General features: G+C 31.6%; 1 protein-coding gene across 1 annotated transcript; it reads right to left on the minus strand.

Annotated features, from left to right (window-relative positions):
- Window positions 1-417: 417 nt before the first annotated feature.
- Window positions 418-47,488, minus strand: LOC127738996 (regulating synaptic membrane exocytosis protein 1-like). The gene is made up of 21 exons (XM_052250513.1): window positions 47,468-47,488; window positions 46,553-46,725; window positions 45,150-45,370; window positions 38,640-38,797; window positions 31,180-32,140; window positions 28,912-28,980; window positions 26,662-26,778; window positions 25,189-25,309; window positions 24,880-24,938; window positions 23,337-23,476; window positions 22,809-22,990; window positions 20,607-20,700; window positions 18,741-19,083; window positions 17,597-17,689; window positions 16,931-17,032; window positions 12,257-12,331; window positions 11,513-11,618; window positions 7,828-7,922; window positions 5,373-5,486; window positions 3,852-3,994; window positions 418-2,646 (listed from the first exon to the last, which is right to left on the minus strand). Exons 1-21 carry the CDS (start codon window positions 47,486-47,488, stop codon window positions 2,479-2,481), a joined length of 3,555 nt encoding a protein of 1,184 aa, XP_052106473.1. The 3' UTR covers window positions 418-2,478.
- Between the last annotated feature and the right edge of the window lie 19,833 nt (window positions 47,489-67,321).

Raw genomic sequence — 67,321 nt, forward strand, 5'->3', positions numbered from 1 at the left:
GACGAAAGCGTTAATTTTGTTGTATATCGACAATAGTAAAAGGGGTCTATAACAGAGGTAATCAAATAACGCTTTAAAGATTTCGTGCGTCTAAAGCGCTTTTTTGGATTTACCTTCATCAGGAATGCTCAAACCGTAAAAAATGTATGTATAAATACGAAGAAACGTAAAAAGAAATATGGTCAAAGGAAATCTCTCACCCCCCCCCCCCCCCCCCCAAAAAAAAAAACCCCAAATAATTCAAGATCAACTTTGCCTAAGGGTTTTTGAAACCTCAACTTCATAATAATTTCTTAATTTATCAACGGTGATTTTAAAAATGTCTTTAAGACTTCATAATCGCACACATTTCGTGAAATATCATACATCCTAATGTTGGTATAAATGAATAATTCAAAGGCATGTACAAAACACAAGCATATTCTATTATTTATTAAAAGATTTCAGTACTATAGCATTGACATTAATAATCAACAATGTTATATCACAGCACCAACTTAACAATATCACAATATAAATAACTCCGTCAACTTTTGATTTTACAATACCTCTTTGGTACCGACATTTTTTTATAAATATATAAATATATAACACTACAGTTTGTCATTTTGAGGGAGATTTTCTGATTAACAGGATACCTTGAATTACCTAGTGCTAATTAATTGGTAAATGATAATAGAAAGATAATCATCATCTAGCACTATTCTTTATTGATTTTGTTCACGGATAGAGTTTGACCCTGTAATAATACTACCTCGTGTGTTTTGGACTGGTTTTATTAATGGCAAAAGGTTAATTTAGCTGCAATATTCTTGTTAACTGAGACTGTCTTTATAGGCTGAAGCCTTTGCGAAAATAGAAAAAAAGAACCAGATCAGAAATAAATTTTATGCATCATGGTCATATCAAATGAGAAAATATTATCACTTTGAAAAGGTTATACAAGGACCAGTTCACAAAATGTTCTAGACGTTTTTCGAAAACGTTTAATATCTTAACCAAGGGTATAATATTTATGCATATATCAAATTTTACCGTTAATTTAGTTTAACTATTTTAGGCTTACAATCTGATGGCACGCTATTAGAAAACAATTACCATCTTTTCTGAATATATTGTAAAATATGGTGAAGAATAAACTTAACTTCGTTTAGTCAAAGTTATAGCTAGGCATATACTTCGTTATTTGAAATATTATCACTGACATTAAAACCCGAAAGTCAATATTTTGAAACTATTATGTAAACAATGGTGGAAATATACTTTATTTATTGCGGGATATACGCAAAAATGTTTACTTTGTACGATTAAACTCATATAACTCCAGAATAAATTAGTTGAAAAACATCCAATCTTGCTAAAATCGGCTACTTCGTTGCCTCCATTTTTTTCAGAAATCGAACAAAAAGTTGATTCAAATTGCATTAAAAATCAAATCCAGAACGACCAGATCTGAAAATAGTCAAAATCCAAACTCTATATGCCTGTACTACATATCAATATTGTCTAAAATCTGATTGGAATATTTGGATACAAATTAAATGAATGGTTTTGTTATAATACACATATTACAAAGGAACAAACTGAGCAGTATATGCACACTAAACAATTTGTTTTATTCCATTGCTGTAACTATATTATTTTGCAAATATTTAAATGCAATACCATAATTAGCTGGAGGAATGGTAACATACTTTTTCTCGATTTATAAATATAAACTGGAAAAACTGAAAAAAGTATATATATAAGCACCTTATTTCGTTAAATCATATGATACAGTTTTATCAGTCAAAGTACAAACGATACTGAAATTTGTTGACAAGAGTAAATTCGTATTATGACCAATATTGGAGTAAACTAAGAACAAAATGAAATTTTATTGCAATTATTAATAACCACCACGTCTACAAAGGTACCCATTGTCTTACTTTTTGTATTTTTGACAAAAATGATTAATGATTGATTCAATATATGTCTTTTGATTTAGGTTGCTGTATCATTGACTGTCTTATTAACTACATATGTATTTTCATTCATGCATGCAATAAATAGATAAACAGCATTAGCTTACAAATAACTTTTCATAGAAGATTCACTCTAATAAGAATAACAATTGCAATCGATTATATCGAAAGAGCTTTGCAAATATGCACCGTTATTGTCATACAGAGGCCAGTTTGGATTTAACCGCAATTAGAATGACAATTTTTTCTTTCAAATCACACTCTTTGCAACATTAGTATTTGTGAATATTCTGTAATAGCTTTATTCTAAGTTATCATCAGTGTTAGTTGACAATTGTTTTATATTCAATCCACAGTTTCAGTGTAAGTTTCTGATCCATATCAATTCATTAATCAAAGAATACTGTAATCTCACTAAAAGGCCTCTTTATCCTTATCCATTATATCAGCCTTGATCTTTTAACATTTTCACTGTTTTTACAATTTCATTGTGCAAGGGATCCGGTGATATATTTCACCAAAATGATAGTGATTCATTAGATCCATAATCTGCTGCACCAGTTTGGAAGAGTTTGTACCATGACACAGTATGTTCACTCAGGTTTAGCCCATCAAGCTTGATAATAGCCTCTCCTAGACTTAACTTCTTGTCAAAAGTCTTTTGTCTGGCCCATACAATTACCTGTAATAATTAGTTTTTTCTTTTATTACTGAATATTCAGATAAAGAAATTTTTAACGATAATATAATATTATTACAACAGCAGAGGTCAATTCAAACATTTTATATATTATGAACATTTTGTTTATTAAACAGACAATGTAACTTCTTTAAGATTTGCTTTCAACTTTTTTGTGGTAATTTTTAATATCAAGTCTCTCCAATAAGAATGATTTTTCTCAGTCTGGTAGAGCGAGAACACGATGACTCAAAAGCGCACGCCACTGACGTTTTCTACAAAATAGCTATAAACAGATTATCTATGGACTCTGAGATTGTAGCTGAAAAACTCCTTCTCGTTTTCAAACACATATATAATCTATAATGATATGAAAGTTCTCAGTTTTCAACTTTCCAACAAAATAAACACCGAATTATGAATAGCTGAATTTTGTTTGAACTTGCAACAATGCATAAAGTTTACTTATATTTCGCCCATATATATCTCTATTTTGAAACGTATTAAAGTCTATGATGTCTATATACATGACAAACCATCATTCAACATTGGTAAATAATCCTGCTAAATGTTTCAAAAGATATTTTCTTGTAGTCAGTACAACTGGTAGCGTGTAATTTTATTATATAATATTATACTGGTTAGAAATATCCTTATATATCCCGTATACCCCCTGTGAACAAAAAAAAAGATCGGAATGGTATATAATGTTGAAATCAGGACACCCCAGTATAATATAAAAAAATAACATAAATACCGAACTCCTAGGAAAATTCAAAACGGAAAGTCCCTTATCCAATAGCAAAATCAAAAGCTCAAACACATCAAACGAATGGAAAACAACTGTCATATTCATGACTTGGTACAGTCATTTCATTATGTAGAAAATGGTGGATTAAACCTGGTTTTATAGCTAGCCCTCTCACCTGTTTGACATTCGCATATAAACTCCATAATATTGACAACAATGTGTGAGCAAAACAAACAAACAATAAAAACATGTCAAAAATTGGGGTACAGCATTTAAAATTGTGTTATAATCTTAATCACTATAAAAACAAATAACTATTTCAACAACTGTTATAATTGTTATTCAGGCTTCACAGGGGATATGGCCTATTTTCCCTGTAAAGATCCCGTATAAAAAAAATTATAATATGTATTTAAACAATCACCATTGTCGTTTCAAAGATAAACATGTTATTTACCTTTATACTCCTTCCATGAATGTTGCAAGCAGAATATTTTATTTTCTTTCGAAACATTGGCTCAAATGAGGCTTTAATAACTTGTGTTTTCTTTTTCTGAATTGTCTTCAGCCCTTCAACCAAGTAAGTTTTTACATAGGTGTCTACAATGAATAAATTATAGTTAAAAAATAACAAATCTAAAACATGAACATATTAAGAAGTCTATAATCTTAGAGAGTAAGAGAAACATTTTACTCTCCGTACCTTCAAATGCTTTTGATTAAGAAAAGCATAATGATATTTGTCAATCTATGCGGACATAAAATTTTCCTCTGAGTTTAAAGCTAAAATACTCAAGGCTTTTAGAATGAAAGAATGAAAGAACATTTTTAGAGCAAGCAAACCTCACATACTCCTCGCCCCTTTTCGAACGATATGATTTAATAGTGATAGTCCCCTTACAAATTTTCTGATTATTGAACTTATTAAAGAAAGGATGATTGGAACCCTTCAAAATTGGAAAAACACTTGATAGAAAATGAAGACGCTATCCTGGGGACAATTCAAATAGGATGTTTTTACGAACCAGTTTCTAAATTACGATTCAATGATTATCAAACTTCAAATATCAATAGATATGATAAAACAAATAAGGTAATATCCCAGCGACAATATGCAATTTGATATTTAATCTATAAATTTCAATCTCCAAAATGTGATCGCTCATTTCAAATTTTCATTACTATCGTACTTATCCGGGGTTTTGATATGTAGAAATCTAAATAAAGAAGGTCCGATTTAAGATAAAAGCTTAATTCTGGAGACAACAACGTGCTGAACGGACGGATTAATAGACGAGTTAAAAAATTGTATACTCTCTGTAACTTCGTTAAGTGGGGTATAATAAATGTGGTTAGCACAATTATAACGTAGGGTTACAAGAAAACAAACTGTCATTGATTTCTCAAATTTCATAAGAAGATAATCATAGATCATAGGTGCTTATCATTGTCGAGCTATTTATTCTTTTATGAATATGTTACAGTTTGTATTGTACATTTGTACAAGTTATTAAGCTGTGAAACTTTTATGTAAATTTTCATGTTAACGAAAATACTCGGAAAGGTAACATTGGTAAGAGTAGAATGCGAGTAGTTTACGTATACACATTTTAAAAACAGAAAGTCCGTAATGGAAATCAATGTGTGTGTTTGTTTAAGAATGAGTACGCGGTAGGATGAATGTTAGGTTTTCATCCCATTATTTTGTCTTGTACCTATCGTCTTGTCTCATTTTAGAACATGTTTTATGGATATTTGTTAATTCTGATTATTTTTAGAAACCTACTTGGTGTTGGCTGTTGGCAAAACTTTTCACCAATTAACAAAACATACATTTTCATTAAACATAGCACCATATTCCTCTATTACATTGCGGTGTGTTTTTCTTTCCTACTTTTTTTGTTTAAACTTTACTTTTATGTGTATCCACATTGAGATATTTATTGTGTGTATTAAAGGAATATGTCTCTTTACTAACCTGGCGGTGGTGATTCGTTCCCATTCTGAAGCCCTGAAACATGTATAACGTCTATTTCCAATTGACCTTTAGACACCATAAATCCTAAGCGTATATTACCACAAACCGATTGTTCTGAAAGAAAATGCCACATTTAATTTACCGCCATTATAGTTTGTGATTATAGTATTGTTTTTCAGTCATTGAAACCTGATTTCAGCTTCGCAGTCTGATGTGGTTCGTGTTGCTCAATCTTTAGTTTATTGTGTAGTATTAAGTGGACTGTTGTTTTTCTTTTCATTATTTTAATCTATAGTCATATTGTATATATCATTATGGTAAGTGAATGTATTGAAAGCAATTTAACTTGATGCATCTGAAATGAAGATAAAAATGGGTTTTTTTTAGTATAATTCACAAGCAAAGGCCAATAACTACCATTAGAAGAAAACTTACAACGTTTCGTTTGTCAGATAGATTTACTATAATGTTTAAATTTACATGTGTTTTTGGGTGTTAATGTATGAATTATGAGGCATAGCAGAGCATATCATTTGGGTTTTTTTAATATAAACTATATGCTAGTATATGTTTTTACGGTTAAATCTTTACCAATAATGTTCTAAACAGTAAGGATTTCCCTTTTAATGTAAAAAATCAAAATTGAATTTGAAGGAAATTAAGTATAACCGACAACGATTTTTGAACATTTGACTACAAACGGTTAAAATAATTTGGAATGTCACACTCAATATTCTTAACTGGAAAAGGCTAACTTTTTAACATGATTTAATATTAAAATATCTTACAAGAAGAATTGTATTCGAAAATTTCGATGTTAATGCTTGAACAAAGATTATCATTTGCATTTACATAAATCCTGAGTTACCTAAACAGTATTAAACTGATGCGTTTCCCTCGGTTATAGTTTGTTACCCGGATTTGTTTTACTTATAATGATCGAATTATGACTATTGAATAGCGGTATACCACTGTTGCCTTTATTTAAACTACACATAATTTTAGATTTATAACATATTAGAATATACCAAGTTATGAATGATTATCTTGATTTTGCTTGCTATGGCTAGTTGTATGGTGTTAGAATACCTTTCTTCATATGTAGTTTGCCTTATGATAAAAAAACAACTTTTCCTTCTTAATTCAAACAGATCTATCAGAATGCATGCAATCCGAATAACTGGTACTTGTTCATTCTAAAGGATGTACTTAGGTGAAGTTTAGGAATTTGTGTCAGATGTTCGGACTCCTTGGTTTTTTTCCTACAATACAGGGTAAAATATTTTGCCCCATAACACCCATTTTTCTTTTCATATAAGACTTAAATAGCTCATAAAAGGTCATTTACCAAAATTTAAGCAGATTCTAGATTTCTTTTCTCTCGATTTGAGACCCAAAATTATACCAATGCAAATATAAGGTAAAAGTCCGAGTCAGTCTTTTCCCGCCATTTTTTAAAAATAAAATATCTCGAAAAGAAGCTCCATAACCTATCGATATTTTTAGCTTATGTTGTTCCTTAACTAATACTCTTCCGACTTATAGTATCAATTTTAAATTCTAGTTTTTTTTTAATTTCACCTAAGTACATCCTTAACCCATCACGGGCTCATACAATTAGTTTTTCGTCTCCAAAATGTATATCACGAAAGACGTCTGATAATATCTGCATTTAGTATTTTCTCTCTTTTTATATATCTTAATTTTCTGTCATTCTAATGTTTAAAAATACCCGAATACATATGAATAAAAGAAGATATAGGAATACCCCAATAAGACTGTAATAACAACTAAAAAACCCTAGAACATATGTTTATAGTCATACATGAAACGATAGTGCGGATTTTTATCGAATCAACCTATAAAGTATCATATCAAATTATGTGCTTCGAATATAGACATTAAATTTCCCTAGGCGACTAGCCAAGGGTATATTTTAATAATACGTTTATTCTTTTTATTAACTCAGAACAATTGACATTCCTGATGAATTAATATTACAAAAATCACATTTAAATATCATGTATCAAACTGAATTGATTTTAAAGGAAATCTTTCTTCAAAAAGTACATTAAGTACTAAGGATCAGAATATTTTTAATCCACAAAAACTCTTTTTAATCATACAAATTGCGTTTTGGTTCAAATGACGACAACTATCTTTCTATGTAATGCATATCAGATTAAGACAGTAGGCGATATAAAAGCTGCAGAATTTTTTTTATTAATTACGATTTTTAGATTAGTAAAGAACACACGCGATCAGTAATCTTTCTGAGCATTTTACTTTAATTAAATGAACTATATTTATTTATATTTGGAAATTTAATAGGTAAAGTGGTGACACATTTCGATTTATCACAAAGTGAACTGTTTGTTTTCATGTTCTTGTGATAAATATGTCACATTTGTAGAGAGTTTTCTTTTGTGTATTATTTCTGAAGTGATACACTTACCACTAGATGGCTTTGGAGGAATTTGTGATGATCCCAAACTGGACGTTATATCATCTCCCTCTGGTGGTGGTCGATCAACAGATAGCAATCTATCACTACATTTATAAATAAATATATAAAAGTCATTGAGTATAATCAATACCATTCATAAAGAAACTAATCATCACAACTTCTAAATGTATGATCCCATAGTTCATATTCATCATATTCCACTTAATATAAATAATAAGCACATTTAACGGTATCAATTGAACGACACATGATGTACATTTTGAAAATGAATGTCTCTTCAGTGATGCTCCAGACCAAAATATTTGAAAATCCAAAAGCTAATACAAACGTAGAAGATTTGGTAAATCAAAAGAGAACAAAAGTATAGCCAACCCCGCACAAGAAATCAGAGCTATATTTGGAGAGATTCATTTCTATATTTAAAATGGTTTCCAAAATTTATAACAGAACATTTTATTGAACAAAATTCCTATTGTCATGCATAATACTGGGCTGAAAGTGTTACCATCTAGGACTAACATCCGGCAGCACAGGTATCGACACAGTGGTTATAAATAACATTAAGGATCACTTTTTTTGTATATAACTTACTTTAATTTTTTTCATTATCTCTTGTATACACAATATTTCGTCTCGTAATTTTTTTCTCTACCCTTCCTTTTATATTTTTTTATTTTCGTATGCATATTTAAGGAGACTGTGTACCTTAACGCTGGTCATATATCTTAAGGTACTGAAAACTATGAAAGAGAATTTTGATATTTTTGGTATAAAAATCAACTAGAACGATTTCCATTTTCAACTAACTCGGGACCATGCATCGAGCTCCGAAAGTAAAACTATTTCAAACTTCAACACCAGATCAATCGGTTTTATTGCAACCTTGATATTAAATAAACAGGTAATGGTTTATTATTTTCATTGATTAAATATTTACTGATGATATGGCGTCATTGCGATTGTATATATTTGGTAATCCATAACGATGCTATTTTCGTTGCCAGGCAAGTTATATCCTGCAAATAGCTATACCTTACAAATTCTACTTTATTACAATCATTTGGTAGTTTGCAGACAAAACTATTCATTCAACCTCACTATTTTTTTTCAAATTACATGCTTGACCTTTTTCAAGATTTGGTCTTATCTGTAACATTTTGTTTATCTTTGCTTAAATAGTTATTTGTTTTTATAGTAATTAAGATTATATTACAATGTTGTCTGCTGTACACCAATTTTTGACATTTTTACCTGTTATTAGATATAAGAAGATCTTGTATGAGTGCCAATGAGACAACTCTCCATCCAAGTCAAAATTTATAAAAGTAAACCATTATAGGTCACAGTACGGTCTTCAACGCGGAGCCTTGGCTCACACCGAACAGTAAGCTATAAAGGGCCCCAAAAAATTACTAGTGTAAAACCATTCAAACGGGAAAACCAACGGTCTAATCTATATAAAAAACGAGAAACGAGAAACACTTATGAACCACATCAACAAACGACAACTACTGAACATCAGATTCCTGACTTAGGACAGGTGCAAACAAATGCAGCGGGTTTAAACGTTTTAATGGTACCAAACCTTCACCCTTTTTCTGAAACAATAGTGTAACATCACAACATAGAAAGACACACTATAAAATATCAACTGAAATAGCGTAACTCAATCAAAGGACATATTAACACCATTGAACATACACTGAACAAATAAATTTGACCTATGACACAATGTAAATACAAAATAAATGAACTAAGGGAAGAATAATAAAAGTAACATGTCTGTTTGATTTGCTTACACATTGTTGTCAATATAATGGAATTCTAAGCGACTGTCATACAAGTGATAGGTTTAGCTAGCTATAAAACCAGGTTTATTCTACAATTTCTACATAAGGAAATGTCTGTACCAAGTCAAGAATATGACAGGTTTTTTCCATTCGTTTGATGTGTTCGAGCTTTTGGCTTTTGATGTTGCCATTTTATGAAGGACTTTGAATTTCCCTTGGATATCGGTATTTTTATTATTTTACTTTTTGAGGCTGTTCCCGAAAAAAATTTGCAGTTTACCACAATCCACACCGTATCAGTACTGTTCCAAATTGTATAAGCGAGAAGAAAACCTAGACTCTAAAACAAAACCCACTTGGGGTTGAATGATTCAAAAGGTTTTCATACAAAACTCTAAAATTTGGGAAATTTACAACAGGTCTATAAATTCAAACATTTTCTAATCAAGCTTCTATATCTATCAGTTTTTTTCTATACTTATAGTAAATGGTATAAGAAGTTAATTATGTCTCATATTCATGCTTTCAGCCAACTAATTTCATATGTTTACATGCAAGTTATGTAAGAACAGAGAAATTCATGTTCTCTATTCAACAAAAAAACTTCTAACAGTTGCTCCACTATCCTTTACTGAAATGTCAATAAACATTTTTTTTTAAATCTTTGACCCACTTATGTCAATGTTAAAGGCAAAGTAATAAAATATACTAAATAAAATTATATAAATAAGATAGAAAAGAAGCTAACTAGCTTAGAGTGTAACTTTCAATTTATTTTATTGATCAGGGCTTCGAACGTTTTCGATTCAATCACTACTGTCATGACTGAGGAGTCTCATATAAACGAAAGTAGAATAACAAAACTACCGAACTCCAAGGAAAATTCAAAACGGAAAGTCCTTTATCAAATGGCAAAATCAAAAGCTCAAACATATCAAACGAATGGAAAACAACTGTCATATTCCTGACTTGGTACAGGCATTTCCTTAAGTAGAAAATGGTGGATTAAACCAAGCTGGTTTTATAGCTAGCACGTCTGGTGTTCAAAGCTGTTACTGTTATGAGGTTTTTTTAGTGCTGAACAATACGACGTAATATTCTCTGATCATATACGTCTTTTATTGTTTGTCTCTTTACCAATATGCTGCTTTTTATTGTTGACGATTTGTATTTTCTTGTTAATTCCGCTTCCCCTGTAACATAGTTGGGGAGGGGTTGTACCTTTTTATCATCTCGGCGCTCCTTTTTGGAGTTAGTACGATTTCCTCAGTTTTTGTTCATAACCTCGATTTTTCTTCTTAATCGATTAATGGGATTTGAACATTGGTAAACTTCTATCGCCCTATCTTATGTCTGATACTGACAGCCATTTCATAAACGTATTAACGGCCATCGTGTCACTATTAAATGTTAGCCAGACCTTCTTCTCAGCTTATATTTGAGATTACTTGGCCGGATATCAAGTGACTGTTTATTACAATCATAGACCACAACAATGGTTTGTCTAGGGAGGAGAGAATCAATCGAAAAAGATAATTAAAAAAGTTGGCACCAAATAATATCAAAGGAAATTTGTAGTTCAAATCGTGGAGTGCTAAACATCGCAGCTAGATTTCATTTGGAATACATAGATACGCAGTTCCGTTGTAAATATCAAAGTTGCGTGAACTTTGAAATTTTAGAAATATACAAGCGCAGTTTGGTTTTTAATTTGTATTACGTTCAAGATTTTTTAGTAAATCATACTGATGAAGGGTATCTGTTATCCGAAATATTTATTGATACTTGCATGAACTGTTTCTTTTTTTTCTTCTATTGGTGTTATTTTGTACACTTATATATTAATATTTGTAATGCTTTATTATATACATATAAATACACACCTTCTACTTAGATGTCTGTCATCCTCTCCGTCACTATCATTGTCATAGAAACTGCTTAAACTGGTGGCACATGATGTAATAGTGTTTTGTATGGAATGGCGTGGTGCTGTTAAATATAAAATTGTGATTATAAAAGAGTTGATGATAAAAAATGAAATGACAATCAAAAGATTTCTCTACTGGTTACAACACAATTACAGGATCATGTGTTATCTACTGTTGTGAAATGAATAAATTAGTTTTAAATGAATTGAATGAGTTTTGTAAGGAATTTAAGCCATAACGGATTTTGCTCAAATATGCTTGTCCTGTCAAACTAGGAAAATAATGCGAGTATAATTTGGTTGATGTATGAATATTTTCAAATCATTGTGATGCCCATCACTTTATGTATTCTCTAATATACCAATGTTGACGATTCCGTTGGACATTTTTTATTTCATCTTTTTCCTCACACATATTACAAATTACCTGGAAAAATGAACAACAAAGAATTTTAGAAAGCTTTGTTTTAAATCATGTCAATGTCGAAAGTCGTCATTTTGAATTCTATGACAAAAAGAAAAGTGGACCTGAAGAATTTCGTCAATCGTTTGTAGTCTATATTCAAATTGAAACATGTATATCGCTCAAACTACGAAAACAAATGGTTCATTGTAATCTGTATCGTCTATTTTATCAACATTTGCAGCCTACTTTCAGCGTTTTGTTTTAATATCTTAAGTGTCACCAAATGATACTTACAAGGCGTATTGGTGATTTGAAATATTACATCACCAGCACTTTTACTTCTGTTCGCTAATGCTTCCTTTTCAGTTTCTGTAAAAGTAAGTAATCAAAACAATATCAATTTACTATCACACATTTTGTAATAAGAATTTCTAAGACCAGATCTAAAGTAGCATTAATTCCTGTATTAGATTTCTTAAATGAACATCTCAAATTTACTATATCATACAGCACAATAAATAGTTTCATTGGTGTTGCTGCATAATAGTATTTTAAAATATCAGCTGCGAGTCACACTATGTTGGTTTTTTTAAATATCGACGGAGAGTAGCGAAAGAGTTCAATAAGCTTCATATTGTGCCGGGGAGCAGATATTTGGCAGATGTTTACTCGAAAATCTCATATTCCATTCATCGGATTGTATTTGTGTGGTTATCCATTCGTTTGATGTGTTTGAGCTTTTGAATTTGCCATGTACTTAGGGACTTTCCGTTTAGAATTTTCCTCGGAGTTCGGTATTTTCGTAATTTTACTTTTTTTTCAAAATCGAAACAAGAAATTTTCTTATTTCTTAGAATTTATAAGATATAAACCGGAAATACGCTTGACATGTCCTGTCAAATTTATCAACATCTGTTGAAAAATACGGAAATACGCTTGACATGTCCTGTCAAATTTATCAACATCTGTTGAAAAATTATGACGCCGTTGAGCAATACGGACAAAACTTAATAAGGTCACATAAAACACAAACGAAGTTACCAATTCATGACATTTGTCTCGTTATTTGTATTGCCATGATGTGGTCTCACCCGTCTCTGGTTTCGATTGGAGCGCATGGAAGACCGATCAATGGTACTTATACTAATATAGATGAGAAGTAAATATTTTGATATTCAAAATCCTTTAAAAGTATAAAAATGAATATGAATTTACAATTACTAGTTTTCACATAAAATACAAGTTAATCATTTATTGATGTGGCCTAACAGATTCTTAAAAGATAAGCGTATAATGTTGAAACTGGAGAAAGAAAACAACAGTGATCTAATTTTCGTTTGAACGTTCTGACTGTCATTTTCAGTCTCTTGACATTAATTTATCGTTAATACAGCCGTAAGCTATTCCGAATGTTAAAGATAAGTTTGCAATAAATGAGTAAAACCTATCAACTACACATCAATATCCAATATTCTATAAGGCTTAAGTGGACAACATATACGAACAAAATGCAAAACACGAATATCACTGGGGTATTTACTTCATTTTCCCAATTTTCTTTTAGCTACTCATTCTAATAGCCACGAGATTGATAAGCAAGACATTTGGGAAAATAATTTATATTGATCTATCTTACATTTGGAGCAACATTTATATAATCAAAGCAGCTGTTCATTTTCGGTTAATTAAGTATATCACTAACATAATATTGATGGCCAACTATGTGACTAATTATCTAGCCTGCTTCAATGCAAACATTTCTTAATATCTTTGAAATAATGAGATTTTAAGATGTATCAGAAATAATCATTGTCATTGTCAATGATGAAATGTATAGTAATTTTCGTGACTTAAATCAAACCATTGCTTCCATAAATAGATATGGATTCAGTGACAAAGTTAGGACATTTAAACCTCAGCATAATGCGATGTATTATAATGGTAGAATTATGACTACAACTTATGTTACTATATATATATGTATATTGATATATGATTCGTCTAAATAACAGCCAAACAATGTTAGATCTGTAAATTTGCGGAAGCAAATTTTTTGTTCTTCCCTGGACGGGATTCGAACTCATGATATATATATATATACAATATATATAGAAGTCTATAAAAAGCACCAACCAGCAAATTTACTATGTACCGGATCGTCTAGAATAGACGATACTGTGCAGATAAGGAAAAAGATTATATAAGTCTAGAGATTTGCACAACGATACTAATATAAGATGGTATTATTCGAAAATGTTGTTAATAAATCGTGTTGACAAATATTTCGGCTTAACAAATAGCCTTCGTCAGTGTCAATTATTTTAACAATACTACCTTTTTATAGACTTCTATATATATATATAGAAGTCTATAAAAAGGACCAACCAGCAAATTTAATATGTACCGGATCGTCTAGAATAGACGATAATGCGCAGATAAGGAATAAATTATATAAGTCTAAAGATTTGCACAACAGTTCTAATAAAAAGATGGTAATATACCAAGATGATGTTATAAAATCGTGTTGACAAATATTTCGGCTTAACAAATAGCCTTCGTTTTATGCTATTTGTTAAGCCGAAATATTTGTCAACACGATTTTATAACATCATCTTCGTATATTTACCATCTTATATTAGTACCGTTGAACAAATCTTTAGACTTATATATATATATATATATATATATAGAAGTCTATAAAAAGGACCAACCAGCAAATTTACTATGTACCGGATCGTCTAGAATAGACGATACTGTGCAGATAAGGAAAAAAATTATATAAGTCTAGAAATTTGCACAACGATACTAATATAAGATGGTATTATACGAAGATGTTGTTAATAAATCGTGTTGACACGATTTATTAACAATATCTTCGAAAATTGTCATATAAACTGAAAAACTAACAAATGAAATAATAAATGTACTTTCTTAAAGGGTAATTGTGTACTGTATAACATCAATGAAAGAAGATCTGAGACAAATGTAAATCCAACGGTAATCGAATAACACAAAAACCTATAAAAAATCTCGAGGTCAACAACTGGTCTTCACGAATACACAAGTGTCTACACAATGAGTTTGAGCTCTAAAATCGTCACGATTCTATAATGAATAACGAAGAAATTATCCAGAATCTACAATAAAAAATTCTTAATTTAATAAAAATGTATCGAAAAAGGGTTTGGCAAGACGCCTGAATGGACTTTAACAGCTTTATCGTTTTAAAGACCGTTTAAAATTGATAAATCTCATATTTTTTTTCATTTTATCAGTTAGTTTTGATTATCACAAAGGGCTTTAAAATTCTTGCAAGATCAATTGCCTGAAATGTTTAACGCTTGAATTCCTCTCTTCCTTCAAACTGATACTTTTTTTGTGTACTTTCAGTTAGATATGATTTTCTAGGAAGATTACTAAAGTACTGCTATTAAAAAGAGATGAGTTTTGGTAACATTGAATGGCATGTATTCTTTATCTATGCACAGCTTATATTATGTCTCTTAAATTAGTTTTACAAAATTTTCAATAAAATTTTTTTACAAAATTTTTGAACATCTAACATATAAGTTTGCATAATACATAAAATAGTTTAGTAACCATAGAAACTATGTTTCATACAAATTTCCTTTGAACAATCATAATGATTGAAGTTGTTTTATTACAATTCACTTGCTTCATACTAGCAAATTTTCATTAGAAATTGGTTAAAACTTTTCTTGATATGTTTGTAGAGCAGCTGAATTCGAACTCCAACTTGAAAAAGCGTTTTGGTTCATTGGACACAGCCTTTCGAAAATACCTAATACCATTCAAAATACCTAATGCTGTAAATCCATGCGGTAATATTGTTTTGGTATGCTTTTTAATGTACTTTAAAATTGAATTATAATTTACTTCAAAATGAAGACAAATATGCTGAGGTCATTATCAAATACTAGTAGAGGATTGGGATGGTGAAAACGCCATGCCTGTCACGGGGCTAACAGAGAACAGCAACATTACAAAATAATCAATGGTAATACCAGGTATATAATCTCACTTGTAATACAACTTGATTGTGTGAAATATGGAATGAAATAAGAAAGAAAACAATAAACATAAACATATCGTATAAGAGAGGCAGAAGAAACCAAAGATAAACTGACAGCGCTATGACAAAATACGAGCAACGACGAAAAAACAAACTTCGGTACAAAACACAAGGAAAACTACGAAAAAACCACCAAAAACTGCTAATGGAATTACAAATTCGGTGATAAAACTCGTTCAGTGATGTCACATTTGAGGGAAAGAGGGCGGGATAGCGGTTACAACAATTGAAAAATATCCTTTAGCATCTGTGAAACAGATGTTCCATGACGGTCAACCAACTCGTGATGTCGTCCGTAAATTTTTCGATGATACAGCTTTTGCACTTGGAACCCTTTGTTTTACAGCTTCATTAAAAGGAGCAACCCTCTTTCAAGGAAATCGTGACATGAAACCCAAGTTCTTGAATATCGTATTTACTAGGAGATATAAACTACATAGACAAGCGCTCCGGGAATGTTGCTACATAAAAATGGAAAGATCACATTTAAGAAGCTGGAATCTCTTTTGTTGTAAAGTTTTGTTCTCGACTGACCCTCAATTTCAATTTCTAATTGTGAGTTACGATATGAGTCAGATTTAAATGTATCTGTGGTTTCCTAAATTTCAAGTTCTATAGGATAAATGCGTTCACAAAAGTCACCAAACTTTCAAAAATTTAGTGAGACGCCATTATATAAATAGAGGTATGTGCAGTTTCAGGATGATGCTAGTTTCTTTTTATTCTTGCTAAGAAGCTCCTGTATGAAGTCTGTCTGCAATGAATTAAGGGACATGTCGGCAAGACGTAGAAGTCTGAATCTCGGATAATTTTAAAACAATCAAAATCTCCATTTAGGATCTCAAAATAGAAACATTTATATAAATACTGCTTACCTCGACTATTTCGTCGCTCAGGATGAGAGAATGAAGATATTTTTGCCATTGCACTTGAAACTCGTCTTCTCATTTTACTGGAGATACTACCTCTATGAGTAACTACAATAGTTCGTATATCGATTTAATAAAAATTTGACTATCAAAATAATTTGTTGGAAATAATGTGGTAATCAATATAATGGAATGTTATTCGACTGTCATGAAAGTGAGAGGTTTAGCTAGCTATAACACCAGGTTTAATCCACCATGTTTTACATAAGGAAATGCCTGTACCAAGTCAGAAATATGACAGTTGTTTTCAATTCGTTTGATGTGTATGAGCTTTTGATTTTGCCATTTGATAAGGGACTTTCCGTTGTGAATTTTTCCTTGGAGTTCGGTATTTTTGTAATTTTACTTTTTTCAAAGGATGTGTTTACAATGCTAATGTATAAGTCACTTTGTTATGCATATAAAATGTAAAAGAAGAAAAGGATGGACACAATATCATTATCTTTGCGGAATTGAAACAAGGCTGTTCATTTCTGTAATTTTTATCCCGATTTTTGCATTTATTTCAAAGGCTATTTGGAGGGTTTATTTACCACGCTCATGTTCATCAATAATTTTAAACAACCCGATACGGTATGAGGAATGTCATACAAATCTTGAAATGAGACTTACGTTGTTCGTAAAATCCAACGTCTTTATTAGTGTCCGGGGATATAGTTGGTGACGATGGAACAGATTGATACACCCTGTGTAACTTTTCAAGTCCTGAAATGATCATACCAATAAAATAGTTGTAACATTCCAAATAGTAGAAAATGAGTACATTTCTAACACGTCTTTTTATCTTAGTGGTGTAAAATTAAAATATTATAAATTTCTTTATTGGGAGGTGGCATGGTCTTAGAATCAATACATGCTTCAAAATCGACAAGTTTACTCAAAACCGAGACACAGCGTAATCTACAGATTGGTAAAGTAAAACACATAATCAGTAATTTAACGCATACTTATTTCTAACCCCTGATAAAGGACTTTTTCTAGTATTCATTTGAAGCACATTTAAAAAATTCTTTTTCAAGATAAAAAAAAAATACTAGGCAAAATCGTTTAGTTTCATCTATATTTTACGACATCTTTACACACAATAATCCTATTTCCGCGACAAGGTAACCAAGGTTACTACAGAAATAATACACATGTTTTTGTAGAAATTGACTCAAATGGGTGAACTTAGAACACTTAATTCCATATTTCCCTAAGGATCAATGACTGAACCCTCACTTAATATTTTTTTGTGGTTTGCATAGGGAAAATGGTTGATCAACAAATGAATAAACGCGTAAAACCTGAAAATAATTGCATTTCAAAGTTACCTGTATGGATTAAAATTCCCAACAGCCTTTAATGTTAATGATGAATAGTAACTATTGGGAACTATTGCTAGTTCTTGTTTCCTTTCACTCTTTCTACTTATAACTAATCATACTTTGTAGTACTTTTCAAAAATTGAAATTGGTCCAATATTTATAGGAACAAATGCTAAATTTGATATAACTCACTTCAGTATTCGAATTACAAAGCTTGGATTGAATACCAGATCACAGTAACGAGTAGACATTTCCAGTTAATTAAAAAGTTTGTTGAATGATTTAACGCTATGTAATACGTTCAGTTTTATCCGTTATCTAGATTAGATCTCGTTATAAAATGCTAAATATATGTGAATAAAAGTACAAATGACGAAGATTACTATCACTATATGCCATCACAACACCATTGATGTAAGTGATATACGTTTTTTTTTATATTTTCTCACCAGGACTATTTTTCCTTTTAGGTGTTTTCTTTGAATCTGATTTACTATCCGTATTGTGTAACATATCCCTGCTTTGAGAAGGTGATCCAAAATTACAAGGACTTGATGTCATACTTGAAGTATCTACTGGGCTTACAAAACTGCTTGCAGTAATATCTGAACCCGATTCTCTCCGTCGTCGGACAGGTAACGGTGAACTATTTTCGTCATGATCCTGCAGATCATATGTCACCACTTCATTATCAAGCTTTGAATCCGCTAAATCAAGAAGAATTTCACCCAAAAATTCATAGTCATGTCCAAGATAGTTCCAGATCGTTACCTCTAAAGATTTTTCTTCCAGCTGAAAGAAAATAAAACAATTATTCATGGTTGCAATAGTAAGTATAGATAATAGTCCTCATTTGTTTACGCTAAACTACAATGGCGATAGTTACTAATTCAGACAACATTTTCGAGTTCAAACACTTTGTTTAGTAAAACTATCATACATAGAAGCTTGCACAACTGTATTACTATAAATGAAGCTTGACCTAATTTTGTTTTATCAACTATAGGGACAAAATAACACTTCTAGATCTATAGCAAATATAAAAAGTTCAAATATAAAACATAAAAAGGATTAAAGAAGTTACCAAACAATATTTGAAATTGTAAAAAATCCCAACTACTAAAAAACAAACCAACTTCTGTCATAACGTACAATGTACAAACAGGGACAACCAACAACGAAAAAAGCATTGTCAATAAACATTGCTGGTAAAAAAAGTTTCATCCATTTTTCAATCTTTAATTGTTCTTACATTTTGTAGTTCATAAGAGAACCATTTGCACTTGCATAATTTCAATCATACGCTGTTACGCTGGAGTATACGTTATAAATTATACAATTGTAGTAAATCTAACGATGCTATTCCCTCAAGTATTAAAGATAATTACACCTTATATAAGAATGCCGGATTTTGATTGGTTGGTAGCCTGTGTATTTTTCGCATATTCTAACCTTTTTTCCTCATTTCAAACGAATTTGCCTGTTTTTCACCACTGCCGGTGAATATGCCTCAAATTCCCCTCTATGCCGTGGTATTTGCCATTTTGGATATTCCTTTTTTACCCTCGCGAGCCTCTTCCCGCCAAAATTATTCGGAACCTTTCTCACCTTATTCCGATTATTAAGGCAACATGATTAAGCAATATTGATTGATAGAGGCAATCCGAAAACTGTAAACAAAAATGTCAGACAACACGACTGCACGGCATCTCGTGATCGTATATTGAAAATGCGTTGTGTATATATAGTGCAAAAAGACGTCTATACAAATGAACGATTTAATGATGGAATGACAATGACGTTTACACAGAGATACCATGACGTCACAGCGCTAACGTGTATAAGTACATGTATAATTCCCGCGGTACTATAATAGTCTCTACTTATCCTCAAAATTATGAATAAACATGTTTATGGATTACAGCTTACATGTAAAAAAAGGATTTCTCTTCACCTGTACAGAGAGTTTCAATAAAAATCTATTCGGTGTAATTAAACAGATATATCATGTTATGGAGGGGTATTTGCGATAAATACCAGTCTTGAGACCAAATTTCTGTCGGCTCGGGAAATTTCACAGTCCCTTTACTGGTATTTTTTGCAAATACCCCTCCATTACATGATATATATGTTTAAAATCTTATACTATTTCGATTATTTCTTACGCCTCTATAGGAATTGATAACCCAAAACGATTTATGTTTTTTTCTTTCTGAAGTGCTGGTCTCGAGTACATGATGAAGTGTGTTCAAGGAACATATGTTATGCGTACTGGGATCAGTGTCGTTCGTTTAAATTTCTTAATTTACTCTTACCTCTGACTTAGAAAGGTCAAGGAGATTGAAAGTTTCTTCCCAAACAGGTGAGTTAACATTAAACTGTGGTATCGTTTCATACGGTGGAAATAAACTGTAAAACGAAACAATTGAAAATACAAAAAAATGAATAATAAGTCAGAAATAATCATGAATGAATACGAAAAATTTGTTGTACATATAACATTATCTGTCACTTTTTTGTATATTCAACCTGCAAAATTTCATTCAACAAATAACACTATTATTACGTTTTCCATCTTTTTTTAAAATTACCGTCGAGTTTATAAGCCTACCATACACACTAAATATTTATCTCACATCTATTTTTTTCATATCCTAAACTTTTTAAACGATGTCGTACTGTAAATAAAGACTGCGATAACAAGTATAAGGTATAAGGAATTCTTCCGTTTTCATAATGCCAACATAGATATAAATGGTAAAACAAGAACAGAAAAAACCCACACTCACAGGAGATAAAACCATAAGAAACTCGAAACAGTTACCGTTTATACTTTAGATAGACTTAACCTGAAGAGATATGGGTCATAGGCCTCCTCATATTATTTCATTAATTAAACAGAACTGGACTGCATTTGATACTGCATATATTTACATAATACAGAAATTGATGTTAAAGAAATATGTCATTTATAAGAAAAAGGCATAAGCTTTACCAAAAATTAACTTGCCAATTGTGAAGGAGAGGGACGAAAGATACCAGAGGGACAGTCAAACTCATAGATCGAAAACAAACTGACAACGCCAAGGCCAAAAATAAAAATACAAACAGACAAATAATAATACAGATGACACAACATAGAAAACTAAAGACTAAGCAACACGAACCCCACCAAAAATTGGGGGTGATCTCAGGTGCTCCGGAAGGGTAAGCAGATCCTTCTCCACATGTGGCACCCGTCGTGTGGCTTATGTTATTACAAATCCGGTAAATAGTCTAATTCGGTAAGTCACATTCGTGAAAAGGGAAGGGTATTGTAGTTACGACATAAGGAACATATCCGATATCATCTGTGAAACGGTTATTCCATAAAGCGTGTATGTAATAATGTGGACAAAGCCGAACGGTGAACTACAGCTGTTAACTTCTATGGCACTTGGTCTCTATTGATCATACCACATCTTCTTTTTTTTTTATATCGGAGAACATTAACAACAATCTGTTTTAAAGGCTATTGTAAACCACTAAAATGAATATGATAAGGTGGTCTGGAAATAATCTGGCATTGATATAAATATCATTAATTGTCGCGTTCATTGTCTTCTTCAGCATAAAGAAATCAAGTTTCAATAAAAACATTGTACTTTTTAAGAAAAAAATGTTCAACTAGTTTATACATTCACTACTTATACCACTATAAATACATAGTGTTTTAAAATTGGTTTCGATAAATATAATCCATCACTAACCTGTACACATTCTGTAATTGTAAAGTTTTAACATTGAATAATAAATTTAAGATCTTTACGAAGAGAAACATCAATAAATGTCTTCAAAATTCTTTGAGATGCTGTATGTATTCCCAGGGAGTGTTAGTAAAAACGTGACAATCAATCTAAAGGTCCCAGAGGCCTTTTTCCAATACCAAAGATTTAAAAGCTTATGATATTCCATAGAGTTCACATGAAACGATGTATTGAAACTTTAAAAAACAAATTTAGAATTTAACCAATATAGAATTGAGACAACGAGAACTTAATATAAAATCCATTAATTGTCATATTGCATACTTTATCGGAGTATTTATAGATATTTATATTTCTTTGGCGAAAATAATTTCTAGTATTAATTGTCTCGAACGACAGCACGTCTGTGATCAGAAGTGAAATTAGGGTCTAGTTATATCTTCCATTATTTCCTGTTTGTCATAAGAAGACACAAGAAGAACTTATTCTAAAAGAGAGGCGAAATATACTAAAGGAATAATCAAACTCATAAGGCGAAAACGAACTGACAATACCATGGCAAAAACAGTAAAAGACAAAAAGACAAACAGTATACAAAACACCACACAGAAAACTAAAGACTGGGCAACATGAACCTCACAAAACCCTTGGGGTGATCGCGGTGCTTCGGAGGGATAAGCAGATTCTGCTCCAAACTAAGCACAAAAACCATGTTTCTTTACACAATCCAACCGATCAAAGAGTAAAACGTAAGGTTTAAAAATTGTTTACCTCCTGTCGGGCAAAATGTGTACCATTGCAATAGGATTCATGTCCGCCACAGACAATCGATCTGGAGGTTTAAGAGTTTCTGCGCTAACAAGATTCACAGACAAACATTCGTCTTCTTCATTATAACCTAAACTGAACTGAACTTTGCCAGTAACTGGTCGGTCTTCTTTCTTAATCTCTAGCTAGAAAAAGAAAATTTATTTTTCAAAACAATTACATATGATAAACTCATCATAAATACCAGGCTTAAAATTTGTATGAGGTTAAAAAGTTCTTTGTCTTATCTGCCATACAGACAATAATTACGCATCATCATTTACATATATCATTTTATTTAATAAACAAAATCTTGACCACAATATTGATTTAAATAAATATTAGCTGCATCGAATTACAGTTCATACCATTAACAGAACGGAAAAGATCTTGTTTAACTTATGTTATTCTTAGAAAACCAAGCATGTGACTAATCACATTTGACAAGTGCAAAAATATGTCAGTATTGTAATGGAAATGTTATTGGCATACCGGTGTTTTAGGCAGCATTCTCCTTTTAGGCTTTTGTAACGGAAGTGTCTTTGGTGGTTCAAGGACGGGCGAATTAGACTTTGTCATTCGAGATGATACGACCACAGGTATATCAACTGATGAATTGTTTCCGTTGCTTTCTGTTCAAAAAAAGAAGCAATGTTCTCTGTATTAAATACAATTTATTTTAATTATAGTGTTTCATTTTGTAGCTTATTTCTAGAAAAAAATTTCTATCAGTATTATCAACTATACAAAATTGTGCTAAATTCATATTTGAAACGTAAGTAAGATTGGCAATTTTTAACTATCAAACTGTACAGAAAAATGTCCAATAATATGCATACCAAGGAGTTTAGATATTTCATCTTCAATATAATAAAGTAACAACATATTAAAGCAAATAAAAATGTTCTTACTCTATCTCATTTTTTTTCTCACTGTATATAATACTGAAATAGGAAATCTGCACATTTCCAATCTTCAAAAATAAGATCTTTAAACCGCTTCCGTAAAATGTCTATTTAAAAAAATCTTTGCCTAATATAAAACCTGATATAGTTTATTGTAAGTTCAATGCGATCGGTTACGAAACGATTTATTTATCTTTTATTTGTGTTAATGAACGTATTGAGGCGAGTTTTTCTTTGTAATAGAGAAAACATAGTATTTCTATTTTCCAGCAATGAATATATAATTAATTTTCAATAGCAGCGCATTCTCCAAATCTTGTACAAATAATAGCTAATTTTCTACCATAGGTAACTTCTTTTCAATTTTGCGGAGACCGTGTCAATATATACACGCAAGTAATAACTAATTTTCTAGCAAAGGTAACTCCTATTCAATTTTATGGAAACCGTTTAAAAAAATGGTATTGAAATCATAAGGTATTGTCACATTCAATAAGCTGATTTCATGTGATTCCAAATACTTATTTTAAACTCTTCCAGAGCTCTTAGTTAATGTCACTTGCAAAATCTTTATTAGTATACTCATTAATTTAGATGGAAATGAGCCAAACTTTAATGTAATTTAAAACAGATCGCGTCAATATATACACGGTACTCTTTGGAAAATGTATACAAACGATTCTAGCGTGAATAATCAACTGTCATTGTTTGACTTGTTACTGCTACTGTAGAATAAAATGTAATTTAAACGAAATGTACAACGCGCCAAGAACCTCCATCACATATAACGGTCGTACAATCCTAATTCTGGATCATTGACCATAAGTGTGGGTATAAATTAGACTTATCAGGAAATAATTGGTGATAAAGTGAAATCTGTTTAAGGAAGATACCAAAAAGTAAAATAACAAAATACCGAAATCCAAGGAAAATCCAAAACGGAAAGTCCCTTATCAAATGGCAAATCAAAAGCTCAATCACATTAAACGAATGAAAAGAAAATATCTGACTTGTTTTCTTATGTTACTTCGACACAATTATTCCAATTTTGAGTATTATTATTCCCTTTGTTAAATAAAGAGACCTTTAATTATGGAGTGTACTGTAATCAATTAAATCACTGTATATACCTATCGCCCATATTGGTTTTGACACTGTTCTATTTCTTCTATAAAAATCGTCTTCTTTTCTATAAAAAATAACAAAAATACTAATCGATTAGACATTAATTGTGCAGAAGATTACAAAAATGTGCGAACAGAAAAAAAAATATCTGATGATGTATGACTGTGTGCTAAAAACAACAACTTTTAGTTGTCTGATCCTGAAATCAATATTTCAACCATTTAAATGTTTTCAGTCGCGTGTTATTCTACTTGGTCATAGATTTTGAATATTAAAGAACAGAACCAGAATACATTTAGAACATTTATAATTACCTTTCAGGAAAATGTACTACAAGCAACTGAACAAAGTCTGTACTTTGACTCATGATGTCTCGAGATTCTTCAAAAGATACATCTATGAGAGATTTACCGTTCCAAAATAATATTTGGTCACCTAAAAAATAAAAATATTTAAGGTTCTGTCGTTAACAATAAGCAAATGATTGTAATCACTTCCAAAATGTTTTCCCAATGGTAGAATCATGCACATTTAATTATTTTTATGTGTCTGTGCTAATAAGGTATGTTTTTATTTTTAAAGATAAATATTAATGTTCAGTCTAAAATAAAGTGTAAAAGACAGGCGAAAGATACCAAAGAGACATTCAAACTCATAAGTCGAAAATAAACTGACAACGCCATGGGGTTGTAGTCACGACATTTTGAACATAACCGCTATCAACTGTGAAACGGATATTCCATAACGGCCAACCAACTCGTGATGACGTCCGTAAAATTTATGAAGGGATGATTTCAACTTCACCTCTTGGAACTCTTGGTTTAATAGCTTCCCTGTGAGCAGCAACCCTCTATCAAGGAATTCATGATAGGAAATACAAGCCCGGGAATATCGTATCAACTAGGACATATATACTCCGTATGCAGGCGCTACTGGAATGTTGATACATAGAAATGGAAAGTTCACAATTGGGAATCTGAAATCATCTCTTTTGTCGTAAGTTTTGTTTTCAAACGACCTTCATTGTCAATTTCTAGATGTAAGTCAAGATATGAGATAGACTTAACTGTATCTGTTGTATCCTTTATCTTTAGTTCGATGTGATAGATGGGTTCAACATAGTCACCAAATTTTGAGTTATTTAGTGAGAGAACATCATCTATATAGCGGAAAGTAAAGTTAAAAGATACTGCTAACATCTTTTCTTTCTTCCTAAGAAGCTCATCTATGAAGTCAGCATAATATGAATAAATGAACAAGTCGGCAAGAAGAGGGGGTACAGTCAGATGGGAATGCCGATTGTTTGTTGAAAAACACGTCCTCCAAACGTAACAAATATGTTGTCAATCAAGAAATCAAGCATCGTGATGTCAGTTTCAGAACATTTTTTGTTTGAATCAGATATTTTTTACAAAGTAGGATTTATCCCTCCCTAAGACAAAATACTTTTATTTACGTTGGCCATTCTTTTTTATGAAACATAACAGGACCAACTCTTTCAATTAGTCTTTTAGTTTGGAATTGGGGAATACTTGTGTAAATTATAAAAAAGTTAAATGTTTTAATACTATTGCAAGATGAAAGAGTCTTAGATTGTATGTACTCTAAAAGATCTTTGGATTTTTTTAGTATCCACATCAGGATAAACGCCACCTCTAGAATAGATATTTTTGTTAGATATTTTTATAATTTATTTGTTTGTTATTAATTCTTTATCTTTCGCTTTTAAAATAGTGATTTCATCTAACATATTCTTTACGTCAAATGTACTAACGAGAGATAAATACCTTCAACTATATCATATGAATCTGCTGGGCCTTTTTTCTCTACATATGTAACATAAGCACCAAGTCCACCATCAGGACCACGTTTCCCACCTATCACACGCATGCCTAGTCCGTGATCTGATAAATAAATGCATGAAGTAACACATATTTTGCTGTTAGCTTTTATATTACACTTTATGATAGTTGTAATTAAAAATATACATTTCCATACATGCATCTTCTTGTTGACTGCTGTACCCCATTTTTGACATTTTTACCTATTATGTCTGTTTGTTTTGTTCACACATTGTTGTCAGTAAAATGGAATTTTATGCGACTGCCATACAAGTGAGAGGTTTAGCTAGCTATAAAACCAGGTTTAATCCACCATTTTCTACATAAGGAAATGCTGTACCAAGTCAGGAATATGACAGTTGTATTCCATTCGTTTGATGTGTTTGAGCTTTTGATTCTGCCATTTAATAAGGGACTTTTCTGTTTGAATTTTCCTTAGAGTTCGGTATTTTTGTTATTTTACTTTTTTCTTCAACGTGCATAGTAAAAATTTAAGCTGATGAAACAATAAAAGTGTTTTGTGCTCTGATATCAAATTTAAACGCTTATGTTTAAAATGGTGAAAATTTCGCTGAACTTACTGTAAAAATAATGCGATGTGTATGATTACCAATGAGAAAACTGTCCATCAAAGACCAATTCATACGACAAACAACTTAAGGTCAATGGACGGCCTTCAATAAAAACCCTTTTCGTATAGTAAGCTATTAAGTCAGAATTCTACTTCGTCAAAATTATCTCCCTTTAATGCCACACAAATTTTTCAATCGTAAAAATGGAAGCTTTTGTAGGGATGACGAGCTTAAAACTATTGTCTAATCGGTTGTCAGGAGGAATTTTCGAAAGTATTTCGTGGAAGGGTAGACTAAAAAATAATGTTATTATATCAAACTGTAGCCTAAATATATAAAAATAATAGAATCTGAAGCGAGATATTGTATCAAACATTCTTGCTTTATACGTTTTCAAGACAAAATACTCAACTCAAACACGCCTGAACATAAAAGGTGTGCTCGACTTATCCTTTTCAGTGAAATTATTGCCCTTTTTTAGGATTTTTTTCCCGAAACACTGTCGACGGGGGCAGAAATGCAAATTAATGCTTTAAAAAGATCAATCTTATGTCTTTCTGAGCAATTTTTTTCGGAAAAATTTATGCTTATGCTAAAAAAAAAATCTACATGTATTCACACCTACCACAATCGACCGTTTTGTGAAAATTTGTCTTTAATTTAAAAGTTAACAAATATCCCGAAGCTCCATACTATAATTTAAGTAAAATCACGTACATCAGATGCATAAAATCCTAAAGTATGCACTAACATTAAATTTTTAAAGCCCATAGAAACAGATGTAAACAATTCAAATATACCAACTTGGTCTGTTTTACCTTCTGTAATAAAGAGTTCCATTTCTTTTGTTTAATTTCAACTTGATATCAGCCTGTATTATAAAAACCTAGGGATAACATAACGAAAAAAGGAGAAAAAAAAACTGACCTGATTTAGCTGATTTTAAAACACACTTCGCTTGTTAATTCTTTATTCATTATAAACACTTATTTTATAAATTCTTTTAATAAAAAAACATCCTAAATTTTGTTTTAAGTATGTATAGCCATTTAGTTTTTCCTTCGGTGATAACTGCTGAATTCCTGAATCCATCGTTTGTAATAATTGTCACTGCATTTTTGGTTGTTTTTTTTTAAGTAGTTTATTCCTAGCATTTTATTCAAATGATTGCCTCTTCTTGCTAGTATGCTTGTAGAAATACGTTGGTTTGTTGATTTTATCTTGTGGTAGCTTATGCATTCGATACTGTTTAATAAAAAAAGTATAACAAAAATATCGAACTCCAAGGCAAGTTAGAAAAAAGTGGAAGTCCATAAAAACTGACAAAATCAAACGCCATAAATCAACGGAACCAGTGAAAAACAACTGCCATGTTCCTGACTCGGTGCAGGCATTTCCCTGATGGATTAAACCTGGTTATATAGGTAACTAAACCTCCCACTTGTATGACAGTTTTTTTTATAGTTTCGTTTTTTTGACAAGATTGGGCGAGCAACTCAAACAGACACAACAGGTCAATGTGACAATAATTGGGATCCAGCATCCAAAACTGCAAACACACACCACAGACACACAACACAACTGGCAAAACTATAAAGTTATGTCAAAAATTAAATAAACTTACGTCGTGGGCTGTAAGGCACGCTATCTCTGTACAGTAATACTTCTCTTGGCTTCAAGTTATTGAAATAATCTAGAAAAAAAACATGCATGGAGGATGTATACGTCTATCAAATAAGTTTTATCATGTCTAGTTTTTAGATCTGTCATTTCTATGTTTGCACACTTTTCAGTTTCCTCGAAAGAAATGAACGAAGTGAATTATTGACGTACTAATTGTAAAGATTTTTTTTGTGTTGAAAATTCATGCATAATGTAAAGTAACTATATTACATAACCAATGTTGTAGTTCAATTGAAGTATTATACTTTGAATGGCTGTTCTTTAAATCACAAAAGATCAAATACCTCAGCAGAATTAACATATTGAACTGAAAATCGATTCTGTTATCTACCATTATTGCCAAAACAAAATAACCGTAAAGATCTTATTTCGAAAGGTCTCTGTTATTACCAGAAACCCAGATAGGTTTGTCGTGCATTAAATTATATTATGTTTGCTTCATAATATTTTCATACTTGTTAAAGTCATAAAAAATATTACTTGTTCTAATGTTCCATCTCTTAAATTGTAATAATACAAGAGAACTTTCATTTTTTTCATATTAACATTATGAAAAAGAGATACAGTAAAGATGTGTACAGATGTGAAAGACTTATTCAATCTTATAATCAATATTCAATTTCTAAAGGATTTTTCAAGTTAAACGATCTAGCTATCCATTTTCCATGATCAAAAGACTAAAATAACAGAAGCCATATATTTGAGGCATAATCTGTTCCTCTGATTTAAAGGATTTTTTTCTGACAACGATTAAAAAGATGTTTTTTCTCCATCTGTTATTGCGTTCATTTTTCTAAACAGTGTTTAAATACTAAGTGAAATCAGCGTAGTGTGATTATAAAACACAAATGTAGTTGAAAAAGCTCTTGAACTCATTTAGTCGCGTTTCTTTGCATATTTATATCATTGTCCTAGTCCTACAAGTTAAGAGATACATATTTTATTATCAAGAGTAAAAACAGCAGTCTTCCATAGGTTAAACTAATAAAAGGTATCGATGTAACAGGAAATTTTACTAAAATATTTCCAGCATGTACAGTGCAGTTGAACAAGGTTTTCACTTAGAAATCAAAGTAAACGCTATGATTTAAGTATGCTCTTTCAAATTATATGTACAGATCTAACATGACATTTTCTGTTTTGCAATGTTATGTAAAGTACTATAAAAAAGACCAATCTCCGTTCTTCAGTATGTTTAAATCTTGTAATATAAATAGCTTATAATAACTGGAAGATGTTCGTCAAGATATAAGTTAATATAAATGTACAAACAAATATATCTACAACTAGAGCTGTAATATACACGAATCACATTTGCTAGTCTAGAATACTAGATCGGAAACGACTCAAGAATAAAAAAGATATATAAAAGAATTATAGTTGTCTTGTTACAATAATACAATGACCCGTTGTCAATTGTAAAGCCAGAATGCAATTAAACGTATATTAGAATGACTCCAATCGGCCTGATTTGACACTACTATAATGAACGAATACCTACAGGAATAGTTGATTAGAATAGGTTTGAGATCATCGTTCAAAAATACAATAAAAATAACGGCGATCCACAATAATTGTCAAAGAATACAATGTCATAAGGTATTGAAAAGAGACACCTACTAGAACATGATTATAGACTATATTTAAGATATTTTATGAGTTATGGTTAAAAAAGAACTTAAGTGAGAGGTAAATTTGACGGACATTTTATCTGAATCAAAATGCTTCACATATAATCCTTTATAATGTTACTATATCAGATTATTTATAAAATTTAATATCCATTTTTAATTTTTTTTATGAATTTTTTTTTATGAATAAAAAATATTTTGATGATTTAGCAATGACTAAGTGTGCGATTAAAATATATTATATCAATTCAATGCAAGAAGACAAAATTGAATTAGTAAAACATTTTCATGGTCCGAGAATTTTTTTCTGTTTGTCGTTTTAATCGTATTATTAAGTTCTTTGAATGTGATAGCAATGCAAATTAGATGTATATATTAATTTAACACCATTCAGAGACAACATTCTTATGATTCTTGTCGAAGCTTTTTTTGCAATAGGATTGAGGGAATTAGCTATACCCTCTTCATACTTTGTCTAACATTCGATATTTTACATTGTTTACTAACATAATAATAGGAAGGAAATTTTGAAATAACATATAACATTGTATTATTTTTATCTACACCTGTGACCGTACCTCTATAATACTGACTCGCATCTGATTGTGTCGACCGCCTAGATCGTATGGATTCATCTGAGCAACGTCTGCTATTACTTTCTGCTGCATCCACCTGAAGTTGATTTTTTTGTTCAGAGTTGTTAGCATATTCAAGATAATCCGCAGATGAAGCTCTCGATCTCTGGCGTGGTGTTTCACTTTTATATTTTCTGCTGTTTGATGGTGATGGTGCTGGTGATAATGACTGACGACGTCTACGGTTTGTTATCATGTTTTCTGATAAAATACTGGAAGAACTACTAAAGCATACTGCATCTTGCCGATGTATTTGTGACGAACTGGTGGTACTTTTTGAAATTTGACCCTCCGATAATGAGTCATATGGATGGAAGAAAACACAAACACCTCCATTATTTGCCGAATGGACGGATTCGTTGGATGAACGTCTACATTTATCATCAAGATCGTCAATGCTCAGTGTTAGATTGTTAGAATTTGCACTAGTTTTGCCCTTAAAATTATGCAAGCATTTGTCCTTCGCACGATTCAAGTTTGCATTGTTTTTGTCGGAACTTAAATATTGTTTTCTTTTCTCCGAACCTTTTCGTCGTCTACTGTTTTTGATTTCACGTGGTACATTTAAATGGTTATTAGAAATGTAGTCCATCTCTTCGTCAGTTTGATTTTCTGAATTTGAATCTGAATGTTCCTGCCATTGCATCTTATGGCGTTTCTTTTTTACATCAGACCTACTTGTATGACGCCTAGAATTTCTTCTAGGGCGCCTTTCATAATGTTCACCATTATCACTTTCAAACTCGCTCACTTCAATTGTTGTACTTGCAAACATACTACGCCTTCTTGGTATTTGTTGACTGACGTTTTTGTGGTTTGTTCTATTACGTAAAACCTCTGTATCAGTAGCTGTTTCTGACGCAGATTCTGAGGCTGATGAACACGTCTGTTTTCTAGAGAACTCCTTAAATATATGAATGAGATTAAAATACTTATGTGTTAATTTAAACATTTGACGACATGTGGGCATTGGTAACGAAAATATATCTGTCATTTCGTCATTTGACGATGTGTTTGATCCATTTCATAATAAAAATGAATTTCACCTATGTCATTGAAATATCAAAAAAGATATATCATGGTCGTAAGACGACGGTTTTTTTTTAGATATGAATTAGACATTCTTTATACATATATGTGTTTCATTCAAACTTTTTATGTAAGTAAAGTGTATCCATCATATCATAAAAAGGCTACCATTGAACAATATAATCGGCTTCCAATACACAACAGTTGATAAACCAAAGGACTGGCATTTTAACAGTTATTTATGTATTTTTGGTAACCGTGTGGTAAATGCTTAAAACTTGGCAAATTAAATTAGAACATGACATGTTCACACTCTTAGGTGATATATTTCCAAATAAAGACACAACACTTCTTTGTGTAAGTTCAATTGTCGGTCTCAAGTACTAAGTCACCTGTGTTTCTACTCTTTTTTAAGAACAAAAAAAAAATGCAAGTTAAAAATGATTTGACATCAAGTCTTCGACAAAAATAAATTTAAGATCGCAATCTTCTGGTTCTTTACTGCATAATAAAAGCATTTTAGTGTCATAAAACGAATAAGACACAGAATTTACTTTTACGAGGGCTGAGTGGTACTAAATAAGGATGTGCTATTAGACCTTCTCAATAATTGTCGACAATTATTGAAAAGGTCTAATAAAAATCCTTATTTAGTATGTCAACACAGAAGTTCGAATTACTTGGTTAGTAATACTCTCTTGAACGAGACGCCCACTACAGTGTAGTAGTGACATCAACCCAGTGGTTTTAAAACCCATCAACGATACTAGGCTTATGATTTGACACGTCAGACGCGCATTTCGTCTACATAACATTCATCGTTGACGCTCGAATGCTAATAGTATTAAACAAAAAAACCTATACAAAACATTGAAGGAATATATTTCATCTTCAAAAATGAAATTCTACTATACTGAGGCTAAGGCTAGTAAAAAGATGCTGTTAAAATAATGTTAAAATAAACGGTTCAAATATCTAATGTTTTGTTTGAAATATCATTGATTTTAAAAGTTATCAAGTTATTCCGTATTACTTCTTCATAGATAGAAGTCAATGTAACATTTTGTCAAACTTTATGGTGTTCCTTAATCTACAAGTTCTACCTCAATTTGAACTGTATCTACAGTAAGGAGCTCAAAGGATTGAAACAAAAATAAATAATTAGTTTCCTATTACCAATATTTATCTTTTTTAAATAAAAATTGTATAGAAATATATCATAGTCATCGAAAATAAAAAGGGTCTAACGGAACTATAAACAACTGTCATATTGCGACACCAACTACTAGTAATGACACCTACAGTTTACAGGTGAAATGGAGGGTTCGTAGCATATAAAACAATTATTGAGAAATAACATTACATATACATAATCGATTTAACGGTATTTGACTATTTCTCTCTCTCTCTCATATATAAAACTCATTTCATGTATCTAAACGAATTTTCACGTTGAATTGTATTAACCTTCAAGATCTTAAAAACTTAAAGATTATACACATTACACACAGATAAATTTGCTCTTTTCGCTAGCTCTTCATTTTCAATAACAGTTTATGCCCCTCCCAACGGAAACAACTTGTACAAATGGAACTCTTATTACAGGGCCAATTAAATAATTGACAAATAGACTATTGTAGAGACACGTGCCATTCTTGTCAATAGGTGTCAAACATTGTTTGATTACACTAAATCATTTTATAATTTTATCAATGAATCTAGAAGCTCGTCCTCTAAAAAGATGAAACGAAATATTGAGACCCTTCAATTTCGTCATGCTAAACTCAAAAATAATAAAATTTTAATTAACAAATGCTTTACAACCAAAACAATAAAAAAGTGTAACAAACGTACATGCGAACTACATTTTTTCAAACATGTAACCTACTAGTTATATTTATATAGGATCATTGTTATTTTTGAGACGATCCCTGATATTTTACCTGTCGGTGTCGATTTAGCTGATTTTGCTTACCCTATTTCCACACTTGATCTCACTCGTTCTGAATTGCATGTCATTCCTTTTATTTGTACACGATAACTGTTGTTTATTCTGAAAGTAATGGTAATTCAACTTCAAAAGTTTGAGTAACTCGATAAAATTGTATGTGCAATTGTGTTGGATACATTTTTGTACTTTCTTAAACTGCAGATTCTAGTAATACGATATCTAATATTGGCGAATACTTTCAGGTTCGGCAGATAACATGGTCACCGTCTATTATATTCATCCGACAAATTTATTTCGTAAGTATTGAGTCTGTCCTGGGCAATAACTATGTATACGGTAGAAGCCATCTCAACTCAACTCAACTCTGTCAATGTAGTATGTATACCTTTAAGATAAGTTTTAGATGAAAAGTAATATTTTCAAATCCTTTTCTTCTGGAATATGATGTCTATAGTCGAAAAGTAAACCTTTAGAAAAAAAATAGCATAAAATTTGAAACTTAGAAAACTAAAGACTGAGCAACATTTACCCAAACAAAAACCGGGGGTGTTCTCAGGTGCTAAGTCTAGGAGACGATCACATGTTCTGGTTTTTTGACACCCATTAAGGAAACGCCGTTTGGTCTGACTTCCGAAGGAAAGATATTTTATGACGTTTTAGTTTCTCGTCTCGCATATATCGATGTTAATATGTGTGATGAGTTCTAAATCTGAAGTACACAAATAAGTTTCTAAGTGTGTCAATATGCCTTTAAAATGTAATAGCAAAATCTGTACAACAGAGAGTTTGTGTGGATTAATTATCAAGTTTGAAGCATTTACTGAAGTAAAGGTAAGATATTTGTTGAATGTCAGTACTCAAGCTTAATATAGAAATAGGGAGATTGTTACCAATGAGACAACTATCCACCAGAGTCCAATTGACGTGGATGTTAAGCAGCTATAGGTCACTGTACAACCTTAAACAGAACGAAACCCGTAAGTCAGCTATTAAGTCAAGTTTTATAAAAGAATCTTTTAATTTTAACGTGCATGTTCACACTATACGGACTTCATATACAGGAGTGTGCTCCTTACGCAGAAACTGCTCCAACAAAGATGTTATTTTATGGTCTTAAAGATTAGCTTCTGTCCAAGTTTCATAACAATCTATGAAGGTTTACAAATTCAAATTGTCCAAAAAGATTATTCCCAGACAGTCTGTAAATGTTAACTTTAAAAAAATAAGTCTATCTATCAGAATTATATTGAAAATGAAAAAAATATATTTTCAAAAGTTTGCTTCACGTATTATCTCTTATTCATTAATAAAGCTTCTGCCAAAGTTTCATAAAATTCTATAAAGGTTTGACAAAGTAACTAATGTGTAACAAACTTAAACCCCATACTGAATCTACTTGTAAAATGTACAAAAAAAACTAAGTCTATTTCTCAGTAAAATACGAAAAAATGAAAATAAATATTTTCAAAATTTTGCTCTGGGTACTCTTTTGGTCAGAAACAAGCTTCTGTCCAAATTTCTTAAAATTCCATGAAGGTTTGACAAAGTTATTTTTATGTCTAAAAAAACTTTAACCTCAGACCGAACCTAAATGTTTACGTGACAAAAGTCACGTGTGATGTCAATGTGATGCCAAAATATGTTGACATTGACATATTTGATCTAAAATGGCCATTCCAAACATAGTTTTTGGGCAAAAAATACGAGCAACAGCCTTACCTAAGCAGATATTTTACACCGCTTGACATCAGTATAAAACACAATTTGTAGCAAAATATCTTTTTGGTACAGTTGTTGCTCATATCTAAATATTAATGACAATATCTCAAAATGAGGCTATTTTTGCAGTTTACACAGTTTTGCACTAAATTCCAAAAATGTAAAGCCCTAAAGTAAATAGGTCAGACAAAATTCTAAAATATAAATACTGATGTCTGACAGATTAATGTCTTATGAACATCTGAAATACAAATAATCATATTATTTCAGGTTAAAATGATTGATTTACGTTATTTCAAAATAGTAACACTTATGAATAACATTATATGGTACTAAAATCATAAAAGTACAAAAGATTTAAAAAAAAAGTTTAAATTGTCATCAATGAGACATAACCCATTAATTATTGAGTTTTTACAACCACTAGGTCGATGTACATGCATTTGATATGATATAGTCCAAAATGTCTCATTACATATTTTAAATTAAAACTTTGTTTCCCAGAAGTTAAGAAAGAAAATTTCTTTTTTAAATTCCAGTCACTACGTTTTGAGGTCACCACCTCAAGTTCAAAGAAACATTTGTAAAATAGTATAATGCCTAAATGAGTAGATCAATATAAGAGAGAGGCAAATGATCATAAAGGGACATTCAAACTGACAACGCCATGGCTAAAAAGACAAAGACAAACAAACAACAGTACACAAAACACAACATAGAAAACCAAAGACTGAGCAACACGAACTCCATCATACACTGGGGGTGATCCCAGGTGATCAGTAAAGTTGACTTTAGATGGATTTGGGTATTACTGTTAGATCCCTTTTCGTCGTATAGCTCTCAAAATATGTCGGTTCTTATACATCCTTGGCTTTAATATAGTTGGTTTTGAGTGTTCCTGATGAAGGTTAATTCACAAAAGCGCTTCGGACGCTAAAATGTATCAGTGTTATTTTGATTTTTTACCAAGCACTTTACTTTGCTTTCCTTTAACACGTTGGGTGGGATTTAAAGTAGTCTAAGAAAAATGAAAAGAAACGGAAAAATCTACATGTATGGATGGCTTTTATAAGTAATCAAATTCGATTTTTACTACAATTTTCTTCAGATAAGATTTGTTTGTCATTAACAGTACATTCGAATGTAAATCTACACAAAAGACAAAGAATGGACTTAATATAATTGAAATTAATCACATAAACTTTGGTAAAAAAACAAGTAAAATAACAAAAATACTGAACTCCAAGGAAAATTTAAATCGGAAAGTTCCTTATTAAATGGCAAAATCAAAAGCTCAAACACATCAAACGAATAGAAAATAATTGTCATATTCCTGACTTGGTACAGGCATTTCCTTATGTAGAAAATTGTGGATTAAACCTGGTTTTATAGCTAGCTAAACCTCTCACTTGTATGACAGTCGCATAGAATTCCATTATATTGACAACAATGTGTGAGCAAAATAAACAGACATAATAGGTAAAAATGTCAAAAATAGGGGTACAGTATTCAATATTGTTTTGTTATCTTAATCACTATAAAAACAAGCAAATATGTCAACAAAGAAAAACAAAATGGCATATAGACAAAGCACATAAGCAAAAAAGACAGACAAGAATACAAAAAATGACCAAAGCACAACAACACATTGGCGGGATGCATAAGTACCGAGCCACGCCAAAATGATATTACCAAAAATGGACTCAACAGTAAAGGTTAATAATTTACAAACACAAATAAAAGAACACTATAACACGTAATTAAGATGATAAACAACGTCTATACTTCAAGACCATCATGTATATTTGTGACGTTGATACGGAATATCAAGTTATCTACAAATTAGACCAAATCTTTCATTGTAATTCAAGCATTTATTCAAACAAATGGCTATGTTATCCTAAATGCCTTTTCTTTTACTCCACATTATAACTTAACCTTCCTGTGTCATGATCAATACAAAACTCTTTGTCATACCATTATAACACAGATTTGTTGACAGAACTTAGTCATTACCGGCAACAGTTGTAGGTTAAAGATCTTTTAATCGGTTTATTACATAACAAAATTGACATATACCATCATTTTAGACAAAAGTACCATATGTATGAAAATGGAGACAAGATTGTTTTTAAAATTACATCAATAATTTTGTTGTTAAAAATATGACAAACTTGTTCATGTAGCATGTGCACAGCATATCTGGACATCCATTTAAGGACTAAATAGATCTTGTAAAACATTAAGTAAATAAACTCATCATAGATACCAGGATTCAAATTTCGTACGCCAGACAGGCGTTTCGTCTATAAAAGACTCTAATAGAATAAAAAAAGGTTAAAAAGGCCAAATGAAGTATGAAGTTGAGCATCGAGGAACAAAAGGTTTTGCCAAATATCCTTACTTACAAAAATGTATAACACCGATGCAAAACTATTAAACAAATTGTCGAATCAATCGTCTTCAAGTATCTACTACAACTATTTACTATTCTTAAAGATTGAAGCTATTAATATGTTTATCTAATACCTTTCCGTGAGTTGATGATTCCGCATTTGAGAGTATCTAATATTTAGGACCAAGTTGTTGAAGAATTTATACGAATGATCTTACCTTAATATCGGAAGAATCAAAATCTATAGTATCTAATATTCTGAACCTATTTGTTCAAGAATCTCATTATATACTAAATAAATGATCTTACCTCAATATCTGAAGAATCAACATCTATAGTATCTAATTTTTCGGTAAAGGCCTGTTTATTTAAACTTGGTTGTGCTTTATGTCCGTGGTACCATTCTCCTGTTTTACACAGCAGTTCTCGTTTCAGTAGACACATGTTACATTGCCATCTGCCTCGGCCTCTCTGAAATCAATGATTTGTTCTGGTCAATAGTGTTATATATTTACAAATAAATAAATCTTCTGTCATCCTACAAGTAATTGATAGCTTTCTTGGTGTAATAATTATTGATAGTTTAATGAAGTGATCTTTCATTGGAATTCGTGTAATCTTTATTACTGATGCACTGTCCAAATGGCTCGAGTTTGTAAAGAAAAATTAGCATGTAATAAATGTGTTTTTGTATATTTCTGTTGCAAATGACAGAAAAAGAAAATTTCTCGGTTACTATATTTAACGTTTTATTAAATGTATTTCAAAAACATTTGGGAAACTCTACTGGTAATTTTTTTTCGAGCGAGCACCAAATAAATCTACCCGGTATTGCGTAAGTGTCGGTTATAATAAAGGAGTTCTCTACATTTATTTCCCACAGGGTTGTATGTTAAGATATGAGGCAGCGATCTCGGATACCATAACGACAAAAATAGCAAAATGTTATAATGCTGCATTTTATCGATTAAACTTTGCAAAGGTTTGAGAGAAGTAGTTGTTCAAATGTTTCCTCTATTGTCTTTATTAAAATCAGCTTCGTTAACCTGGCTATCTTGGATTTTTGATCGCCAACATAATCGCAATGTATTCAGTTCAGTATATTGGCATTTATGAACTAGAAAATTTTGGCCAGTAAGAAATCAGCAATCACATTTTGCAATTTGTATCCTGCCAAATTCGACTGTACATTTACCTTAGTATAGGATGTTTGTAATGAGTTTTAAATGCCACTATTAAAACTACTCTGAACAGCAGAGCTTTTTAACTTTCTTTGGGACAGAAAATTTTCCATGAAAAACAAGATTATAAAAAGAGTTCTACTGAACAGATCTTCAACAAATCACTGAGATAACAAAATATTTTATACAGTATATAAAATATATAAATCACAAGTAGACAAGGTTAAGATAAATCCCTGTGGTTAATGGAAACCTCGAACTAATCCTTTCTCAACATACAAAGTTGACATGTCGTCTGAAGCACAAGTGTAAAGTGTCTGTATCGATTAGTTTCCGAACATGTCTCATACGACGACTACTCTTCGCGGTGCTTTAAATAACTTACATGAGCACGAGCAGTGCTCAGAGTTTTACAGTCTTGTTGTAGTATGTTTAAGGTGAGCTTAAAAGAAATAAGCTGTTTGCCAGCCAATCAATGTCTCAGTAATGTATACCATTTATGAACGTGGAGCTTGAAGGCACACAGAACTATTCCAGTAAATACTGAGATTATCTTATCATTCAAAGATACAACAACCAGAACTATTACAGCAAATACTGAGATTACCTCATCATTCAAAGATACAACATGGACAATGTGTGTCATGATTTATTCAATAGCAAACACAGTTAAACAAGTAGACCTTAATTTATTTCTAAGATGTTATCAAATTTGATAAACAAGAGAGAGTTTATTATCTATCATACGTCTCAAACATTCCTATAACAGCTGTTACCATCCGTCCAAATCCCTTCTTCATATGTGCTTCACTTCAACTAGAACATGGGTTTGACCATTAGGCCCTACGACCTACTCGTGTCAGGGCCATTTAATGTCAACTATACGGTATAGGGTTTTCTTTGTTCAATGCCTATTATTGTTCACTACCACTTCATTTTAACTCTGGTGGATAGTTGTCTTATTGGCAATCATACCACATCTCCTCAATTTTATACAGAAAGTCACGTAACACATACCAAGGGTTCATGGAGGAGAATGGAATGTGATCATGAATAATTATTTTCCAACTGACGCTACTACAAGAGGGAAACATGAGCTTCTCGTGGTGCTAGGGGAAGGAGATGCCTGATCCTGGTCCCCCCATTACGATGAGATGGGAAAGTTGGATCATGCCATTTTTTCCGGGGGTAAAACTATGTCGATCCAATATGGCTATAGAACACCGGCTGATTAATGGCCTACTTTTCTCCGAATGAATATTTGGGTTTTTTTTAAATGTTGGAAGACATACTTTTAATTAGCAGTAAATGTACGTGATTTCTGTGAGTAGGCTACTTTTGTGCGGTCATTCGAGTTGATCTAAAGTCAGTGAATGACACTTTTTTTGGCAGAGTTGCATTTATAGTTTAAGTCGGCCTATTCGTGTTGTAAAGACGCCAATTATTAGTTAAAATTTCCCGCCCCAGTCGAGAAAATGCAGAGGGTTACGTAACAAGCCTTCAAACAGAAATTTCGATATACGGTATTATAATACAATTTTCGAATATGAGGAAATCAGACGGAAAACTACGTCAGGGGTATACAACCTTGCCCTGGTCCTCTTCGTTTTGAGTTGGAAGGTTTTCATATTTGTGACAAAGGTATGCCTGAATTTTTTTTTTTTTTTTTTTTTTTGTATCGTACAAACCTATAGAGTTATATTTGAATTTCGATTAACTGCAATATGAAGACGAAAAATAAATGAATGAAACGATGAACCATACATCGAATCCATGAACATTATAACCTCACAAAAACAGTTTTATGGAATCCAAATTATGTGTCAAATAGACCACAACCCGACTAAAGAGCAGAAACAGACCAATACCTTTTTTAAATAATCTCTAATGAAACACTCGTTGACATTGCCAATTGCAAGTGGTCAAACCCGATATAAGATATAAATCTGTTATATCTAATATATATATGTGGCAAATCAACCCATTATTGATGTATCAATTAATTATGACCATTGTGAAGACTTATAATGATGGTCACAGTTAAAAATGAAATTAATCCTGACTATATACATGTCACTGCTATGGTTAAAGGATCTCCAGTACCAACCAAACGGTAACAGATTTAAACCATACCAGAAGCTTGATACCCGGAAAAGAAAAATTCACTATTTTGAAGATAAAATCAGCATGTTTTGGTAAACTGCTTTGTGTGCCAACATCCTCTGGTGCTTTTTGATAAATGAAAGTCTAAGTGTGAAGCAAATCTTGTTTCCGTATTCTCTAATGGATAGATAAGTTATAAATCATGTTTCTTCTCCAATTAAATAAAGAAAATAGATAACCTTTTTATAGAAAATCATGGGATTGATCTAAACGCTTTTTTATTTTCCTGTTATAATCCTTCGATAGATTCTCTTCATTTGAGTGAAAAAATACATCTGCCAGGAACGATACATGATTGATCCCTCTCAGTCTTGAAGAGATGATCAACAAGTTTTATGCATTTTTCATTGAAGAAAGCATCAAAAGAATTCTGATTCTCTTTTTCACTTTTACACCAAACTTTTCAGTAAGAAAAATGAGGGACAATGATGACTTTAAGACACTCTTTTAGTCTTTTCTTTATATATCTACATGATATCATGTGAAAAATGAAGAAAAAGTGGTTCCCGGCAATTGTAGAATGAAACTAAATTCATTAAAACATAATTGGATTACTGATTTCACCGTTCATACTCCATCAAAAATAGTATTAACCATTAATATCCGTTTTCAGTCAATCCAGTATATTTTGCGGAGGTGTGTGCACTTAGACATTTTGTGATCAACCCAGGAGGAATGCATACGATTAAATTATAGATTAAAGATAAACTAAAGAATTTTGTAGAAACATAAGAAATGAAGTAAACGCTTAGATAGTTTTGTGTATTACTGCGATGAAATATATCGCTTTTGCGGGTGTATAATATGTCGTGTTTAGTAGATAAAAAGCATATGGTAATGTCCATACTGCAATGTGCTTAAAAAATGATAGCTATAAACGAATTTTTACATGTCTTTTGATTGAGTTAAGTCATTTCAATTGATATTTTAAAGTGTGTCTTACTATGTTGTGATGTTACACTATTGTTTCAGATAAGGGTGAAGTTTTGGTACCATTAAAACGTTTAAACCCGCTGCAATTGTTTGCATCTGTCCTAAGTCAGGAATCTGATGTTCAGTAGTTGTCGTTTGTTGATGTGGTTCATAAGTGTTTCTCGTTTCTCGTTTTTATATAGATTAGACCGTTGGTTTTCCCGTTTGAATGGTTTTACACTAGTAATATTTGGAGCCCTTTATAGCTTGCTGTTCGGTGTGAGCCAAGGCTCCGTGTTGAAGACCGTACTTTGACCTATAATGGTTTACTTTTATAAATTTTGACTGGGATGGAAAGTTGTCTCATTGGCACTCATACCACATCTTCTTATATCTATTAACCAATGCAGAAATTCGTTAACTTTAGAGGAGCATATATTATTTCGAACATTTTATCCTTGAACAAAAGACTTTATGTTAGTATTTTGAGTGAAAGACCAAGACTATACATCATCAAAATCGTGTTGCTTAGCCAGTCTGTGTTGGCAATTTCCATGTGTTTTCATATATAGACTGCAATCCGATGTCCCACGGTCCCTGGTAGTCCCAACAATGCCCATCAAACGTTAAATCAATTTCAGACTAGTGTTTGACTACTGATAAAATAGATACTCATAAGAAATCTTATCATACTTTTTAAAAGGACTTATGCATGTTATGTAGCTACGTAGCTAGTACATTAGAGGAACTTCAATTCATACTTTGTTGGTTTAATGTTTGGGTGGTTGTTTGTTTGCTCATTGTAAATTGCGTTGTTGATACTTATTCCTTCGTCGTGTTTTCTATGCAACTACAAATATGTATCTACTAGTAATGTTGTTTCAGGTTTCGTTAGCGGAAAGATAAAATAGTTTTATTGAAAAAATGTATCTTACTTTGAAAATTCATGCAATAATTCAATTAAGGTTTTGAAATCTTATTTGTATTAATTACCTCTATATTTGTTTTCATTTATTTTTTCCATTTTACTGATTGTCTAAAATTTATCAATAGAACGTTGAAGTTATGGCTTTCAATGCTCTCCAACTTCAATGTTTATTTGATTTTCCAGCTGTTTTATTCGAGCACAACTTAAGAGAGACTGAAGTATACGAAATGTCATATGCTGACTAACTTATCTTTAATAACATTTAAACAGCCGGATTAGTACTTTCCTCTCACAATGTCAATTCACGGCTGTTATTCGGTATATTGAGAAAAAGAGCCAAGTATTGCGATTGGAGCGTAAAAGATCTGGTATAGGATCATGAAAGATCTGGTATAGGATCGTGAAGGAAATGTTATCGAGAAGACACATGCAATGTCAGTAAATAATCTAATCTAATCTATTATAATGACAAATATTAGAAAAAATAACACTGTCTGTCAAATTGGTTCAACTTTATGGTGAGTATCCGAGAAAAATCAAGGTAAAAGTACACCGTTTTTACAAAACTGCAGATTGCTCATCGAAATTTTACAGAAATAAAAATGTAAACAAACATGATTTTTTTAATGCATAAACTACTTTTCTCTTAAAAAATATCGTTCAATATTACTGTTAAAAAACAGTTATTCAAGTTATTTTGTTTAAGTTCAAACAGAAACTTTCCAAAAATAGTAATATTTGTAAAAAATTTATATTTCGGATCGTGAAAGATCTGGTACCCGCATTTTGATTATCATGAAAAGGATCGTTAAAGATCTGTGTCCAAAATTTATCTATAGAACGGATGAGTATTTCTAAGATATAATAGGAGTAAGTTATCTCTGATACAGGACCTAAACGTTGTCGAACTTACCTTACTTGATAAAAGATTGCACCAATATATGATATAAGACCTTCATGCTTGATAAAAGATTTCACTAATCTCTGATACGAGACCCTAATGCTTGATAAAAAATTGCACCAATCTCTGACATAAGACCTTTATGCTTGATAAAAGATTGCACTAATCTCTGATACGAGACCCTAATGCTTGATAAAAGATTGCACCAAACTCTGACCTAAGACCTTTATGCTTGATAAAAGATTGCCATTATCTCTGATATGAGACCTTAATGTTTGATAAAAGATTGCACCAATCTCTGACATAAGGCCTTTATGTTTGATAAAAGATTGCACTAATCTCTGATACGAGACCCTAATGCTTGATAAAAGATTGCACCAAACTCTGACCTAAGACCTTTATGCTTGATAAAATATAGCCATTATCTCTGATATGAGACCTTAATGTTTGATAAAAGATTGCACCAATCTCTGACATAAGGCCTTTATGCTTGATAAAAAATTGCACCAATCTGTGACATAAGATCGATAGGCTTGATAAAAGATTGCACCAATCTCTTAAATAAGACCTTTATGCTTAATAAAGATTGCACTAATCTCTGATAAAAGACTTTTATGTTGCGCTTCCTTAGCTTTCATTTTGACTATAAAAATCTCTGGCATAGTACTTATGTATAGGTCCAACTTACTGTATTTGATATAAGACTGAATAGATCTATAACCGTTATACTGAACTTACCTTGCTTGACTTATGGTTATATGGGTCTCTAACATACGATCCACATCTCTGACATACTCTTTTCCTACAGTCATAACAAACACGTCCAATACCATCAGCAAACTTTGTTTTATAACACAACCTGCATAGTCTAAGGTCTATATGCTTCAGTTTGCCCTTCGTACTGCTCTGTCTTTTCACTTGACATTCGTATACCCTTAACTGTTCTTTGATTTGTCTACAAGATATGACAAAAGTGGCTATATGTGAATTTGGTCAACTGTAAGTAATTGTTTACTTATAGTTGACCTAAAATCATATGCAGCATATACAGTAACGACCAGCCATTTCGATCTGCACTATTTTTACCTATGGATGCAGAAATTTAAAAAACGGATGAATATAGTAGTAGAAACTAGTACAAATAGGTCATAAAGGAAATTCATGGGGAAATCTTTCGTTGAGTAAATATGACTGGAACGGTATGAAATTAAAAACTTTAAATCTCCATCATTCAGACTTCACAAGAATCAAGGTATTTTACTAGGAACATTTATCATTGCTGTAGAAAATTGATGACCTATGCAGGCTTCAATTAAAGGAAATTTATATCTCAGTTGTCCATAAAATCAAATGTTGAGAAATAAATCTTATCGATGTCCTGTGTCCTTTAAGACATTAAAGACGTCATACATCTACAACAGGTAAAATGGCATTGATTTTTACTTCTGTCATTTCAAGCAGATGTCGACTATTTTAATTGTCTTTACTGAAAATTTTAAACAAAAATGAATTTATATTAACTTCTAGATAACAATATTTAACATTACATTTTGAAGAAAGGTAAAAGAACGTTATTCCGTTGACTTAAATAAAAGAAAATGTAAGGTATTTGTCATTGAGACAGCAACCTAAAACACAAAAATAACGATATTTAACAGACTATACAAAAGTATATCTAGTGTTGTTTTGTCTTATAAAAAAGCGCGTTTCAAGAACAGATTACCATAGCTGTATATTGAAAACCTTTCGATATTAGGTCCTTAATGCTATATAACTTCTTACTTAATGTGGCTCTTAACTTATATGGCGTACAAAATTATAAGCCTGGTATCTTTGATGAGTTTTTTTTCTTCTGTTTAGTCGATTTTTACGGCATTTTGAAAAGCGAAATATTCTCATAATTGATCATGTTGAAAAATTTTCAACTTGAGGCTTCATGAGCAGAACAAAACCAAATTTAGTTGTGTAATTTTGAATTGCGAATAAAATTAGGTGTGGATATTGGAATATCCGTCTCAGTGACATTATACTCCGAACAAGCCATTTATGGATTCTATAGACTTCCTTTTAAAATTAAAAAAAACAACTTTAATAGGTAAATGTAAAAGAAGTTAAAAATTTAAGAAACAAATCTTACTCTATTCTGTTTTTCTCTTTATTTTCGAATTCTTCTTGTCGCTTTATGACATCATTAAGTGCTGCAAGTTCAACTGGACTAAGTCCAGTAAGATCAGGTGACGGTGGAGGCTGTGGACTTCGAGGACGTTTACATTCATTGTTATTAGGATTTAAATGACGACCTTTGAATGCCTGGGGGAAAAAAAATCATACAATATTACTTATGGAAGGAATTGATTAATACTAGTCTCGAAATATTAAAGAAGATACATGTATATACTAAAATTTCAGCTTTGCAAAACCCATACCACATAGTAAGCTATTAAAATCCCCGGTATAACCAAAAGGGAAATAAATCAAAAGAGAAAACCAACGGTCTGTTTTATTCTAAATCAAATAACCATAAACATTTATGGCAGACATCAACCCACGACAATCACTGGAGTCCATGCTCGTGGTCGTATAAAGAATGTAGCGCTGTTAAATGTTTGTGGAAGCTCGAAAATGTGCATATTGAAAATATATTTTTGTGCAATGGTGTTCGAAACCAAACATGGGAAATAAAATAAAATATAGAGCAACAATGCCTAAATCATAAAAGGAGGCAAACACCAGCAAAGGAACACCTGTTCATTGGAGGAATATCCATAGATTTCCCCTAATCATACATCTTTTTGTCAACTGACAAGTTCACTAGTATCAATATCAAAGTTATATCAAGATTCAAAATAGATTTGAAAGCCAACGTTATCTTGTAAGGTGTCTGAAGTGCCTTTGACATGAATTGATTCTCCAATTATGTTCCACTTCGTGATCTTAACGTTGTTTAATTGATTACCGTAAAATAATTATTTTCTATTACTATCTATGACAACAATTTATCGTACAAATTCTGTCCAACAATGACATATTAATAAAGGAGAAAATTCAATACCTTTTTGAAGATATTTGCCATAATTCCACCAGGATTCCATCAAATCTCAACCAGAAAACATCTTGTATTTGATCTAGAATTGAAAATATCGCACATTGTCATATCAAAACGAAAATGCTATTGTGTGAATGATCAAAATCGATAAAAGATTATCACTTCTGTGCTAATTGAACAGAAAATCATAATTATCACTTGTTGTGTCAAACGTTCGATGCTCAGAATCTCTATAGCCTGAAAATATGAATAATTGTCAAGAGATTATAATCTCTCTCATAGACATACTAAATGGTAGGCTTGCTTTATATTTAGATAGAATGGACATCATCAGACAATTTATGAGAATATCCGTCTCAATAAGGAGTAGTTCCGTGTAAAAGTTTTCTGCACCTGTCTTATGTTTTACATTACAAAAAAATTGTGTGCTTAAAATATCTAATCAGATATTGAGATCAATTGTTTTCATTGACCATACAGAAATACTTACAACAGAAGAATAAAGAGGACGATATAAGCATGACCTGAAATGTTAATTGTCAATTAGGTTTTAGGTGTGTTACAGGATATAAAACTATTGTAAGAAATGTTACAAGATGAAACATTGCAAGGAGTGTTATAAGACATGACACATTGCAAGGAGTGTTACAAGACATTATACATCACGTGTTAAACATTATACATGTACATTGTAAGGAGTGTTACAAGACATTACACATTGTAAGAAGTGTCAAAAGACGTTACTCATTGCAAGGAGTGTTACAAGACATGAAATATTGTAAGAAGCGTCAAAAGACGTTACACATTGTAAGAAGTGTCAAAAGACGTTACACATTGTAAGAAGTGTTACTGTAACAAGACATTATACATTTTATGAAGTATCACAAGACATTACACATTGTAAAGAGTGTTACAAGACATTATAATGTACAAGGCCGTATGCTCCACAGAGAGTCATAGATTAAATAATCATGTCACTACCACAGCTCATCTTCCGCCTCCGCTGAACATTCGAAGGTCCCCACTATGTATTGGTTACCTAAACTACACACAAAAAAAACGAAAAAAATATCGTTTCATCTCGGCTTCTACTAAGTGTTTTGATACTAATCTTTCAGTGCTTTTAACGAGTTCCTTAACTGCTTTCAAAGAACTTATCATCAATTTTTGTAATAAAACACATGAAAAAAGTGGAATTAACCATTTTTGGAGTGTAAAAAATTTCTTTGGATTTTTTAGATAAATTACGTGCTTTTGATGGTCCTTTTGATTCGGTTGACAGTTTTGACGACTTTTCCACTCTTTACACTACACTTCCACACAATCTTATCATACAAAAGCTTTCCTATTTAATTAAATGATCGTTTGATAAATTGCAAACTTATTTGCTGCAACTCATATAAAGCCTTTTTCTCAAATGAGAAAGGTAAATATGCTAGATATACCTACTGGGGGGTATGATGAGATTATTAAAACCGTAACCGTGGTTGTCGTTGGTTCATGTCTGTCATATTTGTTTTTCGTAAATTGTTTTGTTATTAATAAGGCCGTTAGTTTTCTCAAATGAATTGTTTCATGTCGGGGCCTTTTATAGCCAACTATATGGTATAAGTTTTTTCTCATTGTTGAAGGCCGTACGGTTGCCTATAATTTCTAACATCCACTTCATTTGAACTTAGGTGGATAGTTGTCTCATTGGCAATCATACCACATCTCCTTGTTTTTATACAGGACTCACAATTCTTATGTTATCCTACAAAATTACACATTAGTAGTTCTGTCTAATGATGTTGATATCAGATGTTCGATCGCATATGTTGTCCTTAATATGCATGAAACATTTGTCACTGGACACTAAACAAACAACAAAAAATCGATCGACCCTGTTGACTTCCCTCACAACATATAGCCTGAAATCGATTATGGTGTGGCTGCTTAAATTTCTATTGTTTAAGACTGTTTGGTACCGTTTGTTATATAAATAAAAAGATGTGATATAATTACCAATGAGACAACTTTCAACCAAAGACCAATGACGTAAAAGTTTGCTTTCAGTTAAATGTGGGTATCGAAATGATCTTTACCCAGTATCGTCTGTTATTCTTATATCACGATTGGAATTCTACACTTAAACAAAACTACCATTATTACGCAAATCTGTTACATGATAAATGCGATGTCAGAAAAAGAGATAAAATATTTTTTTACAATAATAATCAATTTTGTTCACGTAAACTTATTAACAAATGCGTAGGAATTAAAGCATTTCTTCATTTAGAGACATACATGGAAACTCTTAACGCCGATATGAGCTGCATTATATTCAAGATTTGCCAGTGAGGTCATGTCAACAAAATACTGACTACAACGATCAAAACCGGGTTTTTCAATTGCGTGTACGAATTTGTTGTCATGACTTTATACTCATAGTTGAAATTATTTCAAGGAGAAATACGCAACAACTGTAAAAAGATTAAAGAATGCCTAAAGCATGTGGTAACATTCTACGGCTTCCTCGTAACACGGAAGAAAAACTGTGTATTTTTTTTATATAGCTTGATAATAAACATAGAACTGACAAATAATTGAACTGAGTTTTACTGTGCGTATTGCTATGTGTTTCTTTATTCTACATTGGCTAGAGGTATAGGGGGAGGGTTGAGATCTCACAAAACATGTTTAACCCCGCCGCATTTTTGCGCCTGTCCCAAGTCAGAAGCCTCTGGCCTTTGTTAGTCTTGTATGTTTTTTTCAATTTTAGTTCATTTATATGTTTTGGAGTTAAGTGTGACGTCCATTTTCACTGAACTAGTACACAATTTTATTTAGGGGCCAGCTGAGGACCACCTCCGGGTGCGGGATTTTCTCGCTGCGTTGAAGACCCATTGGTGGCCTTCGGCTGTTGTCTGCTCTTTGGTCGGGTTGTTGTCTCTTTGACATATTCCCCATTTTCATTCTCAATTTTATAGAATCTTCTAATATCCAGTGTCTAAACTATCGAGAATGGGAAGATATATCGTGCTTATCGAGAATGGGAAGACATATCGTACTTATCGAGAATGGGAAGACATATCGTGCTTATCGAGAATGGGAAGATATATCGTGCTTATCGCGAATGGGAAGACATATCGTGATTAATGGAATAAGCAGTAGGGGGGTCGGTTTTTCTAATTATTTAATCGAGAAAAAAACTCGCGTTTAATATTCCGAATAGTTTTTAGGAAAAAACTACACGACAATTTAATCAACATAGGGATTATAAAAAAATTATCCACATGGACATTACCGGTTGAACTGAAGAATTAGATAAAATAGTATGTATAGTACTAGTATCCCATTTGTTCATGTAGCTGATGAAACAGCTTGTGACACATAATTTAACATAAGATTTACCACAGTGTTATATAAGTTAGTTTGGTTTGAACACTAGATATGTTTTAAATGTGTGTTCATCTACAACATAATTCGTATAAACCTGTATATATTATACAGGGTTGACTGCAATATTCAAATAATTTGACTTTCTACAATAGTTTTGATATCAGACTTTCCTAATTAGACCAGTTCAATCCGATATTTCGTTCATGGATGATAATTCAAAAAAAATTAGTATCTTATATGTATTCTTTCCACAATCTAATTACATAAATGGCAACTGAAAGTCCACATGAGGTGTGCAGTAAATGTCAGTAATACAGCAACTGAAAGTCCACATGAGGTGTGCAGTAAATGTCAGTAATACAGCAACTAAAAGTCCACATGAGGTGTGCAGTAAATGTCAGTAAGACAGCAACCCAATAAGACATTAATCGAAAAAGGACACCGAGAAGGACAATATTCGGTACAAATTAATGTAAGGCATCCTCGGTTGAAAAAAACAATACAAATATAAACATGAATATAGTTATCTTATTTTTATAACTCATCTATAATTGACTTATTTTCTTGCCTAATAAAGAGAAAATAATCACTACGAAAAGTTCGCATAATATTTTATGGGTTTATTTTAAGTTAATACAATACATCATAGTCCATTGTTATAAGTGCCATTAATAGCTGGTATTTGGATTTATTAGATGAAAGATACGGTGGATTGCGTCACAAATAAATCAACAGGTGAAAGTTAACCAACTTCAGTGCAGAAAGGTATAAAGATCAGAATTAGCAAGGCAAGAAAACAATTGTAAGATGAGACAACTAGTGTTTGGGTTCTTCTTTGAAATCAAGTGTGTTACTTTAATGGAATCAATAGTTCAATAAACACGTCATGTATGCCATTACTATTTATATACTTAAACTCAGAAAAGAGAATGTAACACTCTATAGAAATAAAAATAATTGCATTCATCTTGTAATTCGAATTCTATCATTCAGATAACTTGAACGACGATTTTAAGAATAAGAGACATGGGCAATTTAATTTAGTTTGTTATTTTTATTATATTTCTATATAAATAATTTACTTATTTATCTATTTTTCTCCATAGGAATTAAGGAACAATTCTGCTGGTTGTGTTGGAGTGACGGGTATCCTAGGAATTACCTGACCATCGGCTGTTTAAAATACAGTATTTTAAATATAGAATTTTCTTTCTGCTTAAATTTGTAATTTCTTCCTTTTCACTCGATCTAAAACTGGGATAGATGTAATGGAAAACGTTTTATTGAAACTTAGTCCACGAATCAAGAAAAGCATGTATATAATCAGCATGTTTAATATGTTATGTATAATATATCAATGAAAGGGTGAATCGTTGAAAAACACATTTATTTCTGTGGATAAAATTTTCACTGGCTATCTTTCAACTGATATAAACACAAATTGTAGTTTGTACAATGGTTTTAATATTAAGTTATGAAATGAGTAAATAACAAATAAAAGTCTGGTATTAATCAGCGATCGGTAAAACTGGATTCACTGACTATAAAGAAATATGCATCAACGTGGCTGTGTTCATTTACCCATTTGCACTATCAAATACACGAACTGTAAGAATATAGCTCTAAAATGTTAAATTCATCGCATTTGTTAAGAAAGATAAACTTTCGAGGAAAAAATATCTGAACTATTATGGACTAGGAAAGGTGTTGACCAAGTAATGCAAATAAAAGGTACAAAAGATTTAACTACTGGGAAATGAGAATATCGAATCCAAGAGACAACAGACAAACAAGTGAAAAAACTAAGTGCAGCAAAACGGGTCAAAAACAAACAGCCAAACAAAACACCAGCTACAAAACAGGTTCACGGGCAACCAAATATATACAAACTACAAAACAAACTCTCATCAAAACAAGTTCACGGACAACTAATGAAATGCAAGCTACAAAAAATGTTTACAGACACCAAAAGAAACACAAAACAACAACAAAATTCACAGATAGTAACAAACCTCAAGCTGAAAAACAGTTGTACGGACCACCAAAGAAACGCCAGCTACAAAACAGATTAACAGACAATCAAAGGTTAAACTACGAAACAGGTTTACGGACAATCAAAGGATAAACTACAGAACAGGTTTCAGTGGTGCAGTGGTTCTCGTTTGTTGATGTGGTTCATAAGCGTTTCTCGTTTCTCGTTTTTTATATAGATTAGACCGTTGGTTTTCCTGTTTTACACTGGTCATTTTGGGGCCCTTTATAGCTTGCTGTTCGGTGTGAGCCAAGGCTCTGTGTTGAAGGCCGTACTTTGACCTATAATTGTTTACTTTTTACACATTGTGACTTGGATGGAGAGTTGTCCAATTGGCACTCATACCACATCTTCTTATTTCTATTTACAGACAACCAAAGAAAAAACTACGAATCAGGTAAACGGACAATCATAGAATAAAGTACAGAACAGGTTTACAGACAAACAAAGAATAAATAACAAAACTGGTTTACTGACAATTAAAAAATTAACTACAGAACAGGTTTACAGACAACCAAAGAATAAACTTCAAAACAGGTTTACCCGCTGCAATTGTTTGCACCTATCCTAAGTCAGGAATCTGATGTTCAGTAGTTGTCGTTTGTTGATGTGGTTCATAAGTGTTTCTCGTTTCTCGTTTTTTATATAGATTAGACCGTTGGTTTTCCCGTTTGAATGGTTTTACAGTAATAATTGTTGGGGCCCTTTATAGCTTGCTGTTCGGTGTGAGCCAAGGCTCCGTGTTGAAGACCGTACTTTGACCTGTAATGGTTTACTTTTATAAATTTTGACTTGGATGGAAGGTTGTCTCATTGGCACTCATACCACATCTTCTTATATATATTTACAGAAAACAAAAAATAAACTTCAACACAGGTTTTGAGACAAATACCAAGCCATTTTGTACAATAAATAGTAAATTTGTATATTATAGTTGAAGTCATCTATAAAATTAATTGAATATAAAAGATATCAGTATATTTTATGACTGTCAATTAGATAATTGATATTAAACATATACTTTATCAACCGATTTACAAAAAAATGCAGAAAGACCCCTACCGCAAGCTAATTTATAAAGGCGACAGGGAAAATTAAGTGAGAAACAATTATGAAAGGGCAATGGCCTATAAGAAAGTAAAGGACAACCACCGCAAAGCTAGATTGGACTGGTACGTAAAGTATGTTGACGGGTAAATGTGTGGGCAGTGGTTAAACACAATTAACAGACTAAATAATATTATATCAGATCAATAGTTAGAACGAGGAGATGTATTGAAAAACAAAAGACTTATTTAAGAATATGAGCAGTTAATGAAATTCATGTACTAGATGTTGTGTTGGTCTTTGTATCGTTTGGTTGCTGTCTCACTGACGTATATCCTACATCTCATTTTATTTATATCTATTGATAAACTGAAAAGCAAATGAATATCTCTTCTATTGCAATTCTTCATCTCAAAGATACAGTGAAAAAAGAAAACAACGCGATAGAACAACAAGAGTGCACACGCAGAAATGTCTCGTCTGTTTTACTTATCATTGAATTTATGTTGAAAGTCTGTAGTATGAAGGTTTTGCTACAATTAAGTATCAAATAAACTTAACATTATCAATGTTCTATGAAAATCAGGTCACGGTCAAATAACTGAGAAATAGTCAAAACCACAAAAACTAAACATTGTCTTATGAACCATGAAAATGAGGTCAATGTCAGATGAAACCTGCCAGACGGACATGTACACCTTACAATCATTCCATGCACCAAATATAGTTGACCTAATGATTATAGTATATGTGATACGGACTTGACCAAGTAACTTTTACCTTGATCACTGATCTATGAAATGAGGTCGAGGTCAGGTGAATACTACCTAACGGACATGTAGAGGTTGCATGAAACCCATATACTAAATATAGTTATCCATTACTCATAATAAGTGAGTATTTCACTTGACAAAAAACTGTTATTTTTTTTCTCCAGTAGTCTCTGAAGCATGAAAATGAGGTCAAGAACAATGGACATATTACAGATGGAAACTTCTCGTAACTTAAGGAAATATAAAGCTTTATACAAATACTTTACGCCGTCACCACCAGATTGTAATCCCTATGTCTCGCATTCTGCGAATTCTCGCAGGCAAGACAAAATAAAAATTCAATAATTTTCCCTAATTCAAAACAAGTTGTGTTAGGTTTCGATATAACTGAAGTTCTTAAATTAGCAATAAATTCTTTAAGTTGCTTGAATCCACGTCATTTGGTCTCTGGTGCATAGTTATCTATTGACAATTATACACATCATCTTATTTTATACAAAATAAATATTATTTAACCAACAATGATTGATGAGGTCATAACATTAACCTATAACGGGGTTGAACACAGCACATTTACATATGACAGGATTGAACACGGCATATCAAAATGTGGCGGAGTTGAGCACACATATTAAAATGTAACAGGGTTGAACATTTTTTGTGCTTGCTAACTTGTACTTCGATCAATAAAACGCTTAATTCAGTAATATCGGTACTATAAACAATATGCTACATACAGAACAATGCTAAATATTACTGCAACACAAAATGATTTCAATTATTTAAAGATGTAGCTAACAGAAGGTAATCTGCTGGCATAGAAAGTATGTCTGTTTATTTAAATATTACTGCAACAAAGAATGATCTTAATTATTAAAAGATGTAGCTAACAGGAAGTAATCTACTGGTATAGAACATATGTCTGTTTACACTCTAATTTATTTGTTTTTTTTAATTAACTTTTGGTTTTAGTTTCACATATTTTAAATACTTAAATGGATTATCTCGTGGTTTGTATTTCTGATGTAATTTGTAACTTTCAACCGACATTAGCTTCGCGATTTTGACAGTGAAGGATCATGGGAAAAAATGGAGGCCGGTTCAAACATTTACCAGAACGGAATATAGAATAATAATAACAGCCGGTTGGTTTAGGTTTATCAAAGTAGCTCTAAAACTTCAATGAGACATTAATTGTGCCTAATATGACTCCGTATACATGTGACCTGTATTAAAATATAGTTCATATGACTATAACTTTTCGTGAAACAATACTTAGAAAAAATAATTTTCAAACAGTTATTGTTATATTGGTATGAGTGTAAAAAGAACAAGGCATAACTGGGAACAAAGAAAATCATTATCAGCAATATTACCACAGCAAACACTGAGCGAAATGATTCAAAATGAAAAAAAAAACAATTTCATAATATTTTTCAATGAAATGATACAAAAAAGGGTATTGGGCAAAGGTCTACTATAAAAATCAAGGAGAAATCGTGTGTGATAACTAAAACGTGCAAAACATCAAACTAAAAAGTCATTTTCATTTAAATGGCGAATATGTTGTGATGTTACACCACTGTCCCTGATTATGAGGATTAATTGCCCGCAAACATGTTTGACCCCGTCACATTCTATATGCGCCTTTTCCTTAAGTCACGAGCCTGTAATTTAGTGATTTTTTCGTTTATTGTGTTATCATAAATCAGGCAGTTGATATTTTTCGTTTGAATTATTTTACAATTTTTCATATAGGGTCCTTTTAAAGCTTACTATACGGTATGGATTTTGCTCATTGTTGAAGGCCGTACAGTGACCTATAATATATATAGTTGATTACAGTCACGTCATTTGGTCTCTAGATGATAGTTGTCTCGTCGGCAACATACCACATCTCCTTATTTTTATAGAGAAACAAACAATGTCATTTTATCATCTGAAAACCTTAACATCATCTGCTTGAAAATAGGTTTCATTTATTTTATTTAAACGCCAGTAATTTGGAAACGAAATTGTGAACCTCTATGTATAGAAATTACCGCCCATTGTCTTGTTGTTTTGATTTCTTGGACATCTTGTAAATTACTTTACTGTCAGATAAGCATTAAGTCGAGTCATTTGGCATTTTAGCCTGACAACTGTCACATGGGTTTCTAATATTCTATCTCAAAGATGTAATTTACTCTTTTCCTCTCATATCCAACGAAATAATTACCAATGTCTCGTATTAAATCTCAAGAAAATAGAATTTGGTGTCGAATTTGTTCCATGTAATTATGTTTAAAATCATCCTGAAAATGAAATGCTAGATAATAGGAATCGATTGACAATGATACATATTTTGAATTCAATTAATGGTCGAATTGTAAAATCTTAATGAAATAAAATTGAGAATGGAAATGGGGAATGTGTCAAAGAGACAACAACCCGACCACAGAACAGACAACAGCAGAAGGCCACCAACAGGTCTTCAATGCAGCGAGAAATTCCCGCACCCGGAGGCGTCCTTCAGCTGGCCCCTAAACAAATATATATACTAGTTCAGTGATAATGAACGCCATACTAAACTCCAAATTGTACACAAGAAACTAAAATTAAAAATAATACAAGACTAACAAAGGCTAGAGGCTCCTGACTTGGGACAGGCGCAAAAATGCGGCGGGGTTAAACATGTTTATGAGATCTCAACCCTCCCCCTATACCTCTAGCCAATGTAGAAAAGTAAACGCATAACAATACGCACATTAAAATTCAGTTCAAGAGAAGTCCGAGTCTGATGTCAGAAGATGTAACCAAAGAAAATAAACAAAATGACAATAATACATAAATAACAACAGACTACTAGCAGTTAACTGACATGCCAGCTCCAGACTTCAATTAAACTGATTGAAAGATTATGTCTTCATCATATGAATATCAGGCACAATCCTTCCCGTTAGGGGTTTAGTATCATACCATCATAACATATATGAGAAGAACATAACCCGTGTCATGCCAACAACTGGTTTTTAAATAAATGTGTTTAGTGCAGATGCAAAGACCCTATAAGTGAATCAATATCAACGCCAAAATATGCAATCTTTAATGACCTGACAACAGTATCGTAACTATATCCCTTCTTAATAAGTCTATTTAAAGGTTTTGTTAGTTTCAGAGGTGAATACTGACATTTTTGTGCTTTATAAAGAATATTTCCATAAAAAATTGGATGTGAAATACCTGAACGTATAAGAAGTCTGCATGTTGAGCTATATTTACGAATGATGTCCTTATACCGATGATAAAATTTAGTAAATGTTTTGACTAGTTTGTGATATCGAAAACCCTGGTGTAATAATTTTTCAGTAATACATACATTTCTCTCGTTAAAATCTAAAACATTGTTACATACACGAGCGAATCGTACAAGTTGAGATATATAAACACCGTAAGATGGTGACAAGGGAACGTCACCATCTAAAAATGGATAATTAACGATAGGAAATGAAAAATCATCTCTTTTATCATATATTTTAGTATTAAGCTTTCCGTTAATGATATAGATATCAAGATCGAGGAAAGGGCAGTGGTCATTGTTAGTATTAGCTTTATTTAAAGTAAGTTCAACAGGATAAATTTCTTTAGTATACATACTGAAGTCGTCATTATTGAGAGCCAAAATATCATCCAAATATCTAAAAGTATTATTAAATTTGTGTATCAGATGTTGTTTCGATGGGTCTTTACTGATTTTTGTCATAAATTGTAACTCATAGCAATACAAAAAAAGGTCCGCAATAAGTGGTGCACAGTTAGTCCCCATTGGAATTCCGATAACCTGACGATATACGGAATCTCCAAAGCGAACAAAAATGTTATCTAGTAAAAATTCAAGGGCATATATAGTATCAAAGCATGTCCAATTGACATAGTTTTTTTGTTTATTGCTACTAAAAAATGACCTAAAAGAGTTTGAACATATATATTCACATTCTGACTTTTTAAATGCCCATTTAATTAGGTGTGTGAATTTTTTCTTAATGAGAATGTGAGGCAATGTGGTATATAGGGTAGAAAAATCAAAACTTTGAACAGATTCAAAATCACCAATATATGCATGCAATTTATCAAGTACTTCCAACGAGTTCTTGACACTCCAAAAGTAATTAATTCCACTATTTTCGAAGGCCTTATTTGAACAATTTATTATCAGGTTTTTGATTGTACCAAGTGTACTGGTAAGAAGAATAGACAATTTAGTAGTGGAACAATGGCTTGAAGACGAAATGAATCTATATTTGTAAGGTGTTTTGTGTAGCTTCGGAAGCCAATACATAGTTGGGACTTTCATTGTATTTGGTTCTGCTTGTAAAGCGGTAGCTAAAAGTTTATGTTTGTTACAAATGTCGTTTTCTGAAAATGGAGTCAGTTGGAATGTTGGTGAATTGGTGATTTCTTTTTTCAGAACCTCAATGTAAAATTTACGTCAAACAATAATAATATTATTAGCAGCTTTATCGGCCGGGACAAAAACAAATTCCTTGGCTAGTTCTTTTAGTTTATGTTTGATACGAGAAATAGGTTTATTGTGGTTATTGTTAAGAGTAAAATGTTCTTTAAAATGTTGAATACGTATATCAACTATGTTCATTACTGATTTAAAAAAAGAGTCCAAAGATTTTTTGTCAGCTTTTTCCCGTTTTATCCATTTCAAACAGTAAGTATGGAGAGAGTCGTGGATGATATTAAGACACTCATTCCAATTAATAATTGACGGGGGACGATATTTAGGTCCTTTACTGAGGAATGATTTTAACTCTCGGTCTTGAACGATGTTAAGATCTCCTGTTATAACATGGGAAATGGGTCCATAAATGTATTCGGAATTACTGCAATTACATGAAGTAGGTGTATTTTCACTGATATTAACATCTTTACACAATTGGCTATAATTAAACACAAATTTCCGGGTAGATTTCTTGTAAATATAACAAATAAGAGGGAGCTCAGTATTATCAAAATATCCCGGAATTTGTTCTTTAACAGAATGGTCGTTAAAAATACCGGCAATATTTACAAAATCAAAACCTTTATTGACATACTTTATTTTAATAAACTGTTTTTTATGATCTTCAGGGCGATCAATTTTGGGAAACAGTTTAGAATAACAATATGCCATTATAATTTGAACGATTTCATACTTAGGACTGCTATATGAAATTGTGTTGCAATCCTCTAAAATTTTATTTAACTTATTAACCGGTAATGAACAGAGCTTTGTTAACAGATAATGTCTGCCGTTGTTTTTTGAAATAGAAATTAGGTCCGAAATATTGGTATGATTGGTCCGAAATTTTCTTTGATTGCGATTTTTTCTACGACCATGAGAACGGTTTTTACGAACAGTTTTAGAAACTATATCCAAAATGTTAACAGAATCGGTTCTTGATATATTACCAATTCCCATGATATTATCATTAAGACCGAGAGGGTAGACAGTCTGTAATTTTTTAATCCAATTTAATTCAATTATTTTATGCATTTGTCTATAAGTATGCATATAGACAAATCTTCTGGTGAAAATAATGTCATCAAAAGGGTATGTTAGCTTTAATTAAGAAAACAACGCACTTGAATAAAATAAAAAGAAAATTGATAATTGAAATTATGATATAAATGGTTACTAGTACATACAGTAGTGAAATCAGAATCTATAACTATATAAATCTAACATCAAATTCAATGAAAGAAATTTAGCAAATAAAAAAAAATAATGTTCACGTTTCATAGATAACAAATGAATATTACTGAGTGGTTATACGAAATAAAATACAGAAATGAGGAACTTGTCCAATAGAAGTCAGCAGCAAGCTGTTACTTACTATATAAAAAAGCAGCCATCAAAAATCCTAAATTCATTTATAAAAGGACTTAGACGCCCGATGTATAACTTCGCGAAAAAAGTATTAGAATAATTACAAATTTAAGAGTGTATTTCTTATTTCTGTTGTATTTTTTGTATCGACAAGTGAAACAGTACAGACGAATTTGGAAAAAGTTGACCAATTCAATTCCTCGTTCGTGACTTATCAGTGAAAATGACTACTGATGATGAATGGAGTTTTACGTTACGTGAATAACACTACAGGTGTCCCTAGTTATACAGAAACTGCTTTATAATCTTACGGAGGATGAGAGCTTAGTTCATTCCGTTCATAGTGGGTCGTGTTATGTTATTTATACTTTTGTTCTTTTTCAAATGAGCATTTTTGTCATTTCTGGTTTTAACTACACTTCATTAACAACTAACAAATTGAATGTTTTTAGCCGTGGAGACTGCTTTCATATCGTTGTACAACCGCATATGACATTATCTAAGTTCAAACTCCTTTCAAACAGATAGACAATAGTGATAATTGTGCAATACAACTTTTAATCAGAAACATAGATGAAAATAGACGAAACCATACAATGCATATGTTAACGAGAAACGAAAAAAGAGGAAATCCCAGAAATGATTCAATCTAAGACGATCTAAGACAGTCATTGTGATGCAGCTCTAAAGAACCATACTATCGCAAATCGTAATTTGTTTATTTTAAGGTATATGTATTAAAGATATAGATATGTTTACTCTCTATTCCATTTGATTTATATATATTGAACGTATATTATGTGACGTGACAAAATTTCACGGTGGTGTATAAACTCCTCAGCATCCTACTGTTAAACCGTAATTGTATAAGATGCGTAATTTACATCTAATCATTCATGTACTTATTTGTTTATTCGATTTTTTTTGTCTTCGGAGTTATTGTCACACTCAATAAAGCAGTTTACTAATGGCGGTAGATTATGTCCATGTTCTATATTTCTGGCATACCACTTCATTAATACAATTTGTCTAAAAATATCGTTTATTTCTACTAACCTTTATGACAGGACAGAAGCTTGTCAGTTACGCTCTGTTGAGCACGGAATAACTATTTCTAGACGAAAACAAAATTGTTCTGGAAAGGTCGTTTTCAACACCCAGTTCTGTATTATTATATGCCTATTTCTAACAATCAAATCACTAACACTTGTATATTAAGCCAAACTAAATTTGCAGTAATTGTCGTTACGATCATGGCTAGATAAAAAAAAACCTACAAGTGAAATCCCTAGAATATGGACAAATCAAATTTACATATAATATCACGGAATGGAAACCGTCATTTTATGTGTTAAAACCGCGCAATACCATTAATAAAACATTAGTTACGGTTTATTAGAAGTTTTATTTATTAAGAATTTGTCTGGTGGTTCTACAGATTCCATAAAATGTTCAGACAGAAAGTAAGGCCATACGAGTGACCACAAAAAGTCGTAAAGACCATAATATATTTTAGTATTAAAAGAACCCTGTCTGAATATAGGTGTATCTAATTATCTAATTATCCAGTTTTTATATCAACTATTTCGCGTCTAAAAAAGAGAGGCAATATAAAATGTGAAGTTATATATAGATGGATGGATTACGAGTTTTTAACATTGGTAAATAATGTTGCCTTTAACTTCAGCAATGCATGTGACTAGATATATTTATTGTATGCACAAACGCAGAATAGAAAATGGTGCTTGTGTCAAATTTTATCGAATTAATTAACAAAAAATTCACAGACAAAGGGGAAAAAACCTTCAAAATGATAAAACAATGTGAACCTCAAAAAGACATAAAAAGGGTCCAATGCACTTCATACAAAAAGACATAGAAAGGGTCCCATGCACTTCATACAAAAAGACATAGAAAGGGTCCCATGCACTTCGTACAAAAAGAAATTTCATTTTGTATTATCTGTAGTTATAATCGTTGCCAAGAAAAAACCTAGTAAAACCACAGTTTTCGAACAAGTCTGTTTTATATGGCCTGTTGTGATGTCCAATAATTTTGGTAGTCCTGTTATCCTTTAAGTGTTTTATTCATTTTCTTTCTTACGTATAAAGCAAGAAGGGGCAATGGTAATACAACGCCCCTATACATTAACATTCAGATTCATTCATTGGTCTTTTAATAAAATATGAAAATTTCTTTTTAATAAGATTATTCTGAAACGTCATCTATTGAAAAGACAAACTATAAAAGAAAAGGGTAACAAGCTCATCCAAAGGGGAGTCCAAATGTTACTGAATACAGACTTCAGAAGAGACGATTATTAGCGCTATAAAATAAGTAATCATACTATGCCGGAAAGAAAGTTAATCATTGATACAAGATGATCAAGACTTTTTATCGGTATTAAGAGCTTTAGGTAGTAGTATGTTTGTGTGTATGAGAAGATTAGAATCTTCGTTTTTCAACAAAATTTACAAAAAGAGGGGAGAACTTGAAAATTCTGGAAATAGAAATACAACACAATTCTGTTAATGTCAAAATGTTTTAATGAACTGTAAACATGATTTTCGAAAGTTGGGCCTGTGAAGAAAATTTAGAAAATCGATTTAATAAATCAACCGCAAAAAGGGTCCAGTTTTTTTTTCTTTTTTTTTTCCTCGCTTATACAATTTTGAAACAGTATCAGTACGCGTGACTTGTGGTAAGTTACATATTTTTTTCCACCTCAAATTTTTTATAGAATAAGATCAAGTTTTGAGAAAATAAAACGCATTTGATTTTCAAAACTGCTAAAAGATGGTAAAATAGAATTAATTTGAAGATATTGTATTTATGTGCAGGACAATACTGACTAGCAACGAAAATTGAAACGTTATCTGTAATAGAAAACTGATGCGCCCGTAACAAAGGCAAAGGAACCGGTATCAATGTCTAATATATCACGTTGACTTACTATCTATATTTGAATAGTGATATTTATAAAAGATGAATCGGTATTGTCACATAACCAAAAGTTTTTGTTATTATACAAAACTAATTGGTTTTTTATTTAAAATATCGTTATCATTTTAAAAGAAGAGAGTGTGTCGTTTTGAACAAGAATTTTCTCTGTAGATTTATAAGCGTGGGAACAGCTACGTCTTACGAAACCACATCATTTTCGTGGCATATGAGTTCACCCACATTTTCACCCATAGGGACTTCTATGTTTTCATAATGTGTTTGTAAATCCATGTTCCATTCTCTTTGTTAGTTATTGTTATATTTTTTTTTTCATGATAAATGGTTATTTTCCGTTGGAATCAGTCTATGACATAAAGGCGCACCCGAAAAATAAAACACAAAAACGTATCACAGCGGTTTTCGTGCGCACATCACGTTATCTGGAATAGCGTTCATAAGGTACGCTTACAATCAAATGTTTAGAAAGCAAAAACATAAAAGACGTTTAATAAAAGAGTATGAAAAAATACCTTAACAGAACAACTAACACCCGTCTAAGGTCTACTTTGCCTGACGGTGTTGCAACTTTGGGTTAAGTCACGGCAATTTCACTACCTTTTAAAAATATTATATATATATTATATATATAAACAAGTCTAAATTGAAAACAACGTTCAAACCTATGATTGTGTTGGATAAAAACCGCAATTTTTATACGTGTGCATGCAAAACAAATTTCTTGTTAGAGGGGTCTAAATACAGCACAAACAAACATTTTCCAGAAGACCAAAAAAGTGAAAAAGTATATTTTAACAAAACGCATTTGACTAACAGGTCGAACAACAAATGTTCTTAAACCCTGCTGACTGCCATTGGCGATTGCCAAATAAACGGATCATCGATGTAATAAATGGATCTTAATTATAAATTTAATACTAAACAGAAAACAATTAACTTGCAGAAAAGATGATATACCGCAAACAAAAGGTGTAAACGTTTTTGTACACCATATCCGGATTTCGACAATTAATGTTGTCTTCAGTGATGTTAGGACTCGAAACGGTATTTGGAAAGCCATACAATTTACCTCAATTTAGGATAGACTCTTGAATTTTGAGGAGTCAAAATAGGATGAACGGATCATATAAACCCGAAGGCAAATATAATACAAGCCCAAACGAAAAAAAATAAACAAGTCTAAATTGAAAACAACGTTCAAACCTATGATTGCGTTGGATAAAAACCGCAATTTTTATACGTGTGCATGCAAAACAAATTTCTTGTTAGAGGGGTCTAAATACAGCACAAACAACATTTTCCAAAAGACCAAAAAAGTGAAAAAGTATATTTTAACAAAACGCATTTGACTTACAGGTCGAACAACAAATGTTCTTAAACCCTGCTGACTGCCATTGGCGATTGCCAAATAAACGGATATATATATATATATATATAAACAGCTTAATTACTCGACGAAATAAGGCAAAGTATATTAATTGGGCTATATTATGTATGTAGCATTTATTATTCCAGAGATACAATTACTAGTATTAAAAAAATTGTGAAAAAAAGGTATATACATTTTTTCACATTTTTAATGTCGGGGCCTTTTATAGCTGACTATACAGTATGGGGTTTTCTCATTGTTGAAAACCGTACAGTTGCCTATAATTGCTTACATACACTTCATTTGAACTCTGGTTGATAGTTGTCTCATTGGCAATCATACCACATTATTTTTATATTATAAATGCATGTATAAAATTTACGTGAACGCGACGAAATATACAATTTTTATACTTTGAATTGCGCTTTCTTGAATATCCATTGTGAATAAAAAAAAAAGATGTTATTGCTGTAAAAATTTCGTATCTAAATATATAAAAATATTAGGGGTCATTGGAATCGCTTTATCAGTAAAAATCAATTAGTCTCAAAATGTAGCTCATGAAAAAGCTCAAAATCGGACAAAATAATCGACGGCGTCAAGCTGCACAACTTGTTTTTAATGGGTTTTTTTCAAAATCACTCATACTTAAATGGTTAAGACAGCAAACCCGAATCCGGTGCCCCCTTATATTTGTATATCGTTAAAATGGAAATATTAACAGCAATGAATTATAATAACAAAGTTCTGTGGACGTAGATTTGGGGAGCTTTCCATTTCAAGTGGAAAAATGCTTATGTTTTGTTACATTTTACATACATTCTATATATTTATAAACCTATTTCACAAATTTTCAAGGATGTTTGCTACTCATGTTTTCAACCTTTTGTCAGATATTCGGAATCCTCTAGTTTTATCCATGAAGTGCCAATAAAAAAATTGTTCGCTAACACCTAGTTTTCTTTTCATAATTTGTTTGTATATAGCTTTTGAAAATTTTATAAAATCCTCGTTATTTTTTTCATAATTTTTGAAGAAAAAAGGTTGAACTGTTTAATATATGAAAAATCTAGAGGGAATCATTTCCCGCCAAATTTTCAATTGATTATATCTCAAAAACAAGGACACGAACCTGTCATTTTTTCTACTTATTAAGTTCCGTTATTTATATACTATCAATTTATAACAGTCTTTCACAGCGGTATAACATGTTACTGTTATTATTCTTCCCTTAGTTTATTTATTTTGTATTTACATTGTATCATAGATCAAATTTATTTGTTCAGTGTATGTTCACTGGTGTTAATATGTCTTTTGATTGAGTTAAGCCATTTCTATTGATATTTCATAGTGTGTCTTTCTATGTTGTGATGTTACACTATTGTTTCAGATAAGGGTGAATGTTTGGTACCATTAAAACGTTTAAACCCGCTGCAATTGTTTGCACCTGTCCTAAGTCAGGAATCTGATGTTCAGTAGTTGTCGTTTGTTGATGTGGTGCATAAGTGTTTCTCGTTTCTCGTTTTTTATATAGATTAGACCGTTGGTTTTTCACGTTTGAATGGTTTTACACTAGTAATTTTTGGGGCACTTTATAGCTTGCTGTTCGGTGTGAGCCAAGGCTCCGTGTTGAAGACCGTACTTTGACCTATAATGGTTTACTTTAAAATTTATAAATTTTGACTTGGATGGAGAGTTGTCTCATTAGCACTCATACCACATCTTCTTATATCTATTTAAAAAAGCTTGTTATTTTCAAACAGAGCAGAGGACATCTTTAAGGCCTGTGTCTTTGGAAGTATAAATGCTACATATATCTTTTTTTGTTCGATTCAGATACTAAATTAATTCGATAATTTGGATTTTTGATCCTGAACTTTCTTACCGAAAACATTCTTAGGTATTATATGGATCTGTTTTCAACAGTACGAGTTGGTTTTTTTCAAGGGTTTTCTGTACATATTATTGAAATAAATGTTTTTTTTCTGAACTGATTTTTCTTGAACGTCTTTCTGTGTAAACTTATCGAGATCACAAGGAAGGAATACGTACTAAAAGACTAGTTCAACTCGTTATCCTTTATGTATTGATATCAGTTCTAGATTTCAATGATCGTTATCTATGTATAACTGATAAATAATTAAGTCAGGGATTTCATTACAGCAAATTACTTAAAATCTTTACTATATTCTATCATAGATAAATAGATTTGGTTAAGAATTTTGATTGTACCAGAAAAACCCAATTACAAACAAGTATCTCATCCTAATTTTTACGAACATTTTGTTTATATATAGAGTCCATAATTGTTGATAAGATCCATATCAAATACCAGTTCGCCATAATTTCATATTGAAAAGCCGAAAATTCCAAAAATGGGGCCAAATACAGAAATGGCAAGAGGATAGAAAGTTACAATGAAGTAATAATTTACATAAGG

The sequence above is a fragment of the Mytilus californianus genome, unplaced genomic scaffold (assembly GCF_021869535.1).
Source record: "Mytilus californianus isolate M0D057914Y unplaced genomic scaffold, xbMytCali1.0.p SCAF_1, whole genome shotgun sequence".
Lineage (NCBI taxonomy): Eukaryota > Metazoa > Mollusca > Bivalvia > Mytilida > Mytilidae > Mytilus > Mytilus californianus.

Bases quoted from the DNA above. Each gene is read 5' to 3' on its own strand.
- LOC127738996 (XM_052250513.1), bottom strand. From the start codon at position 47,488: ATGGCAAATATCTTCAAAAAG. The intron at 25,310-26,661 runs GTATTTATCTCT...TTTATTTTTTAG, and splicing joins TTCATATGATATAGTTGAAG to GTGACCAAATATTATTTTGG. The intron at 2,647-3,851 runs GTAAATAACATG...TAATTATTACAG, and splicing joins TTCATGGAAGGAGTATAAAG to GTAATTGTATGGGCCAGACA.